This window comes from Clytia hemisphaerica, unplaced genomic scaffold (genome assembly GCF_902728285.1).
Source record: "Clytia hemisphaerica strain Z4C2 unplaced genomic scaffold, Clytia hemisphaerica genome assembly, whole genome shotgun sequence".
Classification (NCBI taxonomy): Eukaryota; Metazoa; Cnidaria; class Hydrozoa; order Leptothecata; family Clytiidae; genus Clytia; species Clytia hemisphaerica.
The window spans coordinates 1-68,304 of NW_027104153.1; the positions used below are offsets into that span (position 1 = coordinate 1).

The 68,304-nt window shown below is 33.0% G+C and overlaps 3 protein-coding genes across 3 annotated transcripts; 1 reads left to right on the forward strand and 2 right to left on the reverse strand.

Annotated features, from left to right (window-relative positions):
* Nucleotides 1-23,158: 23,158 nt before the first annotated feature.
* Nucleotides 23,159-31,207, reverse strand: LOC136814041 (uncharacterized). The gene is made up of 2 exons (XM_067070546.1): nt 30,976-31,207; nt 23,159-29,556 (listed from the first exon to the last, which is right to left on the reverse strand). Exons 1-2 carry the CDS (start codon nt 31,205-31,207, stop codon nt 23,159-23,161), a joined length of 6,630 nt encoding a protein of 2,209 aa, XP_066926647.1.
* A 1,043-nt stretch (nt 31,208-32,250) lies between these two features.
* On the reverse strand, nt 32,251-32,877 carry LOC136814042 (uncharacterized). Its single transcript, XM_067070547.1, has 2 exons — nt 32,865-32,877; nt 32,251-32,591 (listed from the first exon to the last, which is right to left on the reverse strand). The coding sequence occupies exons 1-2, from the start codon at nt 32,875-32,877 to the stop codon at nt 32,251-32,253; spliced, it is 354 nt and encodes a 117-aa protein (XP_066926648.1).
* A 3,679-nt stretch (nt 32,878-36,556) lies between these two features.
* LOC136814043 (uncharacterized protein F54H12.2-like) lies at nt 36,557-37,617 on the forward strand. Its single transcript, XM_067070548.1, has 2 exons — nt 36,557-37,073; nt 37,217-37,617. The coding sequence occupies exons 1-2, from the start codon at nt 36,557-36,559 to the stop codon at nt 37,615-37,617; spliced, it is 918 nt and encodes a 305-aa protein (XP_066926649.1).
* Nucleotides 37,618-68,304: the final 30,687 nt, after the last annotated feature.

A 68,304-nucleotide genomic window follows, 5' to 3' on the forward strand; every position in this document is an offset into this window, starting at 1 on the left:
TACTTTTATGGACCTACCTGGTTATGCATTTAACAAATATAATTGATATCTACGTGAGCATGACCGTTAAACAATCATTCAGAACAAAAATAGTGACGATCTATTAAAATTAGTCGTTTGTTTCTTATAGAAAAAACGTTTAGAAACCAAAATTTCATGCTCTTAAAATAATCTTTCATATTCAAGACTTCGTGAGCAAAAAAACATATATCTAATAAAACCGGAAAGTAATTTGACTAAGAACATTGATGTATGCTTATTAATAGTAATTCTTATAGATAAACATGCGTTTTTTGAGCCAACAAATTTTTTTTGCAAAAATCTGCTTGAGCCATCTTTTACCTATGATGGTACCCTACTTTCATACAAAAAATCTGAAAAAATTAATGATTCAATTTTTCACAAAGTCTAAAAAACCCGTTTTTTAGCCGTTTTTTTGGCCCAAATTTGCCCCCAAATTTTTTTTTTCGAAAAAAGGGCTCCGTCACATTTTGGCCACCACCATTTTGTACCTTTGTACCAAAAATCAAAAAATTCCTATGATTCAATCCTGAGAAAAGTTGGTAACAGACGAACTAACGAACGGACGGACGAACGGACGAACAAACACAGGTTAATTTATAGGACCTCCACCGGGGTAGGTCCAAAAAGGTACTCAGACCGCGTCGGTGACGGGTGCCTAGGGTGAAAAATACTTTCCTGAAAAACTGTTTTTTTGGCTTTTCTCGAGATTTTATCATTAGTTTTTTCTTATTTTTTACTTAAAGATGCGTATTAACAATGCCCAAAACATGGCCGAGTCCGATTTTTGAGAAATTTTTTTTCCTGCCGAAAATTGCCGTTTTTCTGGATTTTCTTTGGACTTCTTCCTTATAATTGGTTGTTTTTTCATTCAAAAACATTATTAATAGCAATGCCCACCATCAAGCATGTTTCAATTTTCAATGAAATTGATTTTTGAAGCCGGAACTATTTAAAAATCGCCGGAACAACCTTTTTTCGCCGGAAAGACAGTATTTCTTGAATTTCTCGAGCTGTACTTTACATTTTTCATGAAATTTTGCTCACTGATGCAAAATGACAATACCTAAAATACAACGGAGACCGAATTTCGAAAAAATTTATTTCCGGCTAAAAATGCTGGGAATATGCCGGAAAAACCGGTTTTTTGACATTTTCTCGAATTTTCATCATTAGTTTTCTTAGATTTTTTACACAAAGATTTTTACGTATGCTCAAATTATGGCAGAAGTCGATTTTCGAGAAAAATTATTTTCCGGTCTGAAATGCCGGAAATATGCCGTTTTTGCATGATTCATAATGTTAATAAAACTGATTTTTATAGCTGGGACTTTCTAAAAATTGCCGGAATCTCCAGAAAAACCGAAAAAACAGTTTTTCTTGAATTCTTTCATAACATGGCTGAGTCTGATTTTTAAGAAGACCATCATTCAATTGTTAATAAAACTGATTTTTGCAACCTTCTATTTCTCTCCCCCCCCCCCCCCCATCAACAATCGATGATGAAATTTAAGGCGTTATGTCTTCGCTAAACGCTATATTTTCTGACTTATTGTTTTCATTATTCTCCTTATTGCTATCCAACTTTCATCATCAGGTAGGTCTATTTAGCATCTAGCTTGTTTTGTTTTTTTTAGGAGGGGGGTTTTCAGAGGTACAATCTCCAACACTGGTAATTAGGTCCTTCTGTTTTTTTTTTAATTTGACCATTTTTCAAACCCCTCCCCCGTGTATCAAGCATCTGAGAGTAATACGCTTGGATATGCGGTGATTTGCAAAACTATTGAAATTATTATAACTAATTAGACTTAATCTAATTAAGAAATCAGAATGAATTTTTTTTTATTCCCTAACTCATTTCTATAATTATTATTTACACCCACTTAAAATTATATCACCCACTTGGCGTAAATACACTTATCCTAAATTTATTGCCGACCCAAAAAAATATCAGCGTTTTGATTGGTCGAGAGCATCGAGATATTTGCGATATTTCATATTACTTTAGTCTGGAAATATGACCGGGTTGACTTTTGGGGGACTGGGTAAGCGGCGGGAGAAAAATCAAAACAAAACAGTCGAAAAGAACTGACCTTCGGAGAAACTGACTTGGGAATCAAAGGGAAAAACGCAACAAAAATATGTTCAGATTAACTTTTACTTTGGAGTTCTTCCATAAAAGACACTAAAATCAAATCTGATGAACTAAGAAATTATAAAACTACTTGACACCAGCCAAATATTTTCAACTTTTGGCAAATTTGTCCGTGTGGTAACCAAACAGTTTTTTATCAATGCATACAAAATAACTTGAGATTCTTGAATACTTGCCAATAAAATTTCTCATAACATAACAAGGGAAGTGTAATGTCTTGTATTAAACCAAATGACGAGTGATTTTTATAAAAGTTCTCTCCTAATTCTCTTTCTCGACAACAACGTACGCCCTTGACTTTTCAACTCAACAATCATTACATCTTCCTTCTGAAATTCGAAACATTTAGAGCTTGACGATAATCAAGAAAGTATCCAAATTGTTTTGCTGTTGAAAAAATGTTGTTCTTTAACCATTATTACAAGCATACATTTCCATCGTGGGACTCCTTTCCTCTGCTATTCTTTTCCATGGTCATATGTCATTGAAACAAAAAAAAGACTGAATGTTATCAATCTGATTAATCCAATGATGGAGGGTTTCTTCTTCATCGAAACAATACTGTACATCATCTGCATTTTGAATTATCAATCTAGAAACTTTCAAATACATCTCTGAAAAATCTGCAACTTTTCAAAACAAAACTTCTGGATCGAAAATGATCGAAAAGTTTTGTTTCAAAACTTACTTCCGCCTTCTTCTGCTTCTGCGTTCGAACAAAAACATTCGATAACTTACCGCTGAAAATATTCACACAAAATATTTAATATTTCTCGTATTGCACTCGAAATCATGCGATAACTAGTACTTATTGTTTATCTCTCCGGTTTGAAACGAGAACTTTTGAAGCTTTTTTTTATAAAAAGTCATTCTGAAAATTTGAGATCGAAACCTTTTCTGTTCCTTTTTTTATGACTGTTTTAACTCATTTGTTTTTACTGTCAAACATGTCTTAAAAGATATTTTATTTTATTCTACCGGGCCTCGTTTCTATTCCGTTTCCATGAGATACTTTGAAAATTGAAATATCTCAAGAACCGGAGAGCAAGAGCCATTATTATTAAAATTTAGCTTGTGAAAATAAGTATATACTTAGGTATAAGGCAATACACGGGTTTCGAAATAGATGTTAAACATCTTAAATAAAAAGAAATCTTTTAAATATGAATAAAAAATCTTTTGAATGAATAAAAAGAGAAATTTGCAATTCACGTTTTATTACAGTAGAACATCCAAATTTGTGAAGCTTTCGGATGTTCTTAACTTTTTAAGTTTTAAGCCTAAAAATGTTCTTAACATGTTCTTATTTTCACTATTTTGCGATTAACAGGAAAAAAATTATTGATTCCCTAGCCTAGGGATTGTTTATTTTCAGATGTGGTTTTTTATTCGATCACATTAGTCTAGAATTTTTGGTTCGGGAAATTAAGGAAACTAGGGAAATCTATTTTCCCATGCTGGAAGTGTATTACCAATGTGTTAGTGAAAACAGATTTCCACATGTGGAAAACTAATATTTTTAACATTCTAGGTTGCCCATTCAGAATTGCATCGGGAAATTAAAAATTCCAAGTTTTTCTAAACTGATTATGGATGAGTCGGGAAAAGAGAGATCACGAGTTTTGGAAATGATTACTTTCTACAAGCTAGGGAAAGGAAATATCACGAATTGTGACCTTGCTTGCCTTATTCTATTCTTTCTCTGGATCGGGAAATGTGATTTCTTTAATTAGGGAAATAAAATGTCCCAGATTGGGAAATTCGATTTCCCAAACTCTATAATTTGAGTGTATCCTTTAAACAATTAATTAAATCAGAACTTATTTTTCAAACCTTAAGACAATTCAATCAAAAAATTTAAACTGTCAGAAATTAGAGCCTAAGTTCGGGAAATTTTTTTTAGGTTAGGGAAAATTGTTTTCCCTAACTTGTATTACGCATGCGTGAGAAAAAACCACAAGTGATTTTTCACTCAAAAGTGTTCGAGTCGTGTGTAAAGCAAACCATTATAAGGGTGTATTCGATCAGTGTGTAACACAACGCTAAAGGTGAGGCGCCCCGCCAGGGCGGCATCATTCGTTCGCAATGGACTTGCGTCGCAAGGGCTCAGTGGATCGGTGAGACGGGTTTGAGGTCATTACGTTGGCTCTCTAGTGCAGCTCCACTGTTGTGACAAAAGTGCCGGGATTCTCAAAGTAGCGCAAGTACATGTCAGAACGAATGAGAGCTATCGAACCAATGCTCACAGAATGATCGAATACATTTAATTATTTTACCAGCTTTCTATAAATCAGGATTTAATTCGTGAATATGGGTAACCCTATGGGGTTTTATTGGGGTTCGCTCAAGAAAAGCACTTTTCAACAATAGGGAAATTCAACATCCCTAGGTAGTCATAAGATCGGGAAATTTCATTTCCATAACTAGGGAGCTGTTGCACCTTCCCTAGTTAGGGATTGGTTAGGGAAAAATCTAGATTTCCAGATCTGGAAATATACATTTCCATAGCCTCGGGAATCAAAATTTTTTCCTGTGTAATTTTGTCCATTTCCCTAAGAAAGTAGCTGTGTTAGGGTCCGCAAAGCCTTAAAATGTTCTTTACTTGTTCTTAATATTTAAGCCTTATGTTCTTATATAGTTTGTTATTATATAAAAAAAGTGCATCTGGATTTTGAATTAGATATTTGGGCAGCTTTCGCTTTGATCTCATGAAATTTAAGGAAAAAAAATAAACAACTAAACAAAGCAGAAAGTGGCCATGCGACGAGCAATTCTACATTAAAGGAAGAAATAGAAAGGGCAGAGCCCCCTAAGACAATTTTTCAACATTGATTTGATGGGAAATTACAAAAACATATCGAATATTTTACTTTTTCTATCATTTATCAATCATCTTCCTCATGTTTAGTTGTATTTTGTCATTTTTGCGTAACTTTCAGTGCAATTATTATGAATATTTGAAAATGCGCGACACACAGGGGATGCGGGCGTACAGTGGGACAAAATGTCGATTTGCGTACGTGCATGCTGGACACGTGACAACTATGCAGTGCCACCGAGTTTCGGTCCAATATTTTACCCTAACAAAAAATCCTACTGGGTCTGTGAGAAAGGGGTGTTTATTTCTTTAATGTATTGAATTTAAGAAAGAAACATATTTTGAACGAATAAAAAGATTTTAATACCCGTGAAAACAAGTTAGCAAGTTCATAAATGATTAGAAAGATTAGGGCTAAATATTTATCAATGTAATCGGAGTAAAGTTTTGGAGGAATATTGGGAAGAGCTCCTGTAAAGTACACGAACACAGTGTTTGTCAGTAAAGGTTTAACCTTCACACTTGGCTTTTGGTGGGTAATCACAGTAAGTTAGTAGGTTATTTTAATTATTTTCTCATAATGATGTTGTAATCATATAATTAATTGTAATTAAACAACTTTATTTTTGCTGCTACCTATTCAATTCCAATTACATTTAATTTACACTAGAGAGCAAGACATTTTCATTATTCATATATAAATGCAAAGTTACACATTATGATTTAAATCTCATTTTATCCTTCAACTTAGTGTGTCACATTCAGTTTATATACTTCGTGCAGACAGGTTGACAGCTGAAAATCGCGTTTGGTTTTTTTTATTATACTTTTTAAGTGATTTTGAAAATTATATTTGAAACATAAAAAGTCATCAGATGTGTAAGCAAAAATCAAATAAGTTTAAAAAAATGTGTATGTGATGATTTTGAATTTTTTATATGGTAAAACATTTTTTTAATGTTTTTTATAATATGAACGATGTTAATCACTTCAGTGTTGAAATCGCTTTTTACTGTTGTTAAGGTTATTTTTCTTCTAGTTATATATTTCATGTTTATTAATAACGAGTTTTCTAAAATGAATGATGTTAATCACTTCAGTGTTGAAAATCGTTAGCTATCTTTTTTCGTAGATCTATTTTGAATAATTATATATTGTTTTGAGGTTTTTTATGTTTGATTACATATCATTTGTATGGTGATAACTTTAAAACAGTTTAAAATTATTTTTTTAAATAGGAACGATGTTAATCACTTCAGTGTTGAAAATCGTTGGTTATCTTTTTTGTCAAACATTATTTTGAAGATGATACATTCTTTTGAGGGATTTTAATGTTTGATTTCATAACTTTTAAATGGTGATCATTTTAAAACAGTTTAAATTTATTTAAAATAAAGGAACGATGTTAATCACTTCAGTGTTGAAAATCGTTGGCTATCTTTTTGTAAATTGTACATTAAAAAGAACAATTAAATTTGATAAGTATCATTTTGTTTAAATCAATTAAAACCCAACTCATAAGAACAAATCATAACTTAAGATGTCTCTGTTTCTCTATTCTCATTCAATTATAAGACACGATGAAATATTGTTAAAATTAAACCTTGCGAGGGATAAAATTTCAAATTTCTGTAGTGAAGGATATACTTTTCTTTGTTGTATAGATTCGGATAAGCTTCTTGATATTAGGTAGTTTGACTTCATCTGTTGATTTTACGCCAATCAATTTTAACTGTGTCGGCGAAAGCATATCAGGGGTGACTTATATCTGCTCTGGTGCCAGTGGGTAGTCTGCATGTTGGTCATGTAATGAGGTGCTCGTTTGGTTTCGTTTCATCGAAATGATCAACACCCTTATGGTTTGCTATCCATGTCCTCTCGTCGAACAACTATCTCATCCAAAAGTTCCATCAACATATCATTTCGAAATTGTTGATGGTTGTTCTCTTGGACAGGAAGAGGATCGAAATTTTGATTTACATCTAGATACGGTGGAACAACCATCTCTTGATTACCATAAACTACATTAAAAAGAAAAAACAAAATCTAATAAGTATCATTTTGTTTAAATCAAATAACTCTACTCAGATTTAAAAAATAATAATAATAATAAAAAATGAATAAATCCAGGATTATAAAAAGAAACTAAAATTGTTATGACATTGATTGAGACAGATTTGTTAAATTTGAGAGTTTTGCTAATCTTGTAGTTTTGAAAGAAAAAAAAATTTACAATAATATAAACATGGTCAGTCTTTTAAAATTGTATATTAGAAATCATAGCTGGAAATGAAGGCAACCCCGGAATATCGATGTCGATTAATATCGATTTTGCAAGAAGAAAAAGACAAGCAAGGTTAAAAAGCTACTTGCGAAATAGCCAAACTTACGGTAATTCAGAATCTTATCAAAACGCTATATAGTGTCAATTAGATCTAATAATAAAGTAGGTAATATACTGGTAATACTTTATAGCAGTCAATTTACAATAACTAGTTCTTTTTGGTCGCTTTGGCTGCGCTTTTTGTTCGAAGTTGTCTTTGTGCACTTGTCGTCTTGCTGATCGTGATCTAAAGATTGATTTTACAAACATTAAATTTAAGAACTGACAGTTTTACGAAAATAGCATACTCTTCCTCATATTTTGCAATATAATTCATAATTTATTATAGAGAGAAGCGGAAATAGCTTTCAAACAAAGCAAAAAACTGTTCCTTTGTAGACGTTATCGTGAACAAAGTTCACTTCTTTGAAGATTTTGTCTAGGTGTATCTTGTACCAAACAATCTCGTGGTCAAGTAAATGGCCACCACCATCGGGGATAATCCATTCACGATCGGTTGACCACAGGCGGTATGACAGCTGAACCTTTTCAGAGACCATCTCAAACTTGAACGGATGGGGAACTGAGTGCTTCTCCATGGCAAATATATTGTCCTTAAACCAGCCAACGATGTCTTAAACAACAATTAAATGTCTGTCAATCAAAAGCTGCCAACATCTCTTGGACCAGCTCATTCATTGTAACAGCATCTGTTTTCTTCAGATGGCGTGAAAGTACACTGAAAACCTAAAATTAGAAAAATAGGATAAAATTCAATGTTAATTTAAACTAAAGACAAATCTAAAAGATATGCTACCGTGTCAAATTTATTCTAAAACTTTATTTTGCTGATGTCAGTATTTTCACCTTTTGTAAGTTTTGCTTTGATAACTTTTAAACTTTTTAAAGATTGAAAAAATATTTTTTTACACCCTTTGGTGACTTTCATTAGGATTTGACTAGAATACGGTCAGTGAAAAATATATTTTGTTCACTAATCAGAGGTGTCAGTTTTTTAAAGTGTGATGGTTAGAAGTTCTATTAGTATTCTGGTCAGCCTGGTTCATACCTGGTCAATTTCTTCGAGTGTGTGACCCACCATGAGGAATGAAACTCGTACATACCTAATTACCTGATCTTTTGATATCCAGGGGCAGACAGGGGCATTAAAAATAAGACGGGTATTTGATCGGACGTCTTGAAACTAAAACAAAACTTTAAAAGTAAAACTTTCTTATTCTTTTTTGCAAGGAAGATTTCTTCCGAAAATTTTTTCGAGACTTTCGAGACAAGTATTTTGTTAAAACGACTTTTTCTCAAAATTCTTTGATCCTTAATAAGTCCGATAGGCATTCATTCAAAAAGATGACATTAATAAACTTTATTGGGAAGCACACTGGTGTCTCTTCATCTTTTTTAAGCTGTCACCATGGAGTCAATTGACTCCGTTGCTATGACAAGTTTGTGAGAAAGAAAAATTATGTAACAAGAGACGATATGACAAATAATTAGACGAAATTATCTCTTTGTTTTCATTTGAAATGTCAAGTCGAGGAGAAAGGGATATTATATGAATCTGATTGGCTGTTAATGATGTAATGTTACTTTCAGTCGCGACGATTGAACTATAATCGCCGGCGATTGAACAGTCACTTACATTTGTATAAAGCCACTTCAGATTATTTCATGTTCTTCTCTTTCTCTATTCTCATTCGATCTTACTCTATCGTAAAAGGATCCATTTTTAAACAATGACAAGTGAATGAAAACAAAATACATGTTTTTTTCTATAAGCAAGTGTATGCCTCTTGGGAATATAAAAATAAAAAAAAAGACGAAAAAACTTTTTTTCTAAAATTCATTCTTGTTATAAACTAATAGAAAAAATAATAAGTCTTTTTTTATTTTTCAGTTGAGTAATGTCCATGACACAGTGTCTTTATACCACACTCAAGGATATATCTTTTATCATCGAATACTGATAAGGCTTTCTTATTAGTATGAATTGTAAACAGTTCGTGATTGAAAGAGCGTATATAGGAATAGGAAACTCGCTTATAGATTGTTTTCTCATTGATCAAAGTATCTGAAAGTTTAGATCTTTCTTTATGATGTTACCCTTGACACCCTTTTTTCCACTCGTCCATTATTGGTTGACTATGTTCATTTAGGCCCTCAACAAAACTTAAAGAGTACATTTTAGCCTTAAAACCAATAAATTCATCCAGATGTTTCCCTTCAAGCTCATCCTTAAACTTACCAATCACCTTCTCATTCTCATCTAATTGGTAGGGATGACCTGTCAGATATCCACTGAAGTCGAAATGCTCCTTGTCACTCCAAAAATCTGCTTGGAGGTCCTCTGTTTGTATCCGATATGTCAAGTTTGCATCCGTAAATAACAGCTGTGATCGTTTACCAGGATACTTTGTTTTATGTAGTTATAATTGAAGTTGTACATGTGTAGCTTACTTAGGTCGAGAACCCTGTATATACTAGACGGTTAAGAATCAACTTACTGATGGTGTTTTCGACGCTGACTAGATTCTCGTTGATGATGTTGAATCTCTTGAATGAGGGTTTAACAATGTGGGACCAGCGTTGCGGTGTTGTTAACAAGGTCGATGCTCCTGTGCTTACGAAGGTTCTCCATCGTTTTGCCAAAGCAGGAGTTGTTCATGAGTTTGAAAAATTCAACTTCGAATTTATCTCTTGCAAACTCTTGACCCATATCCACTTTTCCAATATCGTCAACTTTCTTATCCATTTCATTGAAGAAGTTCTCAACAAAGTCCAGCTCTTTCAGCTCAATTTTAGCCAAATCGGCAAAGTCCATCTCCATATTCACATTGAAATTGGATAAATCGATGTTTGGTTCTGATGATGGAATATTAACTGCTGCTACAGGTGGTTGATGAGGAACATCATCAACTATCTCATCCAAAAGTTCCATCAACATATCATTTCGAAATTGTTGATGGTTGTTCTCTTAGACAGGAAGAGGATCGAAATTTTGATTTACATCTAGATACGGTGGAACAACCATCTCTTATTTTCTATAAACTACATTAAAAAGAAAAAACAAAATTTAATAAGTATCATTTTGTTTAAATCAAATAACTCAGAAATAATAATAATAAAAAAAATAATCCAGGATTATAACTTTTAAAAGAAACTTCTCTTTCTCTATTATCATTCGATCTTACTCTATCGTAAAACGATCCATTTTTAAACAATGACAAGTGAATGAAAACAAAATATATGTTTGTATTTTTTATAAGCAAGTGTATGCCCCTTGGGAATATAAAATTCAACAATAAGATGAAAAAAACATTTTTTCTAAAATTCATTCTCGTTATAAACTAATAGAAAAAATTATAAGTTTTTTTTTATTTTCGAGTTTAGTAATGTCCATGAAGTTGTGGAAGTTTAGATCTTGCTTTATGATGTCACCCTTGACACCCTTGGCTTTTTCTACTCGTCCATTATTGGTTGATTATGTTCATTAAGGCCCTCAACAAAACTTAAAGAGTACATTTTAGCCTTAAAACCAACAAATTCATCCAGATGTTTCCCTTAAAGCTCATCCTTAAACTTACTAATGACCTTCTTATTCTCATCTGATTTTCAAAATTTAAAGATGATTTTGAATTTTTTATATGGTAAAACATTTTTTTAATGTTTTTTTATAAAATGAACGATGTTAATCACTTCAGTGTTGAAAATCGTTGGTTATCTTTTTCGTAGATCTATTTTAAATAATTATATATTATTTTGAGGTTTTTTATCTTTGATTACATATCATTTGTATAGTGATCATTTTAAAACAGTTTAAAATTATTTTTTAAAAAGGGAACGACGTTAATCACTTCAGTGTTGAAAATCGTTTGTTATCTTTTTTGTCAAATATTATTTTGAAGATGAAACATTCTTTTGAGGGTTTTTTATGTTTGATTACTTATCTTTTAAATGGTGATCATTTTAAACAGTTAAAATTTATTTAAAATAAAGGAACGATGTTTATCACTTCAGTGTTGAAAATCGTTGGCTATCTTTTTGTAAATTGTACGTCATTTCGAAAGTTTTGGGTTAGGTTGGACTTCCATCCAAAGAAGATGCCCATGGATTTTACTTTACAATTCCTAGTTCTATTATAGCAAGTCTCTAATTTAAAATTTAAATTGGCTATCCAAGCCTAAGAAAGGGATCAATTTTCAAGACGATAGCCAGATCCGTCTTCACATCCGCTCGATCATGAATAATGAAACGATAGCTTTGACACCCTTGCGCTTTTTACCTTCAATTATATCTGAAAAAGCATCTTTCAAAAGAAATTCACAATGTCACTTAGATCTTTTCGAAATGTGTACGCATTTCTTAATTCATATCTCCATTTTTACATCGAAATTCGATGGATCAACGTTTGATTCTTCAGGTGAAATGTTCTAATTATCTGCTGCACGTTTTTGATGAGGAATATCAGTGATCTCATCCAAAAGTTCCATCAGCATATCATTTTGTAATTGTTGATGGTTGTTTTCTTGTTGATGGATATTAGAAGGAAGAGGATTGATATTTTGGTTAGTAAAAGGTAAAAAGAAATATTAAGTATGTTCCTTTTTCTTTTTCGGTTTTTTAGGAGTTTGTTTGATCTCCTCATCAGGAGACTCACTCGCACTGACTACTCTGACGGCCTGTTTCTTTTTTCTCTTTCCCCTATCCACTTTGTTTTCAATCTCTATGTTTGCTCCCACGTCCAAATCATCCTTCAATTTCATTAATTTTTTCAAAGGCTCGTCAGAGTCAGATTCCGAATCAGAAGACATTGCCTTTCTCTTTAGTTTAGGTGATTTTTTCTTGGCTGTATACCCACTAAAACCCGCTTCAGAAGCATCAGACTTCTCACTTCTCTCATTCCACACAAGCTCTAGCAAATCCTTCGCAATAACCCCAGAGATAATTAGGACTTAAGGGACATACTGGCAACACCTTGGGTCACATCCTTAATCAAATTTTTCAGAGAATGCTTTCTTCTTAAATTTGGAATCGGTGTGTTCTCATGAAACATATCAAAAAAAATTTTCTCCTTAACATTTTCCCGCGTAAAAAATGTCAAGTAAACAAAGCGAGGGACAAGCGTAAAAGCCTCGGAAAATGTTGATACATAATAGATGTTAAACATCTTAAATAAAAAGAAATCTTTTAAATATGAATAAAAAATCTTTCGAATGAATAAAAAGAGAAATTCGCAATACATGTTTTATTACAGTAGAACATCCAAATTTTTGAACTGTTCGGATGTTCTTAACTTTTTAAGTTTTAAGCCTAAAAATATTTATAACATGTTCTTATTTTCACTATTTTGCGATTATTTTTGTCCAATTTCCTAAGAAAATAGTTGTTTTAGGGTCCGCAAAGCCTTAAAATGTTCTTTACTTGTTCTTCATATTTAAGCCTTATGTTCTTATAGTTTTTTATTATATAAAAAAAGTGTATACGGATTTTGAATTAGATATTTGGGCAGCTTTTGCTTTGATCTCATGAAATTTAACGAAAAAAAATAAATAAGTAAACAAAGCAGAAAGTGGCCATGCGAAGAGCAATTCTACATAAAAGGAAGACATAGAAAGGGCTGAGCCCCCTAAGACAATTTTTCCACATTGATTTGATCGAAAATTACAAAAGCATATCGAATATTTTACTTTTTTTTTCATTTATCAATCATCTTCCTCATGTTTAGTTGTATTTTGTCATTTTTGCGTTACTTTCAGTGCAATTAGTATGAATATTTGAAAATGCGCAACGCACAGGGGATGCGGGTGTACAGTGGGACAAAGTGTCGATTTGCGTACGTGCATGCTGGACACGTGACAACTATGCAGTGCCACCGAGTTTCAGTCCAATATTTTACCCCAACAAAAAATCCTACCGGGTCTGTGAGAAAGGGGTGTTTATTTCTTTAATATATTGAATTTAAGAAAGAAAACATATTTTGAACGAATAAAAAAGATTTTAATACCCGTAAAAACAAGTTAGCAAGTTCATAGAGGATTTGAAAGATTAGGGCTAAATATTTATCAATGTAATCGGAGTAAAGTTTTAGAGGAATATTGGGAAGAGCTCCTGTAAAGTACACGAACACAGTGTTGATGATGATTTGTGTTTTTATGATGGCCTTTAGACGTTGGTTGGTCTCTTTCCTTCCTTGATTGGTTCATGTTTTGTTTGGTTGGTTTGGACGTCTTGCTTCAGCTTACCGAACGTACATCTGTGTGTTTTTCCTAAAAAATATCAATATACTGAAACGAAGAAAGGGATGGAAATGGTTAGACAGTGAAGGATCTCGGTTTTGGTTCTTGTGATTTGTAATTAAAGTATACTTACTCATCCAGGTGATGGAAACATATTTATGATTTTTATGACTTGTGGTTTTCAAGAAATTAAGTTGTTTGATTTTTATGGTCTTTTTGATTTTTTAGGTGAAGTTCAAGATAGGTGTATGTGCATATATCACGATTATTTTTTTAGGATTTTTATTGGTTATTAATGATGAAATGTGGTGTTTTATGTTTGTCAAAGAGCGGATAATATTTGTAATTGATATGGTTGATGATGTTTTTTCCGTCGTTTGATGCTTTGGCGAACCAATTTTTTGCTAGTGTTGTTTTCCTATCTTGAACTAATGTTATTTTTAGTCTGGTACGCAGATCATTGATGCTGGTATTGTAATCTGTTTTGAGGATTGTACGCATGCAGTTATTTTGGCAAACTTCTAGTTTGTTTTTGTTTTTTTGAGAGATGTTAACTAGTGCTGGACTTCCGTATTCTAAAATGCTTCTACCTAATGAAAGGTATATTTTCCTTTTTGTTGAGATGTTTATGTTTTTTTGTAGATTGTTAAATTTGTGAATGACGTGTCTGCATCTAGCTATTCTGTTGATGGTGTTTTTAATATGGGTGTTGAAATTAAGGTTTTTGTCAAATGTAAGTCCGAGAAAATAGATTTCGTTTACTTTGTCGATTTTTTTGTTTTTTATTGTATATTGTCTGTCGATTTCTGCAGGACTTTTTGTAAATGTGATATGTTTTGTTTTGCCGAAGTTGATTTTTAATTTCCATTTTTCACACCATGTGATTATTTCATCTAGAAGTTTTTGTAATGCTGGATTTTTTGTGTAGTTTCTATTTCTTCTTAGTGCGTAAATCGCTAGGTCGTCTGCGAATTGTGAGAGAAAGGTATTTTTTTATCGTGTAGGAAACTGTTTATAATGTTGAGGTTTTTATTTGAAATGTTCATTGAATTAAGTTTATAAAGAAGACCTTTTTTCCATATTTTGTCAAAGCATTTTTCGAAGTCAATAAATATTGCGTCTACGCCGTTTCTGCGATTGAAGGCTTCTGTAATTTTTTGAGTTATTATAAAAAGCTGATCGTTTGTGGATCTTTTTTCTCTAAAACCTGATTGTTCTTTATTAATTTTTTCGTTTTCTTCTGCCCATTTTCTAATTTTTATTTCAATAGTTTTTTCAAATATTTTGCCTAGTTGGTTGAGGAGAGTTATTTGACTGTAGTTTTTTGTGTCATTTTTATATTTTATTCATTTTTCATATTTTTATATTTTACAAATATATTTTTTAAAATGGGTGATAGGCTTGGCTCAAGGTATTTTATGATTATATTTTGCATACTGTCTATTCCAGGAGCTTTTTTATTTGAGAGTTTTTTTATAATTTTCGAGATTTTTTCTGTTTCAAAGTGGTCCGTTCTAGAGTAGATGTTCGTAAAGTTTGTTTCATTGTACCATGTATTGACGTTGTTTTCATGTTCTATGTCTGCTGTCATGTTACCTTTGAATATCTCCTCCTGACTTTTCCTGAATAGATCAGCTATCTCATCTTTTTTGTTGTATCCTTTTTTGTTGTGGGATTGTAGATTTTTTTTATGGATGATTTTTCTTTTTTACCTAAGATGTTATTAATACCTTTCCATGAGTCTTTGGAGTTTTTGGAGTTCGCAAGATCTACGTTTTTGTTTGTAAATCTTGACTCAGATCGCCTTATGTCTTTTTGGATTTTTTTGTTTAGATTGTTGATTTTGGTTTTTGTGACGGGGTTTCTGGTTCTTTTGTATTCTTTTTGTAGTTTTCTTTTTTCCTTGATGTCTTTCCTAATTTGAGAGTTTATGCCGTGATTTGATCTGATTATTGTTTTTTCTGGGATAACCTTAGTAATTGTTGTGATGTATTTTTCTAGTCTAGAGATGTTTTCGTCAATTTCATTTTTATTTTTTGGAGTGTTTTGGAATTTGTTTAGCAGGAGGTTATTTGTGTTAACCCAGTTGACTTTATTATACTGTTTGATTTTGCTGTTTATTTTTGATTTTTCGAGTTCGTCTTTTAGTTTTATTTGAAAGGAAACTGGGGTGTGGTCACTACCTACTTCATCTATATTTTGCGTTGTTATTGAATGAATAATTTTTTTTGGGTCCCATACTGCAATGTCCAATGTGCTTTCTTGACCTGTGGCCGGATGTTTGTACGTATATTCAATGTGTTCGCTATGTTCGAGATTGTGATTTGAGATCATGGTGTTAAGGGCGTTACCGCCTGTGTTGGTTTGAATATTATGCCAGTTTGGGTGTTTTGAGTTTACATCTCCAATGATAATTGAGTTTTTGTTTTTTGTGAGATTTAGAATATTGTCAGTGTCTATCAATCGTGAGAGAGGATTGTAGTAATTTATGATTTCAAGATTATTTTTTTTAGTTTTTATTTTTGTAGATAGAAATTCGTTATTGTTGATGTTTTTTTCATATTCGTCAATTATTTGGAGATTTTTTTTGGTTAGGGTCAGGTCACGAACACAGTGTTTGTCAGTAAAGGTTTAACCTTCACACTTGGCTTTTGGTGGGTAATCACAGTAAGTTAGTAGGTTATTTTAATTATTTTGTCATAATGATGTTGTAATCATGTAATTAGTTGTAATTAAACAACTTTATTTAATTCCAATTACACTAGAGAGCAAGACAATTATTTTCATTATTCATATATAAATGCAAAGTTACACATTATGATTTAGATCTCATTTTATCCTTCAACTTAGTATGTCACATTCCGTTTATATACTTCGTGCAGAAAGGTTAACAGCTGAAAATCGCGTTTTTTAAGATACTTTTTTAAGTCATTTTGAAAATTATATTTGAAACATAAAAAGTCACCAGATGTTTAAGCAAAAATCAAAATATAATTTAGAAAAATGTGTGTTGTGTTTCATTATGATTTTGAATTTTTTATATGGTGAAACAAATTTTTTAATGTTTTTTTTATAAAATGAACGATGTTAATCACTTCAGTGTTGAAAATCGCTTTTTACTGATGTTAAGGTTATTTTTCTCCTAGTTATATATTTCATGTTTATTAATAGCGAGTTTTCTAAAATGAACGATGTTAATCACTTCAGTGTTGAAAATCGTTAGCTATCTTTTTCGTATATCTATTTTGAATAATAGGCTTTTTATGTTTGATTACACATCATTTATATGATGATCATCTTAAAACAGTTTAAAATTATTTTTTAAAATAGGAACGATGTTAATCACTTCAGTGTTGAAAATCGTTGGTTATCTTTTTTGTTAAATATTATTTTGAAGATGGTTCATTCTTTTGAGGGTTTTTTATGTTTGATTACATATCTTTTAAATGGTGATCATTTTAAAACAGTTTAAATTTATTTAAAATAAAGGAACGATGTTAATCACTTCAGTGTTGAAAACCGTTTGATATCTTTTTATAAATTGTACGTCATTTTGAAAGTTAGGTTGGTTGGGTTGGTTATCTTTTTTAAATATTTTAAATATTTATGCAGGCTCCTTTTTCTGAGATTTTCTTAGGGAATATACTAACAGGGTGGAGTTTGAGGACTTGAACATACGTTCATAGGGGAAATTCACAAGCTTTCATATTTTTAATAGATTTGTGGTCTTTCGACCGAACAAGATGAACCATAACAAAAGTGTGTGTGCATGTTAGTTGAAGATGTATGTTAGTTGTTGACGTCTTAGTGCATTGATGGATCTGATGTGCATGTTTTTATCATTTGGTGAATGTTTTCCTTTGCTTTCCTTGTCCAAATCCCCTAGGTAATGTAGATGATCAGCTAGTAGCAAGTATCCCCGTGCTGCCCCGTTGCTGGCTATGTAAAATTAGATTGTTGATGTCGGCCAGTTCGTCCCAGTGATTGTGTGTTCCAGGGTTTGAATTCTCTCGGTGTATTCTTGTCCGTGTTCTCCGATTTCGTGTCTTCTTGGATTTGCACCTCCGGGGACATCTATGACCAAAGTCAGTGTTGCTATGTCTCCTTTGTATGTTAATTCGAGTTTGATATCTGGTGTCGCAATCATGGTGATAATATGATGTAATGTGAATATGTAGTGCGATGATAAATAATGCGATTAATAGCCTAATATATACTAAAATATCTTCAGTATTGTAAGGAAAAACGAGTACGGACGTTTCTGTTCTGCTGCATAAAAACGGATACTTTTCCTGTAAGAAAACAGCGCGGACCAACGAGTTAAAGAAAACGCTTGTCGGGAAAGTTGCTCAAGTCCTGCAATGGACTGGTCGGAATATAAGATAAGGTTAGTCCTTAAGAAAGACGATCTAAATCCATACTCTCATTTAAATCAACACCCATGTTAGTGTTATTAGTATTAGAGTGTATTAGGGTGTCTGCTAATAAGCCATCGGAAATGGGCAACAAAGTAATAAATCAAGCTTCAATATCGAACTTCACCGATCTTGATACACCTTTTGCTAATCAGGATTTTCATTATATTAATAACGAGTTTTCTAAAATAAACGATGTTAATCACTTCAGTGTTGAAAATCGTTAGCTATCTTTTTTCATAGATCTATTTTGAATAATTATATATTATTTTGAGGTTTTTTATGTTTGATTACATATTATTTGTATGGTGATCATCTTAAATTAAAACCCAACTCTTAAGAACAAATTATAACTAAAGATGTCTCTGTTTCTCTATTCTCATTCAATTTTAAGACACGATGAATTAAACCTTCAAATTTCAAATTTCTGTAGTGAAGGATATACTTTTCTTTGTTGTATAGATTCAGGATAAGCTTCTTGATATTAGGTAGTTTGACTTCATCTGTTGATTTTACGCCAATCAATTTTAACTGTGTCGGCGAAAGCATATCAGGGGTGACTTATATCTGCTCTGGTGCCAGTGGGTAGTCTGCATGTTGGTCATGTAATGAGGTGCTGGTTTGGTTTTGTTTCATCGAAATGATCAACATCCTTATGGGTTGCTATCCATGTCCTCTCGTCGAATCGAGCTTCACTATCCACAACTTTTCCTCATCAGACACAACTGGATCAAGTCGATTCTCATGGATAGTTTTTATCTCCTTTATCTCGCCTTGAATATAATCTAGAAATTTCTCAGCTGCATCAGGTCTAGTGTAAACATAAGGTAGTTTATAGAATTTTTCGTCGGTACAAGTCGTATACACGGAAAAACCGTCTGCTTGTCTTTGCTTATTCTTTTTCACTTTTCCCTAAGATTGTCTCATTCCCAAGACAAAACTATTACTAATCTGGTCGTTGAATGACTAAAGACATTTAACGACTGTAAAATAAAAGATTTAACCTTCTCCTAGTAATACGAAGCTCTTGATAAAAAAGAAATTGATTTAATATACAAGTAAGCGTCTTCTAGTAGTAAAGATGTTCAATTAGGAAGTTTAATAATTGAAAAACTAATAGATACCTTGCAATGTTTAAGATATCAGTCAGGATTCTTTCAGTTGTACAACCATGCAGACAATAGTTACAAAACCATGTATGAGTTTTGTGCTTATTGTTCTGTATTGCCAACAATCTATTCAAATTTTTAATCCAAACGTAGTAGATTAGAAGGGCCGGTTCCAGGACAGATTAAGTTTTTTAAAAACTAATTATATATATTAAAAAGCTAATTAAGTATTTACTATGGCATGGATCCAATTCGTAAATCTTCAAACACATTCTTCTGAACTCCTCAAACACGTCAGCCAACAACAAAGTATCTGTAAGCAGATATAGATCATGGTAGTCCTTCAATGTCCTCATTCCAAATCGATTCCAAACATTCTGGGCGTGCGTATAATCCTTGTCCTCAATATCCTCTTCCGTCAAACTACTAAAGAAACTCTCCTTCGGTGGCAAAACATCTTCATCAAAACGATCAACGCTGGAAATGTACTCGTATGGATAGACACCTTTCTTAGTCATCAGATTCAATTTTTCGGTCAGCTGTAGAGAGAATCGAAGAAAAATATGAAAATCAAGAATATTCAACACTCCTATTAATCAGAGCAACTTTAAAAAGATCAAAGATTATGGATTTCATATACTCAAAAACTAAATTCATGCATGGAATTCTCTGATTAATAGGAATATTGCATATAATAAAGTATATATTGAATCAATAAGAGCCAAAGAAAAAGAACTATCAATGAAAACTTATTAAATTATCTCAGAACTTTCAAAGAATATACCTCTTCCTCCTGTTCAGCATTCAAAGTAGGTTCAACATATGGGTTATTTCGATAATCTCCAACAGCATCCAACAGATCACCCAGGTCATCACCATTCAATCCAAATTCGTCCACCTCCTCGACAGCATCGTCATTGAAACCAAGCATCATTTCGTCCATACTATCATTTGGGATATAGCCAGCATCTTCCAACTCAATATCCATCATAAGTTCGTCCATACTATCATTTACATCCATAAAGTCATTATCGTAAAGTCTCTGTTGTTGTGGTGGGTCTTGAGTTTCATGATTACCAAGTTGATGGGCAAGATATCTGGTTATTTCGGGAAAATTCTCTCTTTGGTTAGGTGAAGATTTTTGAAGGTTTTTGGCAAGTTTATCGAGTTTCGATGGCATAAATTGACACGAGTCAAAGAATTCGACGTTTCCAATGCTAAATGATATGTAGGTTTCCATGTTGGTAGGGATTACGGTGATTTCGTCATGTCGCTTTTTCGCTGAAGATAAAATGAGATGAGAGTCGTAGCCTTTCAAGTTATGGATGAAGATGGGGATTTTGATTTTTTCATGATCGATCGAAAGTTGAAGATTGCAAATGCTGTGAGCGCTGCCGCGGAATTTAGAAGTGATATGGCAATGATCGAGGACCTTCTTTTTGTTTAAATAATCAGGGTGTTCGGTGTTCGTAATGAAGGGTTTATCGCAGATGTAACATTTCATCGCCCGCTCGTGTTGGATTCTTTCTTCTTCACTTACCACTGGAGATAATTTGTTTTTGTACATACTTCTGATCTCATTCGCCTCTGCCTGGATATAATCTATAAACTGTTCTGCTGCATTCGGCCCAGTGTAGACATATGGCTCTTTGTAGTATTTTTTATCAATACATTTGGTGTAGACAGCAAATTCATCGGCGATATGGCGATTTTTCTCTGTTGTCCATGAATCACGCTCATTTCCGTCAGCATTGTTAGTTGGCTCCAAAATACTCTCAAAGTCGGCATACATTACGAATGGCATCTTCATCGTCGCTCGCGCATTATTAAAGAACACTTTGTCTTTACGATCTGGGTCGTTCTTTTTGGGGAGTTTGGTTGCTTGCATCCCACGACTCTGAATTAAATAAAAAACAAGACGACTAGAAGTCGAAAATTTCGCCTTAAATAAGACAAGAAAAGAACATTGAAATTGAGAACAATACACATAATAATTAAAAATTGAAGAGGAATGTGGAAAATTAATAAGATAAACCTATTTTGAGTGCGTTATAAGAGCGAAAGGTAAGGTAAAATTTTACGTCATTTCCGGTCGAAAATATCCAATATTTTGAATTCGAAAAGACAAAATTCAAGATTCCAAGCAATCCGTAGGAAAGTTTTCTTTCATTCTAGCCGAAAATCTGCTTTCGTTTTTTAATGAGCAGGAAAATACAGGTTGGTACAGGGGCAAAAACGGGTAACTTGAGTCTCGATCTTATGAATCTAAAAATTATATTTCCAAGTATTCGTTATTCCTAAATTTCGATAGTTCATAGTTTATAGAAAATAGCAAGCAATTTACAAAACTACAAGTATTGTGCAAATTTGGCTTTTTTCACATCCGGTGGATTTCCGGCTTCCAAAATAATAAAAATTAGTTTTCAGTGTTTCGTTTACATAAATGTCACATTTCGAGTAATCAAACCATACAAAGTTTACATACCAAATCGTTTTTTTTTTCCAACAGGAACAAATCACCAGACAGTTCGAAGATTGAGGTCAAGTCTGGATATGTACGTCGAAGAAGTCACAGTGGAATCATGGAAATCGCGATAAGAATTGTTATTTTTGTATTATCAATGGTCGGTTGGCGGCCGAGCGCGACAGTTGATTTGCTATAGGAATGCTGAAAATCATAAAATTTTATGTTTCCGATAAGCAAATACAGCATATTGTGAAAATCGGATGAAACGATAATATGATACAATGACTATAAGCACATATTATGCAGTATCGATGTTGGCGATTGTATCGAATGTTGGTGATTGTAATGAAAATTTTCGAAGCCATTCGACTCTTTGTTAATAAAGACTGAAAATGACGACCATTTAGGATATTTTGAGATTCAATGAATTCAAGCTGCATTAGGATAAGCGATTACATCAATTGTAAAAATTCCAAAATAGAAATATATATCCAATTATACCACTATTCAACGTTTCAATAATTATCCTTATGATATCAACCAAAATGCATACATATATAGATGAATCAATTCACTAATGTACTTCCATATTTTTTCATTCTATATTTTTCCATATTGTCTATTTTTAAAACTCTGTGACAGTCTTTTTTATTTTTGAGTAGGCAAATGAATAACAAAAAGAATGTACAAGAAAATAATAAAACAATTAACAAAAACCTATTAAAAAATGGTAGAAATATTACTTTGTTTTGAATATAATAATTTAAAAAATTCTATTAATTATGAAAAACAGAAGAAAAATGATAAATATAAAAATAGGAATAAATAATATAGAAATAGGAATAAATAAATAAAATAATACATTAAATGCCATATCCATAGGTATGTAAGTTTCCTGACGAGATAGTAATCAAAGATGAATTAATGAAAGGCATCTTTAAACTAATTGTCCTTTGTCTATAGATTTTTTTCCTACCATAGACCATCCATAAAAGACACTCACATATTTCTCACACTCTCCCCAACTTTATCTGCAAATGTCAAATTCAACAGAGCCCTCCTTTTGGTTAATGCAGAAAAAAAGCCTTCCTCCCCAAAGAATAAATGTCTTTTAAGAATAGTCTTTAAACGTCAGAAAACTTACATAAGAATGGACGGGGTGGTGGGATGACCTTAATTGCATATTTCCAACAGAGTTAAGCTTCAATCCTTAATTAAAAAGTTCATTTTATATCCAGAATCAAACCTGTACTGATATCATATTAACAGATTTTCGATAACATCATTGCGTTAAAGAGTATTCCTAGTTTACTCAGTCTATTGCAAAAAATTCAAACTGTTCATAAAGAAGCACCTATGACAAAATAAGCAAATGTATCTGAATCGTTGGCTAATTTTCTGATGATTAATTTTTAAGTTAGGTAGAATTTGCTATAGGAGAAAAGGGATATTATACCCTTTTTATTTGAGATAATTTTTTTTACTTCCTGCAATTTTGACCACTCAAAACTAATCATCAGAAAGTTGAGATCATCCACCACCCCAGTTTCCAACCCCCCCCCCCCCTTGTCCCGCCGGGAATCGCCTCTGACGGGTATTCTAAGCTAGCAAAGTCAGCGATAATTTGATTCCATCATGATCGGATAAGTTCACACATTTACGAATAACTTCAATACCATACTCGTGCACCAATTCCTTATGTGTCCAAATTTGATCAAGCATTTTCCCATCGATATGTGTTGGAAAGTTCGGAACTAAATCATAATCTTGGAGAATGTCAGCCAACAATTGATCATGCTCCATTTCAAAGCCGTCCATGTTGAAGTCTCCTAAAATGATATCAATTGTGTATCTTTCAATAAATTGAGCAAGATTGTAACAGAACACATCGCGTTGAATTCTTGAACTTTTATAGAGAACCAAAACACAAAATTCCTTTTCAGTAAATTCAGCTTTTCTAAATTTTACAAGAGAAAAGCATGATGAATGATCATACTCATCAATATCAATAAAAGAAGGAGAATGACAAACAGTAATACTGTTGAATTTATGCTGGTCAATATTATGACTAAGAATATAATAAGGAAGCTTTTCATGAATACTTTGTTTGTCTTCCTCAGAATGCTCATAACTCATCTGTGTCTCTGTTAGACATAACAAATCATTTTCATACAAAAATCTGTCCTTTTGAATGTCAACTGCATGTCGTTTTAAAGATCTTACATTCAATAGGCAAACATTTAAATTAGAACTGCACCTCATAATATCTGAAACTCTTTCAACTTTGCTCTGACGCAATCGTGTGTATTCTTCAATAACTTTATCACTACAGACAAAAGCACTACGTCGATATTGACCAGTAAAGTACAAACCATTTAAATTTTTCACTCGGCTCATTGCAACATACATTTGACCAGCATTGAACTTTCTTTGCCTTGCAAGGTCAAAACTAACGACTACAGAATCCAAAGTCAATCCTTGAACTTTGTGCACTGTACAAGCATAAGCTAGCTTAAGAGGAAATTGTGTCCGAGAAATAATAGGTGAAGTGTATGGATTTTTTTTGTCAAAGGGAAAATTTACCTCACTCTTTTCAATGGGAACAGTTTCAGTGGACTTAGCATATTGGTCTTTACTTTGAGCTTTTATTCCAGCCGTCTTATCGTCTAGTTTAACATAAATCAGCTCTGCTTTATTGTTTCTGAATTTTACGTCAGTGACGGTTCCAAGTTGACCATTGATCAACCTATCCTCTATATCAATATTACTAATAAGCATTACTCTTGCCCCTATTTTCAAATCAAATAGAACTGATAAGCCACCTGTATCGTTAAGTGGCAGGTTCTTAACCTTGGTAATTTGAGATTCAGTAAAATCCCTTGGATAAACGTCCATAGCTTCTACATGTATTGTTTCCGAGGGCAGAGTATCTAATCTTTGAATATTGTGAAGATGGACTGAAGCATTTTCTGCAAACAAATGCAATGATTCTATTGGATAATCAGGGTGTTCTCGTGTTATCAGTCTAGATTTAATCATACTTTCATCATTACTATTCAATTCACCTACTCTTACATTGTTCAAGAGATCAATGAAGTCAGAGTCATCCTTTTGACGCATAATCTCATCTAATTCAGCTAGTTTGAATAGGTGCCATAATTTGAATGCACCAATAATAGGTCCCTCAGTTGAAAATACTGGACTTTGAAAAATTGGAGGTAATTGAAAGAGGTCTCCACAAACAATGATACTTTTCCCTGCAAATGGTGAGTTGTCATTTACACCAAAAATTTCACATAATCTTGTATGGATGTTCAAAAGCTGTTGCGACGAAATCATAGATATTTCATCAATTATTATCAACTTTACATGATGTAATTTATTTCTAATGGCAGTCCTTTGTTTGTCAGCCATATTTCTGAATTTTCCAACTGGAATACTCAATCCTGTGTGTACTGTGGTGCCAGATATATTGATAGCTGCTATACCAGTTGGGGCCAATTTAATAATACGTGGCTTCTCTAGCTCATCACTTTTATATGCTAAGACTTTTGACAAACAATTGTAGATACATTTAATTAAGTGAGATTTTCCTACGCCCGCACCACCTGTTAAAAATATTCTCAATGGTTCTAGTAGTACAGGATTATTGGACTTGGAATTTTGCACATACATTTTTCCCCAATTTAGTACTATATCAAAAATATCTCTTTGCTTAGAATTTAAAGATCTTATATGGGTATTGATTTGGTCATCAGTTTGCAAGCCATGAACTGTTTGAGTAAATGGTGCAAAATTTTGTTCGATTTCATGACTTCCATCATCATTTTCACTGTCTGATGAGTTGCTCATTAGGTCTTGCACTTCATCATTTTCTTGTTGAGCAAAGGCATCTTGATTATGCATAAGGTCATTACGATAGTTTTGAAGTACTAAATCAACAAGATGACCATCAGGTTCAAAGATTTGCTTGTTCTCGTTAACAACTGCATTGACTTCATCTAAATTGAGCTTCAGCACATATGAACCATCAAGTTTCAAATCATTCTCTTCTGATCTAAATGGGTAAAACAACATTAGAATATGGTGGGAAAATTTTTCTGGATGTTTGTTTTTGTTAGGAGTGTAGTACCTCAAAACTTTTGGAACTTTACGAAGCTTAAGTTTTTCCTTACTGTTGAGTAATTTGGCTGATTTTGGAAGTGTTTGGGGTTCTTGATGATTCACTGCACTTGTTGAATCATCTAGTACAGTAGGCTGCCAATCATTTTCATCATTTGTATTTTTTTTTGTGTCTAATGTATAGTTTGCACAGAACGTGGCATAACACATAGTATTGAATTGCCCTGTGTTTGGGCGGTCAATATATCTGTTTAATATATTTCGTTTGAAAAGATCATCAGAATCCTCAGGCAATTCCTCAATTTCTTCTTTTGACTTGAAAATCCTGTACCTTTGATCAGGTAAGTTAGTGTTAACAAATGAAATAGCAGGAAAGCATTTTCTAAGCCACAGTTCAGGCATTGTTAAGTAAACTGCTTCCTGGATTGAGCATTCTCTATTAGAGTTGTAAACTTTGGCAATTTTAGACATTTTCTCAAACTGACTGTCGTTTGAATCTTTGGCCTGTTTTAATGCTTCTTGCATTGCAGTTGAACACTTATCTTCACTTTTTGAAAAATAGGCACACATGTATGTAACTGCCTTGTATGCATTAAAAACTGGCTGAATATCGATATTGGCCTCCCATGCTAGGAGGCCTTCTGCAAAATAATTGTTGACAAAACAAGAATATGGGTCACGTTTTAGAAACAAATGCTGATCTTTGTCTGGTGAGATTGATAAGTAATATTCATATGTTTCATAATTTAACCCTAAAGAATTCAAAATTGTATCAATAGATCCAATTTCAATATACTCAGGCTTATCAGGATCCAGAATGTTTCTCTTTTTAGGATGCAAATTTGTATCTATATACTCTTGAACAGTTTGGATCACATTATTTCTAGCAACCAAAATATCATGTTTTTCAGTTTCAGGTAACCCTTCAGGAAGCGGTTCAGACAAAATAGTACGCTTGCAGAAAAGTTTTCCAAATTGAAATCGGCATTCATTTTTGCGATATTTACTACAAGTTCTTGAATGGGAGTGTATTTGATACTTAGTGACTAAATTCCATAATTCAGGACTTTCTTCCCTATCAGGAACATTAGCAGAAATAACACTATCTATGTGTTCAATATACTTTTCTTTTCCATCTTCAAGTTTTGGGACATCTTTAGCCCAAAGCAAGCAATGATCATGTGGACTACCCCTGAAAGTAAATTCTACTCTGAGAGCATAGTATGTAATTTTTCCAAGTTGGCCATCCATTATTATCTCTTTGAAAAACAACTCTTTTCTATATTGATATTGACGCACAAGCACAATAGGATTGCTATTAAGTAGGGCACATCTAGATTGGTAATCAAGAAGTTCATGATCAGTATCAGCATCCCCGCTTAATTGTCTGATAATGGTAACAAATTCATCCCACCGTAAATCTGCACAAGAGAGAGTCATAAAGTATGTTGGGACACCAAGTTGTTTAACCATTGCAAGAACATCAGATAACATATGTTGCCAGTATGCAGGGGTTCCTTTAATAGTACTCATAAACTTGTATGCATTATCAGATGCTACACAATTTTGAATTGTATCATTAAAATTATTTGCTAATAATCCCGCAGTCAAGTTGGAATTTGAAATTCTCATTGCGATATTGATCTTACTTCTAAGGTTAAGCTGTAGTAAAATTTTGTGAGCAAAAAAAATGTAATCTGAATCCGAAGCAAACTTTTGAGTGTAATTTAAAAGACGCTGATTAAAGTACTTTGTTGGCGACAATTTTATATCTCGCTCTACGTTATAACCAAATTTCCCAGTAGGAAAAAGATGAGGATGGGCTAGCTCTTCACAGAACTCATCTTGTGTTAATGAATTGGGGGTTTGACCTTCACCTGGAGCTAAAATTGCATTTTCATCATCTAAAATAATGTTTGGCACTTCTGATACAATAACTGTTTCACATGTTGGTGTTCGATACGCACTGAGTGGATCATCAGAATCAAATTCATTCTCTAATTGCTCTTCAAAAGGCTTAATTAAAGTAACTGTTGTATCATCTACAAATCTTATATCATTGGAAGAAGCGCTTGATACGGAATCATTATTTGATAAAACCCTTTCAACATATTCATCATTAGTTACTTGGTCGATGCTTGACATATCAATATTTATATCATGATACAAAGGATTATTATTCACTAAAAAGTCCAAAGTTTCAAAAACTTTCTGTCGTCTTACTTGCTGCGAAATAACAGGGTTTTTGTAGGATATTTTTCTTTTTAATTCAATATTTATTACCCCACTACTATCACTTCCTCTAGGAAGTACTTTGCATACACCTGGTGTTTCAATGGGAACATTGCATATTGCACCTTGTAATTTAGGGAATTCTCCTTTACGCATTATCATGACTTTAGAAAATAAAATTCTTTGAGCCACTAAAATTCTTTCCAGTTTTCGTATATCATTTAGATTATCTGGGAGATCAAAAATTTGAAGTTTGTTAGAAACAGACTGGCATGGGATTTCTCCCTTCATTAATTTTCTATGACAGGTTGTGCATACGTAGAAATTACCATCAAACGAGGTTACAGGATTAAAATTTTCTATTTCTTCAAAGTTGACCAATGAGAACTTTTGTTCATCAAAACCAAACACAGATTTTTTAAACATACTGCGGTTACACATTACACAGATGTAAGAAGGACCCTTCTGTTTTTTCTGCTTGAAGTTCTCAACCCTTTTTCCTGAATTAAGTTTTTTGTTGTTAATGTAAGAGGATTTTGCAACTTGCCGCATCTTTTCTTTTTGCTGTTCATGTTTTTCTGACCCTTTATTCAATTCACGTAAAGATTTTGTAACTTGCCGCATCTTTTCTTTTTGCTGTTCATGTTTTTCTGACCCTTTATTCAATTCACGTAAAGATTTTGTAACTTGCCGCATCTTTTCTTTTTGCTGTTCATGTTTTTCTGATCCTTTATTCAATTCACGTAAAGATTTTGCAGCTTTGCACATCTTTTCTTTTTGTTGTTCGTGTTTTTCTGATCCTTTATTCAATTCACGTAAAGATTTTGCAGCTTTGCACATCTTTTCTTTTTGCTGTTTGTGTTTTTCTGATCCTTTATTCAATTCACGTAAAGATTTTGCAGCTTTCCGCATCTTTTCTTTTTGGTGTTCATGTTTTTCACTACCTTTAAGTTCTTCAAACCTTCTTTTACGCGAAGCTTTTTTTTGCCAACATAATACCTCTTTCGAAATCACTCTTTTGGTATTTTCGTATGCGTGAAAATTGGTTTTCAAATAAATGACATTAAACAAATTTGCCCTATACTCAGATCTTATGTAATTCTTTATTTCACTAATATTTCCAAACTGCAAAAGTACTGAAGTACCAATTTCACCAGGAACTTGATGACCCTTTACATCTCTACTATGGGAATCAAAAACAAAATATTTTTCATTGTAATGGAGCACACCTAAACAATTTCCAGCTATTACTAAGACGGCACCAGAATGTTGCAACAAAAGTTCTTCATTGACAAAATTCACTGAAATACCTTCATTCTCGAAATATCCTTCAACAATATTGAAATCTAGTGAACAGATACTATTTCCAACTGCAATAACTTTCTGGAATTCTTCAATTAACGGTGATTGTCTAGTGATGCCAAGATTTTTAAAATTTAAGTCCCCTTGATTTAAAACATAATCCAAATCATGAGTCTTCCAAAGTGATAATTTTCTAAGCTGTGCATAGCAAATGGCAAAAAAACAATTGGACGAACATTGTATACCAGCAGTCTCGCCAAACTTTGAATTTCCTTGATGAAAAGAACCTTGAATACTTTTTATCTTTTCCTGTGGTGGACCTGGATTAAGTTCTATATCACCTGACAATAGTAATGTATAGTTTACTTTAAAAGTAAAAAGAACTGGCTCTGGAAAATTATACCCTAGATTTGGATACTGAACAAACATTCCATTCTTTGAAAAATGCATAAGATCAAGAGGTGTTTGAATTTCGACCGTTTCGTAAGACTTAGGGATTGCAAAGACTAAAAGTGTAAAAAGTGCTATGAATCTAACGGGTTTCAATAATCGAGAAAAAGCATTTTTAGAAAATTTGGAGCCGATAAAAATGGACTTAGAAATTGACTTCACATTTCTCTGAGCTGTGTAGGCAAAGCCTCCTATCAACGCACGGTATGATTCAATGGATATCATTTCAAAAATAAAAAAATATATGTAAATCTCTGAGACTCAAATATTTTCTAATGTATATAAATAAGATATTTGTAAAAGCTGACAATGCAGCTTGGTATTGTAATCACTGACAATGCAAGTGAGTTTAACTTTAAAGCTGGTCGATACGTACACAGCTGATGCCTCAACAGAATTCAGTGGCCCGTAGTGCATGAACCTGAAGGGAAAAAAGGCCTCAATCAGATTTAGTGGCCCGTAGTGCATAAATCCGAAGGGCAAAAAAAAAGCAAAAAAGAAAAAAAAATGCCACAATCAAATTCAGTGCAGTTAATGAATGAATATGAAGTGGCAAAACAGGCTTTGAACAGTTCTGAGGAGCAGAACTGCTAGGCAAATATGAAAGTAAATACTTACTATTTCTTCTTTAATTTAAAGTAATTTTGATTAAGTTGATCTCACGTTAACAGCTATGGACACGACTGGACTGGCAGTATATTGACTGGAAGATTTAAATGTCAGCAGCTTTGAGCTACCATATTTGGCACATTTGATAAAAAAAACTACCCGGATGTGGGATTGTGAGCATTGATTGGCTAAACAGAATGTTTTGATCACGTGTTCACGGAACACAGAACACCCGAGAAAAAACGCCCACACGCCATTATTTCGCCCGAAAAATTTTCTCGATACATACATACATACATACATAGAAAGGCTATCGTAATACTTTCGCTAGGCGAAATTAATAAGAAGAAAAAAAATAAGACCACAAATCAATGTCTTTACTTCTTCGAAAATTTTCAAAAAATTTACTTCAATGGAAAGGAAAGATATTTTTTTGAAATTGACAACTCAACTTCTAACAACATTTGTTAACCTTTTTTTTTTTTAGAAGAAGTAAAGACATTGATTTATGTGTTGATAAAAAAAATAAAAAATAAATGAAAAAAATAAAAAACAAAAACAAAAAACAATCAGATAAACTAATGAAAAAATCCTGAAAAAAAACTTTAAAATATACCTTGCACATTTTGAGATGCTTTTCAAGGATGTTTTGCATCCATGAAGGCATTAGTCGCAAATCCATGCTGCGTGGTCTCTCTTACTCTTTTGCGAGCTTAGTAGACGTGATATATTTTTGATCCATACGTAATGGGTATTTCCATCCTTTCCAATCAAAAGTAGGTTGACGTGATGAGCTGCATCTCGTTGTTCAGTCACGCGAAGAGGGAAAAATGCGTCGTCCTCATATCCGATAACGTTGATCGAAAAATCCTTGTTTTGCTTTTCAAATTTCGAAATGTTATTTAATGTCACCGGGTATTCTATGCCTCTCATGTCGAGCTCGAATTCATGTTGAATGTAGTGGTTGACACGTGCGCGGTGTGCTATCTCTTCGTTTTTAAGTTTAGCAGACAGCACAGACCAGAGGAAACATTTATTGTCTCTTTCATTCTAAATGTTGATACATGCCCCTTTCTTCATAATTGAAGGAGGTAATTCGATGTAAGAGGAAGCTTTCAGAGGGTTATATTTCAAAAGACCCAGTTCGACAGGTAATAGATGATCTAGTACCCAACCACTACCATTTCGGATAAATTTCTCAAGAGAGTCATTTATTTGATCTGTAGCAGTTCTCAATGCCTCCTCTACATCAGTAGCCTCAAGGATCGTAAAAGGTTCAGACTTTAAGCAGATTGGAGGGTTAGTTTTAACCTCCTTTCTGTCAGCTTTACAAAATACCACAAATAAAGAAACGATACCTTTTACTCCCTTTTGTTTCTTATTGTTAATTAGTTCACCAAAGGCGTTTTGTATGTGCTCAGAATTAAAGTCACTATCTTGAGGAAGTTCTTGTTTATAAACTACGGCATCCTTATTCATAGCTTGGGATACGATTGTAGGTTGACCGGCGCCGAGTTGATTAGTAGAAGTTGTAGCTGAGGATTCGATCGAGGATGAGGGAGCCTTGTCGCAAGTTCTCAGATGGAATTGGAGATTGACCTTACGGGTAAAAACTTTTTGACAGAATTCACACTGGAGAGATGACTCTGAATCAATGAAAAGAAAAAAGAAAAAAATGAATACCCAGCTATGAAAAAACTTATAGTGCGTTCACAGGGTTTAATAATTTTCTTTTACTTAAGTTGATTCATAAATTAAAAAGCGCAATAAAAAAGTGGAAAGAGACAAAAAACGAAAACGATAAGTAAATATAAATCAAAATGAAAATAAATTATAGTATACTATCAATAGTGAAGTCTATTTCTTGCTCTTGCGAAGCTTCTATTTTCGCAAACTGCTCCTCTACTGAATCTTGATCAGTCATTTTCGTAACATACTCTTCTACCATGTCAACTGGGAGAAATTCCATTTCTATCTCAGGGAGTTTTAGTAGATCTAGACATTATCATCGTTTGTTGTAAGCTGTATGGAGGTTGTTCGATTGGGCTTGGTTGTTGTTCGATTGGGTTTTGTTGTAGTTGTTGGTGTTCGTTTGGAAATTGTTGTTGTCGTGGTTCGATTGGAAAGTGTTGTTGTAGTAGTTCGATTGGAAATTGTTGTTGGTGTTCGTTTGGAAATTGTTGTTGTCGTGGTTCGATCGGAAAGTGTTGTTGGTATTGTTGGTATTGGGGTTGTTGTTGATAAAAATCATTGAGCGGAAAGTATTGTTGGTCGAAATTTAAACATTGTTGGTAGGTTTGTTGCGGTTGTCCATAGACTACAAACAAGAAAAAAAAAAATCATAGAAGTCATGAATCGAGCTGAGATTAGGCTTGAATATGCTTTGAGAATTTCAAAAATCAGACGACAAAGTTGAAATGTGTAAATCCACTTAAAAAGAATAACCAAAAAAACCCTCTTCAAAAATAAAAGAGCATCTCAAAAAAAAAAGATAACAATAAAACCATAGAATTTAAATATTCATTTCATATTCTCAAAACCATCTATTTAACAACAACCATTTTCCAAACGAACAAAAATAAATTCTTACAATCAGGTCGCATCCGACATTTTAAGTTTTCGTGAGTTCTCCTGTACGCATCCTGTGAGAAAAACTTTCCACAATAGCAACATTGAAAAGGTTTTTCTGTGTGCTTATACAGGTGCTTGTGTAATTGGTTTTTCGATGGAAAAACAGCATAGCAATAGTAACAACAGTTAGACTATTCCATTTTTAAAAATTCAAGAGAAGTTAAGTCGTTGACGAATCAAATAAAGTGACAAAATTTCTTAACAAAACTTTAAAATTTATACAGTTGAACTCATGTAATTCGAATTCTCAAGGTACCGAGAATTTTGTTCGAATTACATGATTCTCGAACTAGATGAGTTTTCGGACTTAGCTTCAGTTAATCCCACCCCATTTAATTGATGTTTAATTGAGCAGAGACGCAAAGGCCGCGCGCGACTAGGCGTGCCGTAGGCGCGCCCTGGAACAACCAAAAAAATAATAAAAAATACACCCCCCTAACCACTATCACCAAAATTTCATATCCCTTTAAGATATATATTGCGTTGGGTTTCGGTCGCTAAAAAATCCCTCTTCCATTTCCAACATGGGTTTCGACCGGTAAAATGGGTTTCGGCCGTTAGGTTGGGCTTCGACCGCTAAGCTGGGTTTCGACCGCTAAAGTTGGGTTTAGACCGCTGACGGAAAAAAAATACGCTGCACCGCCTGAAAAGAACGCTTTGAATAATGCCGAGGACAATATGAAAACAGTTTGGGATAGAGAAGATTTACATGAGGATGAAAAAGTTAAAGTTTTCACTAAAGAACTTAACAACTTGAGAAGATATCGTGAGTCTCTGATGCATACAAAGGAACAAAAAGAACCTCTTTTTTGGAAAGACAGATGATGAAGCTAAGCAAACGAATATGGAGGAGCCTGTCAGGGAGAAGAAAAACCGCAAGATGGTCCCAGAAAATAAAGAAAAGGCAAAAGCAGCGGAGATTGTCATACCGAAAGAAACAAGAATAGAAGATGTTCTGAATACTATTCCAAAGTCGATGAGAAAAGAAGCAAACCAAGTCCTTAGATTCATAAAATCTAATCCTGAAAGGTTAAATTGGAATCATAACAAAGAAGTGATTTACGAGGGAAGCGTTTTACATGGGTGACCAATATCGGTGATTTGCTACATGATATGCTAGGTAACAGAAAAAGAACCATCTCACCAGCTCAATTTAGAAATATTTTTTCAAAAGCGTTGGTTAACATTGACATGCCAAAGGAATGGATCAAGAATGTGAAGATGAGGGAGAGTGTTGAAATGCAAGACAAAGAGAACTATCAACTTTGATTATTGAAAGCAGCCAAATTGATGGGATTGATGATGATGAGCAAATGACTTCATTGTAATATATATATTTTTTAAATCATAATGGTAAACGAAGAAAAGAAAAACAATATATTGAGTGAGTTGTATCACTCTTTAAAATCACCTATGTCATATTCTTCTCCCTACAAACTATATAAAGCTGCTAGAGTTCGACTTCCTAACTTGAGATTAAAGGACGTTAAAGAATGGTTGATGAAAGATCTAACATACACCCTACATCATCCCATCAGAACTCATTATAATACAAGAAGAGTCTTGGTGCATGAAATAGATGAACAATGGCAAGCGGATTTATGTGATATGCAAAAACTATCATAACAGAATAGAGGATATAAACACTTACTGGTTTGCATCGATATCCTATCAAAGTTTGCTTGGGTGCGACCATTAAAATCCAAAAGCGGTCAAGATATATTGAATGCGTTGAGTGATATTTTCTCGAAAGGAAGAAAACCGAAAATTCTACAAACGGATAGAGGAACAGAGTTTTTGAATGCTAAAGTCCAGAAACTACTTAAGGATGAGGGGGTAAAGTTTTTCACAAGTTTCAGTGAACGTAAAGCATCCGTTGTTGAAAGATTCAATAGAACACTGAAAGGTTTGATGTTCAAATATTTCACAAAACACGAGACGAGAACATACTATGATGTCTTGCAAGAGTTAGTTGATCGTTATAATAATGGACATCACAGATCTATAAAAAACACCCCATCAAAAGTAAATCAGAACAATGAACTGAAAATTTGGATGACTCTCTACTCGAAGAAGAAGAAAAGGAAGATCTCAACAAAGCTGTACAATGTTGGAGATCATGTGAGAATAACTCTTGAGAGGGGTACCTTTCATAAAAGCTATTTAGAGGGATGGAGTGAAGAAATTTTCATCATATCACACAGACTTCCAGGTAATCCAGTCGTTTACAAAGTGAAGGATCAAGTAAACGAACCTATCGAAGGGATTTTTTATCAACAAGAATTACAGAGAGTTTACGAGCCTGACTCGTATAAGATTGAAAAGATCATCAAGAAGCAACGACAACCGAACGGCAGTTGGAAATATCTCGTCAAGTGGAAAGGATACCCTGAAAAGTTCAACAGCTTTGTGAATGAAACTGATTTGAAATCATTAAAGAAATGAGTATTGATAAATTCTTCGTTGTTTTACCAAGCGATAGTTCCATGAACATTTACCCGGATAATAAACTTTCAAGCTATACAACCCATTTTCCGAGTGAGATTAATGTTGATCCAACAAGATGGGAAGTAGCCTTGCAAGAGGTAAATTTTCCTCATAGTTGGTATAACATTCGTAAATAAAAGGACATAATGTAATATACAAACGTTACTATAATCTCCAAGAGAAAGAGAAAGATGAGTTGATATAGAACAGTTTAGTGCTCAAGAAAAACTCGAATTTCATCATAACAAAAGTTACCAAACATATTGAAATACCATGTGGACACTATGAAAATATTGAAGATTTGATTAAGGTGTTGAGTGAAAATGAAATTGGTGATCCGAGGCCTCTACATTATAAATTCGATAGAGTTTCAAGAAAAACACAAATCAAAATGATGATTGATTGCGGAATTTTCATGAACAATTCTGATATCGCAAGAGTTTTGGGATTTAAATCAGACATGGAGGAATTCTCTACCAAAGGTAGTATGCTGAAGCTGGAGACGTCAGTTGCTGACATGAACCGCTCAATGGATAACATATATCTTTATTCAGATATCATTGAAAATCAGCAAGTTGGTGATTTCAAGGTTCCTTTACTGAAAATCATCCCAATTAAGACGAAATTCGGCGAATTGAATTGGATTCATTATGATAAACCACATTATCTAAAGTTGAGTAGGGAAAACATTGGTAATATTACAATCAATATAAGGAATGCAATTGGAGGTTATGTCTCATTTGAATTTGGGAAGGTGATCGTAACGTTGGTCTTTAGAAGAATCACTTCAAGATTTTATCAATAATGTCTCAGATCGGATATGGATTACCTGCATTTAGAGGGGTTGTCATGCAACGTGGTTGTGGGTTGGGTGGATTATTCAGAGGATTGATGAGAGCCGTGAAGCCGCATATCAAATCTGGTCTTAAACAAGTCGGTAAAAAAGCGATGAAAGCTGGAATGGAAGTTATTTCAGATGTCAGTCAAGGTCAAAACTTTAAACAATCATTGAAAAGGAGAGAAAAGCAAAATACTGAGGAATTACTTCTTCAACCCTTTAAAAAAAGAAAGACCAGCAAACCAAAGCCCATTCGCAAACCAGCAAGCAGAGGGAAAGGACGAAGAGGTAGACCAACAAAACCATTCGGAATCTTGTAAAGAAACATGGAATCTAAAGACAAAAGTCATATCGAATGTGCTCTCTCTGACACAGATCTATTTACTCCAGCTTTTGTTCAATCCGACATTCAAAGTGGTACATTTGAGGAGATTTACCCTATTACTAAGCTTGAAGATAATGGACCATTGGAATTTTCTATCAAGAATGCAACTGATATGTTTATTGACTTTGCAAACACCTATCTCAGGATAAAAGTGCGATTGTTGAAGGGAGATGGAACACTTCATGCTGTAACGGATAAAGCATCCTTTGTCAATTATCCTATCGCATCATTGTTTAGTCAATTAGATGTTTATTTAGGAGGTACCTTAGTCAGCTCATCAAACAATACCTACGCATATCGATCAATCATTGAAACTTTATTGAACTATGGACCAGATGCTAAGGAATCTCAATTTGAAATGGGATTGTTCAGCAAAGACACTGCAGGAGAATTAGATGAAACTGATCCAGCTAAAGATAATGAGGGGTTAAAGACAAGAGCTTCATACACAAATGAAAGTAAAACTATAGAGCTGATTGGGAGACTGCATACTGATTTATGTAACCAAGGGAGATTACTTTTGAATGGGTTACCACTTCGATTAGTGTTCCATAGAAACAATGATCAATTCAGCATAATGGCTACTGCAAGCAACATTTAGAAAAGAATGTTGCATCTTACCCTATAAACAGAGTGCTGGTGAAAACCCATAGTATTGCTGCTGGATTAACAAGTTTGAACTGGGATAATTTAATCCTTGGTCAATTACCAAACAGAATTTTTCTTGGAATGATTGATAACGACTCTTATACTGGAAATTATAAGAAGAACCCTTTTAATTTCAAACATTTTGATGTGAGAGATGTAGCTGTATATGTTAATGGAAAGACTCTATCGCATCCTATGAAACTGAATTTTACAGATTGGGAATACTTGGAAGGATACAGAAGCTTATTTACCGCAACTGGAAAGATTAATCGTGATGAGGGGATGGGTATAAGTAGAAGAGATTACCCTAACGGTTACAGTCTTTTCGGATTCGACCTATCAGCTGCTCTATGAAACGGACCACATCAAGAACCTACACAAGAAGGTAGTTTGAGAATTACCTTAGAATTCGCAAGGGCTTTACCAAATACCATTTCAGTTATAGTTTATGCTGAATTTGATTAAAGTCAATAAGATCCGAAACGTTTTGAAAGTCTTTTAATGGATACATCTCAATTGTTATGTGCTTTGAATAACGACCCTCAAATGGATGAATATGAGAAAAGAGTCCTTGCTAAAGACGAGTTTATGAGAGCAAGGCTTTCTAAGAAAGGAATTTACATTTGCAACGAAGAACCTTCAACAAAAAGCGGTAGTCATTGGATGTTAATCGTAACAAAACCAAAGGAGACATATTTTATTGATTCTTTTGGAAAAACCCCAGGCTACTATGGATTACTCGCTAAACTGAAAAGATTAAAGAATAAAATTTTTTCATTGGAATATGCAATACAAGACTCGTTATCTACCCTATGTGGAGAATATTGTTTATTTTATGCTTATCATATATGTAGAGATTTCCCCTTAGACTTTGTAAATAGTTTTTTCACAAACGATTATGTTCGAAATGATCAAAATGTAAAAGAATTTATATGAAGTTTCCAGGACATGAACGTATTAGCACTAATATTTTTTGGTTTGCTCAGAATAAAAGATTGTAACACAATAAAAAAAAGTGTTGTTAATTAATTTCTCAGAAAAAATCATCTTTCGAATTAGTACTAGTAATCGTTAATTGCACGACAAAACATACGATTCCGAGGTAATCGTCAGTAAATCATAGCTTTTTTAGAAAAAGGGAAATTTTTTGACATTCGAATTGCAAATGCAACTTATGTACACAAAGCGAATTTTTAAAGTATGAGGACTAAATTCATAAAAAAGCATGATCCTTTTTATATTTTTTTTTTTGGACTCGAACTTATAATTAAAGAAAAAAGCGAAAAATGTAATTCAATTTCAACCCGGTGGGTCTTCTTCAATAAAAACACTGTAATATAACTACAACATCAAAAAAAAGATAATTTAAGGTTACGATTGCATATAAAAACGATTTCAAATCATATAATTCAACAATTCTAGATATCAAAAATAAAAAAAATAATCATGAAAATTCAACACTTTGTCTATAAAAAATAGGTGAGATCAGTCAGAATCTTCTGAATCGCTAATAATAGCTAATCTTCTTCGGCGTTTGACTTTCTGCTTGACTTCATCATTCTGATTAATATTTACAGTGCAATTTTGATAAAAGTTATTCCCATAACTACACGATGGATAGTTTTGTGTTGGAGGTATTGGTATACCAAAAGAGAAGCTACTTTGCATTGATTGAACACCCAACCCAAATAACTGATTGTTGGGGAAAACATTAGGAGGAGCAAACTGTGAAATTTGAGGAACGGTTGAGATTTTTGAGTCGATTTGGTTACCTTGGTTGGTTTTTGTATTTTCGGGACGTTTGCCTGAAATGACTGATGACATCTGGTACATTTCTTCCTCGTTACCTGAATCATACGGGTCCAAACCTGCTTCTGAAGCATGACCAGTTATATTTTTGATCTCTGATTTGGGAATTCCGGCTCCTTTCATTCTGCTAACTCCGGTTTTACGTAATGAATGGTTTGTAAACTTCTTTTTCTTGGCAGTAACAGCGAGCGTAGAATTTTCCTTCATCCTTTTAACCATATTATCAATAGTGTTCACTCCCATTTTTGTTTGCTTGTACCAAATATTAGATTTAGGGTTCTCTATAACTGCGAGGTAAAATGGTCCTGACTCACGCATGTGGAATGGGCGGTGCGAAATATACTTCTCAAAGAAAACGACTGGGCTGTCATATTCCTTAGTTTCGTACATTTTTGGTTGTATAATCCTAGGTTTAAAGTTGAGTCCTTGATTATTTGTTTTGGTCAAGCCCTCTTTGAAAGCAACAAACTTTCGTCCTTTAGAGTCTGTTTCAATAATAAAGTCCTCAACCTTTAACGAATAATGCTCAGATCTACCTCTCATTCCAAAATGCATGCAGTTATTCCACCAAACCGTCTGGACCAAGGCTCTTGGTGATGACCCTCCAAGTTGTTGACAATCCCAGAGTTCTTGCTCCTCAGATTGATTCAAACTCCTGGCTCTGTTTGGGAGTTTTCCTTTACCGTTTTGCCCGAGAATTCTAGCTTTTCCTTCTAAAACCTTCTTTGATGACCTGAACGCATCGTCACGAAGGATTGACTTCTTGTATTCATTGTCCTTGAGGTACCTGAATAAAAATGAAAATTTTTAAAAGTCATCTTTCATCTTGTTTCTTATAAAAAAAAGGCACTCCCAAAACATTTAACCCTAAGTCTGTTAATTCAATTTCACTTCCAAAAACAAAACCTCCATTAAAAAGTATAATATGAAAGTCTGTATTCTGCTTACCTATCAAGGGCCGAAATCATAACTTTCAAGCAGCCTGGCTCATACTCATCACCATCAGTTTTCTTCATTTCAGTATAAAATCTTTCTAAGATTTTGTTAAGCTCCTCTGGATCGAATTCAAAGATCTTCTTGGTAATTCCTCTGCTTTCGGACCAAGATTCGAAAACGTTTACCCAAGTGTTTCTTGACTTTGAGGTATTTTTACTAGAGCTTGTTGTCTTTTCGTAAGGTTCAAAGTTCATTACCTCAATACTATCTTTGAATTCGTCAACCAATTCGTATAGAGCGTAGATCTGCAGATTTGTCAGGAATTTACATTGAGCCATCACTTCATTCATATCTGTTTCATCCAATAGCTTAAGAATGGCTAAGAGTACCTTCTTGATATTATCGACGCCTTTGATACCAAATCTTCGTAGTCCCTCTGGTGAATCCGGGTAGAAAGACCTGATGACCAGGGTATCTGCTGGGTCTTCATCTCTTGCATACACCACTTTGTGACTGCTGAGACTCATCGCATCTTTTTTCTCTGATATTTTTCGGTCTTTGTTAGGTGTGGAGGTGATCATCTTCTTTGTGTATCCGTAGTCTTGGATGTCAGCTTGCTTTCTCTTCATGATTAATGTTGGTTGGTTTCAGAATGTTCATGATGTTCTTTTTAAAATTTCAGGGTTTTTATAAGTAATACTCATGAAAAGCTTTTGTTTCTTTCAAATATTTTTTAAAACAGATAATTACTCTAAAAAGTTATAAAACTTTTCTTAAATTTATATTGTTAAGTTTTTTTTTTTTTTTCAAAAGTTTTAATTTTTATTAATAATATTGCTTCTTTAATCTTAATTTTTCATTTTTAAAACAGTTAATTGTCTTCTTTAATGTCTTATTTGCCTCTAGAGGTTTCAACAGTTTTTTAGTTTATTATTACTTTTTTTTAAAGCAGTTAATTGACTTCTTTGATTTCTTAATTGTCTCGAGAGGTTGGCATAAGTTCTTTATTTTTTTAAGTGTTTCATTCAAGAAAAGAAAAACTATGAAATGAATAGATCAGCTTTTACCACAGATACAATTTTTTTTCCTCCGCGCGACTCGTTCGTTCGCTTCCCTCCACGCTGCGCGCTCCGGTCGCTCATGTCACTCCTCGCTCTATGGAAAAGAAATTGACATACAAAAGCTAATTAATTTCTAATTATTTAGGTTCCTAAATCTTAATTTATCATTTTATAACAGTTAATTGCCTCTAGAGGTTTCAAAAGTTCTTTAATACTTAATTAGCTTTTTAATATATATAATTAGTTTTTAAAAAACTTAACCTGTCCTGGAACCGGCCCTTCTAATCTACTAACGTAATTTGAATTTCCGTCATCGTTTGCGATTAAAAGAAGATTGACGCTAATCGAGCATTATATATTTCGGTGACTCTCAGCGGAAAAAACTCATCCTCCTCGAATCCAATGAGATTTATAGAGACATCGTTTTGTTTCTCGAATTTGCTGATGTCTTTTATGGAAACTGGATATTTGATTCCTCTCATATCTCTCGAGTCTCTTCATAGATAAAACATTGTAATGCAGACCAAAAATTTTTTTTAAGAAAACAAAAACATGAAAAGAAAATGAATAATAGAAAAGAATTCTCGATCCCAAAGTCAATCTCTTGACCCATATCCACTTTTCCAATATCGTCAACTTTCTTATCCATTTCATTGAAGAAGTTCTCAATAAAGTCCAGCTCTTTCAGCTCAATTTTAGCCAAATCGCCAAAGTGCATCTCCATATTCCCATTGAAATTGGATAAATCGATGTTTGGTTCTGAGGATGGAATATTAGCTAGCAGCAGCAGGTGGTTGATGAGGAACATCATCAACTATCTCATCCAAAAGTTCCATCAACATATCATTTCGAAATTGTTGATGGTTGTTCTCTTGGACAGGGAGAGGATCGAAATTTTGATTTACATCTAGATACGGTGGAACAACCATCTCTTGGTTACCATAAACTACATTAAAAAGAAAAAAGAAAATCTAATAAGTATCATTTTGTTTAAATCAAATAACTCAACTCAGATTAAAAAAAAATAATAATAATAAAAAATCTTGTAGTTTTGAAGAAAAAAATATTTACAATAATATAAACATGGTCAGCCTTTTAAAATTGTATATTAGAAATCATAGCTGGAAATGAAGACAACCCCGGAATGTCGATGTCGATTAATATCGATTGTGCAAGAAGAAAAAGACAAGCAAGGTTAAAAAGCTACTTGCGAAATAGCCAAACTTACGGTAATATAATGTCAATTAGATCTAATAATAAAGTAGGTAATATACTGGTAATACTTTATAGCAGTCAATTTACAATAAGTAGTTCTTTTTCTACCCTCGCTTTGGTGCCGTTTTGGTCGCTTTGGCTGCGCTTTTTGTTCGAAGTTGTCTTTGTGCACTTGTCGTCTCGATGATCGTGATCTAAAGATTGATTTTACAAACATTAAATTTAAGAACTGACCGTTTTACGAAAATAGCATACTCTTCCTCATATTTTGTAATATAATTCATAATTTATTAAAGATAGAAGCGGAAATAGCTTTCAAACAAAGCAAAAAACTGTTCCTTTGTAGACGTTATCGTGAACAAAGCTCAACAAATCCTTAGGTGACAATAATGCAGTACCTTCTTTTTCTAGTGTTTGTTCTTTCTGTTGGAGAGATTCTAGGTATTTCATCTTTTTAGATTTTTCGGTTTCCTGCTGACTTTCCTCAGGCTGCTTCATCAATAGTGTCAAAGGCCAATTTACAATCGGCTTCAGCTCAAATCGACCAAATTCCTCCCATTTGCTCTTCTTTGATCGAAGTGACTTGTAAAATGTGCCCATTCCTCCAACTGATTCGTCTCAACTGCACTTTTGAAGTTTTCATTTGTCACTTCTTTGAAGATTTTGTCTAGGTCTATCTTTTTGAAATCTGGTATTTTGAATACAGGCTCCTGTAACCAAACAATCTCGTGGTCAAGTAAATGGCCACCACCATCGGGGATAATCCATTCATGATCGGTTGACCACAGGCGGTATGACATATCAAAACTTTTACAATATCGAATATTTTACTTTTTTGATCATTTATCAATCATCTTCCTCATGTTTCGTTGTATTTTGTCATTTTTGCGTAACTTTCAGTGCAATTATTATGAATATTTGAAAATGCGCGACACACAGGGGATGCGGGCGTACAGTGGGACAAAATGTCGATTTGCGTACGTGCATTCTGGACACGTGACAACTATGCAGTGCACCCGAGTTTCAGTCCAATATTTTACCCCAATTAAAAAAAATCCTACCGGGTCTGTGAGAAAGGGGTGTTTATTTCTTTAATGTATTGAATTTAAGAAAGAAAACATATTTTGAACGAATAAAACGATTTTAATACCCGTGAAAACAAGTTAGCAAGTTCATAAATGATTTAAAAGATTAAATATTTATCAATGTAATCGGAGTAAAGTTTTGGAGGAATATTGGGAAGAGCTCCTGTAAAGTACACAGTGTTTGTCAGTAAAGGTTTAACCTTCACACTTGGCTTTTGGTGTGTAATCGCAGTAAGTTAGTAGGTTATTTTAATTATTTTCTCATAATGATGTTGTAATCATGTAATTAGTTGTAATTAAACAACTTTATTTTTCCAATTACATTTAATTTACACTAGAGAGCAAGACAATTATTTTCATTATTCATATATAAATGCAAAGTTACACATTATGATTTAAATCTCATTTTATCCTTAAACTTAGTATGTCACATTCAGTATATACTTCGTGCAGAAAGGTTGACAGCTGAAAATCGCGTTTTTTTTTTAAATACTTTTTTAAGTCATTTTGAAAATTATATTTGAAACATAAAAAGTCATCAGATGTGTAAGCAAAAATCAAAATATAATTTAAAAAAATGTGTGTTGTGTTTCATTATGATTTTGAATTTTTTATATGGTGAAACATTTTTTTAATGTTTTTTATAAAATGAACGATGTTAATCACTTCAGTGTTGAAAATCGCTTTTTACTCTTGTTAAGGTTATTTTTCTCCTAGTTATTTATTTCATGTTTATTAATAACGAGTTTTCTAAAATGAACGATGTTAATCACTTCAGTGTTGAAAATCGTTAGCTATCTTTTTTCGTAGATCTATTTTGAATAATTATATATTATTTTGAGGTTTTTTATGTTTGATTACACATCATTTGTATGATGATCATTTTAAAACAGTTTAAAATTATTTTTTTAAATAGGAACGATGTTAATCACTTCAGTGTTGAAAATCGTTGGTTATCTTTTTTGTCAAATATTATTTTGAAGATGATTCATTCTTTTGAGGGTTTTTTATGTTTAATTACATATCTTTTCAATGGTGATCATTTTAAAACAGTTAAATCTTATTTAAAATAAAGGAACGATGTTAATCACTTCAGTGTTGAAAATCGTTGGATATCTTTTTGTAAATTGAACGTTATTTTGAAAGTTAGGTTGGTTGGGTTGGTTATCTTTTTAATTTTTTTTTATTATTTATGCAGGCTCCTTTTTCTTAGATTTTCTTAGGGAATATACTAACAGGGTGGAGTTTGAGGACTTGAACATACGTTCACAGGGGGAATTCACAAGTTTTCATGTTTTTTATTAGATTTGTGGTCTTTCGACCGAACAAGATGAACCATAACCAAAGTGTGTGTGCATGTTAGTTGAAGATGTATGTTAGGTGTTGACGTCTTAGTACATTGATGGATCTGATGTGCATGTTATTATCATTTGGTGAAGGTTTTCCGTTGCATCCTTGTCGTGGTTTTGCAGCTGAAAGTATTAAATGTGCATGGTATCTTTTTAAGTTATGAAAAACGACTGGAACTTGGGAACTGGGACTTTTTTATGATCTATAGATAGTTGTAGGCTACAAATGCTATTAGCGCTCCCTCTGAATTTCGATGTTAAATGACAGTGCCTAAGCACCTTCTTTTTGTTGACATAATCAGGATGATTAGGGTTACGGATGAATGATTCATTGCAAATGTAACATTTAGTAGCCTGTTCAGACACAACTGGATCAAGTCGATTCTCATAGATAGTTTTTATCTCCTTTATCTCGCCTTGAATATAATCTAGAAATTTCTAAGCTGCATCAGGTCCAGTGTAAACATAAGGTGGTTTATAGAATTTTTCGTCGGTCCAAGTCGATGTGTATTATTTTCTTTGAAGTCCATTATTCCTTAGCTCCACCATTTTTCGATCCCTTTATCGGTTCCAAAATGCATTCAAAGTCTCCATAGATGATGTATAGAATCTTCATCATTGGACGAGCATTGTTGAAAAAGAGTTTGTCTCTTTCGAGTTTGTCACCTTTTAGCGGAAATCGAACGGCTTGTTATCCACGATCCTGAAGCGATGTAATAAATTGTTATTATTATTTTTTTTTAACGATCAAAGTACTATGTCTTTGCTTATTCCTTTTAACTTTTCCCTAAGATTTTCTCATTCCAAAACAAAACTAAAACTACTTTGTTTGTTGAATGAGTAAAGACATTTAACGACTTTAAAATAAAAGATTTAACTTTCTCCTAGTAATACGAAGCTCTTGATAAAAAAAAACTCTTATTGACTTAATAGATTTAACAAATAAGTAAGCATCCTCTAGTAGTAAAGATGTTCAATTAGGAAGTTTAATAATTGAAAAACTACTAGATACCTTGCAATGTTTAAGTTGATCAGTCAGGATTCTTTCAGTTGTACAACCATGCAGACAATAGTTAGAAAACCATGTTTGAGTTTTATGCTTATTATTGTGTTTTGCCAACAATCTATTCAAAATTTTAATCCAAACGTAATGTGAATTTTCGTCATCGTTTGCGATTAAACCATCTCTTGATTTCTATAAACTACATTAAAAAGAAAAAACAAAATTTAATAAACATGAAACAATCTGAAGTGACTTTATACAAATGTAAGTGACTGTTCAATCGCCGGCGATTATAGTTCAATCGTAACATTAAAGTTGAAAGTAACATTACATCATTAACATCCAATCAGATTTATAGAATATCCATTTTTCCTCGACTTGACATTTCAAATGAAAACAAAGAGATAATTACATCTAATTTTATGTCATATCGTCTCTTGTTACAGAAGTTTTCTTTCTCACAAACTTGTCATAGCAACTGATTTAATTAACTCCTTGGTAACAGCTTAAAAAAGATGAAGAGACACCATTGTGCTTCCCAATAAAGTTTATTAATGTCATCTTTTTGAATGAATGCCTATCGGACTTATTAAGGATCAAAGAATTTAAGGAAAAGTCGTTTTAACAAAATACTTCGTAAGTCTCGAAAAAATTTTCGGAAGAAATCTTCCTTGCAAGAAAGAATAAAAAAGTTTTACTTCTAAGTTTTGTTTTAGTTTTATGACGTCCGATCAAATACCCGTTTTATTTTCAATGCCCCTGTCTCTGTGCCCAGTGGATATCAACAGATAACAGGTAATTCATAACTTTCCAAACTGCTGGGGTGGTTCAAACGGTTATGTTTTTCCACTGGGGTCATAAAATTCTATTGTTTTTTATCCATGTTTTTATCTTTAACATTTTCTCAGCATTTCGGCAAAATGTTCTAAGAAATTGTATATTTTCGCCCGCAAGTTTTATGTTCTTAAATTCTTGACCTCGATGCCTTGTTCTCGTGTTATAAATAAACGTGCATGTGATTTGAAAACGAACAGAAAATTGATTTAAATTACATTCAGAAGGATTGAAAAGAAAGTCTAAAGAGTCTAATTCACAAAATCATTGATAGATTCCTAAATTACATCAAAATATATGGCAACATCAATTTATTACTAAAAAGAGCCTTTTAGTTATTTCCAAGAGCAGCAAGAAACTTAATTATATATATATCTCTATCAAGGATATCATCAAGCACCGTCCTTAAAGGGTTGCTGATGATTTGTGTTGATGTTGAAATCGGAGGAGGAAGTATCGATCTTTGCGTTTTTAACATTGGATCGACCAGATCTTCCAATTCTTTAATATCACTACCAGTCACCTCTGTCTGGCAACCCACGGAAACTGTTATTGGTCGTTTCTTTATGCTCTTCAAAGAACTTTATTGTCTTAAGACTGTCGACTCCTACAAAAAAGAAGAGGGTAATGATTACCAAAGTACATTTTTTCAGTAGAGCCGGTGGATTTTGACTGAGATGTTCTTTAGCTTTTAGCATTTTTCTCAAAAATTTCACATCCCAATCTCAAACTCTCAAAAAGTGTCTAAAATGCTTGCCTTGGTTCTGAAGCTTTTTATTAGAAAAATTCACATGATCAAATTACAGTATATAAGAAGAGTGTATTCGTCAACATTTTTAATGAAGAACTTGCCGAAATTACCCGGCAAAATTAACACTTAGTATTCAATGCTTAAAAATGCAAATTCGTCCAGATGTTTCCTTTCAAGCTCATCCTTAAACTTACTAATCACCTTCTTATTCTCATCTGATTGGTAGAGATGACCTGTCGGATATCCGCTGAAGTCGAAATGCTCCTTGTCACTCAAAAAATCTGCTTGGAGTCCTCCGTTTGTTAGGTCAAACGGTTATGTTTTCCACTGGGGTCATAAAATTCTATTGTTTTTATCCATGTTTTTATTCTTTAACATTTTCTCAGCATTTCGGCAAAATGTTCTAAGAAATTGTATATTTTTCGCCCGCAAATGTTATGTTCTTAAATTTTGACCTCGATGCCTTTGTTCGTGTTATAAAAAAACGTGCATATGATTTGAAAACGAACAGAAAATTGATTTAAAATTACATTCAGAAGGATGAAAAGAAAGTGGCCCAAAGAGTTCTAATTCACAAAATCATTGATAGATTCCTAAATTACATCAAAATATATGGCAACATCAATTTATTACTAAAAAGCCATTTTAGTTATTTCCAAGAGCAGCAAGAAAACTTAATTAAGAAATGAAATCAAAAGAAGTTGAAGTTTTTGGTTTTCTTTTTTATATAATAACTAAAAATAAACATAAACTAATCTTTTAATTTTCGAGTTTTCTTGGGTCGGTATATATCTCTATCAAGGATATCATCAAGCACCGTCCTTAAAGGGTTGCTGATGATTTGTGTTGATGTTGAAATCGGAGGAGGAAGTATCGATCTTTGCGTTTTTAACATTGGATCGACCAGATCTTCCAATTCTTTAATATCACTACCAGTCACCTCTGTCTGGCAACCCACGGAAACTGTTATTGGTCGTTTCTTTATGCTCTACAAGAACTTTATTGTCTTAAGAAGGCGCGACTCCTACAAAAAAGAAGAGGTAATGATTACCAAAGTATATTTTTTCAGTAGAGCCGGTGGATTTTGACTGAGATGTTCTTAGCTTTTAGCATTTTCTCAAAAATTTCACATCCAATCTCAAACTCTCAAAAAGTGTCTAAAATGCTTGCCTTGGTCTAAGCTTTTATTAGAAAAATTCACATGATCAAATTACAGTACATAAGAAGAGTGTATTCGTCAACATTTTTAATGAAGAACTTGCCGAAATTACCCGGCAAAATTAACACTTAGTATTCAATGCTTAAAAATGCAAATTCGTCCAGATGTTTCCTTTCAAGCTCATCCTTAAACTTACTAATCACCTTCTTATTCTCATCTGATTGGTAGAGATGACCTGTCGGATATCCGCTGAAGTCGAAATGCTCCTTGTCACTCAAAAAATCTGCTTGGAGGTCCTCCGTTTGTTTAGGTCAAACGGTTATGTTTCTCCGCTGGGATCATAAAATTCTATTGTTTTTTATCCATGTTTTTATCTTTAACATTTTCTCAGCATTTCGGCAAAATGTTCTAAGAAATTGTATATTTTCGCCCGCAAATGTTATGTTCTTAAATTTTTGACCTCGATGCCTTTGTTCTCGTGTTATAAAAAAACGTGCATATGATTTGAAAACGAACAGAAAATTGATTTAAATTACATTCAGAAGGATTGAAAAGAAAGTGGTCCAAAGAGTCTAATTCACAAAATCATTGATAGATTCCTAAATTACATCAAAATATATGGCAACATCAATTTATTACTAAAAAGAGCCATTTTAGTTATTTCCAAGAGCAGCAAGAAACTTAATTAAGAAATGAAATCAAAAGAAGTTGAAGTTTTTGGTTTCTTTTTATATAATAACTAAAATAAACATAAACTAATCTTTTAATTTCGAGTTTCTTGGGTCGGTATATATCTCTATCAAGGATATCATCAAGCACCGTCCTTAAAGGGTTGCTGATGATTTGTGTTGATGTTGAAATCGGAGGAGGAAGCATCCATCTTTGCGTTTTTAACATTGGATCGACCAGATCTTCCAATTCTTTAATATCACTACCAGTCACCTCTGTCTGGCAACCCACGGAAACTGTTATTGGTCGTTTCTTTATGCTCTTCAAGAACTTTATTGTCTTAAGAATGGTCGACTCCTACAAAAAAGAAGAGGTAATGATTACCAAAGTACATTTTTTCAGTAGAGCCGGTGGATTTTGACTGAGATGTTCTTAGCTTTTAGCATTTTCTCAAAAATTTCACATCCAATCTCAAACTCTCAAAAAGTGTCTAAAATGCTTGCCTTGGTCTAAGCTTTTATTAGAAAAATTCACATGATCAAATTACAGTATATAAGAAGAGTGTATTCGTCAACATTTTTAATGAAGAACTTGCCGAAATTACCTGGCAAAATGAACATTAGTATTCAATGCTTAAAAATGCAAAAAAAATGCTTGCCTTGGTCTAAGCTTTTATTAGAAAAATTCACATGATCAAATTACAGTATATAAGAAGAGTGTATTCGTCAACATTTTTAATGAAGAACTTGCCGAAATTACCTGGCAAAATGAACACTTAGTATTCAATGCTTAAAAATGCAAATTCGTCCAGATGTTTCCTTTCAAGCTCATCCTTAAACTTATTAATCACCTTCGTATTCTCATCTGATTGGTAGAGATGACCTGTCTGATAACGCTGAAGTCGAAATGCTCCTTGTCACTCAAAAAATCTGCTTGGAGGTCCTCCGTTTGTATCCAATATGTCAAGTTTGCATCTGTCAATAACAGCTGTGATCGCTTACCAGGATACTTTCGTTTTATGTAGTTATCATGGAAGTTGTACATGTGTAGCTTACTTAGGGTGAGAACCCTGTATATACTAGACGGTTAAGAACCAACTTGCTGATTTTCTTAGGAACTTCCATCCAAAGAAGATGCCCTTGGATTTTACTTTACAATTCCTAGTTCTATTATAGCAAGTCTCTAATTTTAGATTTAAATTGGCTATCCTAGCCTAAGAAAGGGATCAATTTTCAAGACGATAGCCAGATCCGTCTTCACATCCGCTCTATCATGAATAATGAAACGATAGCTTTGACACCCTTGCGCTTTTTACCTTCAATTGTATCGGAAAAAGCATCTTTCAAAAGAAATTCACAATGTCACTTAGATCTTTTCGAAATATCTAGACATTTCTTAATTCATATAAACTTTTCCAATATCGTCATCACTTCAAACTTTCATGTCCAATGCAGTAAAGAAGTTCTTGACAAAGTCGAGCTTTTTCAACTCGCTTTTAGCCAAATCAGCAAATTCTATCTCAATTTTTACATCAAAATTCGATGGATCAACGTTTGGTTCTTTAGGTGAAATATTCCTATTATCTGCTGCATGTTTTTCATTAGGAATATCAGTGATCTCATCCAAAAGTTCCATCAGCATATCATTTTGTAATTGTTGATGGTTGTTTTCTTGTTGATGGATATTAGAAGGAAGAGGATTGAGATTTTGGTTAGTAAAAGGTAAAAAGAAATATTAAATATGTTTCTTTTTCTTTTTCGTTTTTTTAGGAGTTTCTTTGATCTCCTCATCAGGAAACTCGCTCGCCCTGACTACTCTGACTTTTCTTTTTCCCGGTTTTTTAGGAGTTTCTTTGATCTCCTCATCAGGAGACTCACTTGCACAGCCTTTTTCTTTGTTATCTTTCCCCTGTCCTCTTTGTTTTCAATCTCTATGTTTGCCCCCACGTCCAAATCATCCTTCAATTTCATTAATTTTTTCAAAGGCTCGTCAGAGTCAGATTCCGAATCAGAAGACATTGCCTTTCTCTTACGTTTAGGCGATTTTGAAAAGAATTCTTTCCTGGCCGTATATTCACTAAAACCTGCTTCAGAACCATCAGACTTCTCACTTCTCTCATTACGCACAAGCTCTAGCAAATCCTTTGCAGTTAACCCCATAGATGGTTTGGACTTAAGCGACATACTGGCAACACCTTGGGTCACATCCTTAATCAAATTTTTCAGAGAATGCTTTCTTCTTAAATTTGGAATCGGTGCGTTCTCATGAAACATATCAAAAAATTTTTTCTTCTTAACATTTCCTGCCTAATTTTCGCGTAAAAAATGTCAAGTAAACAAAGCGATCGACAAGCGTAAAAGCCTCGATAAATGTTGATACATGATAGATAAACATCTTAAATAAAAAGAAATCTTTTAAATATGAATAAAAAATCTTTCGAATGAATAAAAAGAGAAATTCGCAATACATGTTTTATTACAGTAGAACATCCAATTTTTTTAAGTCTTCGAATGTTCTTAACATGTTCTTATTTTCACTATTTTATTATTATTATCATAATTAAAAAAAGTGTATATGGATTTTGAATTAGATATTTGGGCAGCTTTCGCTTTGATCTCATGAAATTTAACGAAAAAAAATAAACAAGTAAACAAAGCAGAAAGTGGCCGTGTGACGAGCAATTCTACATTAAAGGAAGAAATAGAAAGGGCAGAGCCCCCTAAGACAATTTTTCAACATTGATTTGATGGAAGATTACAAAAACATGTCGAATATTTTACTTTTTTATCATTTATCAATCATCTTCCTCATGTTTAGTCGTATTTTGTCATTTTTGCGTAACTTTCAGTGCAATTAATTATGAATATTTGAAAATGCGCGACACACAGGGGATGCGGCCGTACAGTGGGACAAGATGTCGATTTGCGTACGTGCATGCTGAACACGAGACAACTATGCAGTGCCACCGAGTTTCAGTCCAATATTTTACCCTAACAAAAAATCGTACCGAGTCTGTGAGAAAGGGGTGTTTATTTCTTTAATGTATTGAATTTAAGAAAGAAAACATATTTTGAACGAATAAAAAGATTTTAATACCCGTCAAAACAAGTTAGCAAGTTCATAAATGATTTGAAAGATCAGGGCTAAATATTTATCAATGTAATCGGAGTAAAGTTTTGGAGGAATATTGGGAATAGCTCCTGTAAAGTACACAGTGTTTGTCAGTAAAGGTTTAACCTTCACGCTTTTGGTGGGTAATCACAGTAATTTAGTAGGTTATTTTAATTATTTTCTCATAATGATGTTGTAATCATGTAATTAGTTGTGATTAAACAACTTTATTTTTCCAATTACATTTAATTACACTAGAGAGCAAGACAATTATTTTCATTATTCATATATAAATGCAAAGTTACACATTTTGATTTAAATCTCATTTTATCCTTCAACTTAGTATGTCACATTCCGTTTATATACTTCGTTCAGAAAGGTTAACAGCTGAAAATCGCGTTGTTTTTTTTAATACTTTTTTAAGTCATTTTGAAAATTATATTTGAAACATAAAAAGTCACCAGATGTGTAAGCAAAAATCAAAATACAATTTAGAAAAAATGTGTGTTGTGTTTCATTATGATTTTGAATGTTTTATATGGTTAAACATTTTATAAATGTTTTTTAGAAACATTTTATAAATGTTTTTTATAAAATGAACGATGTTAATCACTTCAGTGTTGAAAATCGCTTTTTACTGTTGTTAAGGTTAGTTTTCTCCTAGTTATATATTTCATGTTTATTAATAACGAGTTTTCTAAAATGAACGATGTTAATCACTTCAGTGTTGAAAATCGTTAGCTATCTTTTTCGTAGATCTATTTTGAATAATTATTTTGAGTTTTTTTATGTTTGATTACATATCTTTTAAATGGTGATAATTTTAAAACAGTTTAAATTTATTTAAAATAAAGGAACGATGTTAATCACTTCAGTGTTGAAAATCGTTAGATATCTTTTTGTAAATTGTACGTCATTTTGAAAGTTAGGTTGGTTGGGTTGGTTATCTTTTTTAAATTTTTTAAATATTTATGCAGGCTCCTTTTTCTGAGATTTTCTTAGGGAATATACTAACAGGTTCGGGTGGGTTTGAGGACTTACGTTCACAGGGGAAATTCACAAGTCATGTTTTTTAATAGATTTGTGGTCTTTCGACCGAACAAGATGAACCATAACTAAAGTGTGTGTGCTTGTTAGTTGAAGATGTATGTTATTTGTTGACGCCTTAGTGCATTGATGGATCTGATGTGCGTGTTATTATCATTTGGTGAAGGTTTTCCGTACCTTGGTGAAGGTTTTAGGTAGTGTAGATGATCAGCTAGCAGCAAGTATCTCTGTGCTGCCCCGTTGCTGGCTATGTAAAAATACATTGTTGATGTCGTCCCAGTGATTGTGTGTTCCACGGTGCGAATTCTCTCGGTGTGTTCTTGTCCGTATTCTCCGATTTCGTATCTTCTTGGATTTGCACCTCCGGGGACATCTATGAACAAAGTCAGTGTTGCTTTGTCTCCTTCGTATGTTAATTCGATTTTGATATCTGGTGTTGCAATCATGGTGATAATATGGTGTGATGTGAATATGTAATGCGATGATAAATAATGCGATTAATAGCCTAATATATACTAAAATATCTTCAGTATTGTAAGGAAAAACAAGTACGAACGTTTCTGTTCTGCTGCATAAAAACGGATACTTTTCCTATAAGAAAACAGCGCGGACCAACGATTTAAAGAAAACGCTTGTTGGGAAAGTTGCTCAAGTCCTGCAATGGACTGGTCGGAATATAAGATAAGGTTAGTCCTTAAGAAATATGATCTAAATCCAGATCAAACTTATGATACGACAACTTGTATGGAGTCAGGATTCTTTCAGTAGTATAACCATGCAGACAATAGTTACAAAACCATATATGAGTTTTGTGCAATCTATTCAAATTTTTAATCCAAACGTAATGTGAATTTCCGTCATCGTTTGCGATTTAAAGAAGATTGACGTGAAGTTGAGCATTAAAAAAACTCATCCTCCTCGAATCCAATGAGATTTATAGAGACATCGTTTTGTTTCAAAGACAAGTGTTTTTTTTTTTCTCCAATTCATTTAAATGATAAAACATTCTAAAGCACCCCAAAATTTTTTTTAAGAAAAACATGGAAATAAAATAAATAATAGAAAATAATTCTTGATCCCAAAGTCAATCTCTTGACCCATATCCACTTTTCCAATATCGTCAACTTTCTTATCCATTTCATTGAAGAAGTTCTCAACAAAGTCCAGCTCTTTCAGCTCAATTTTAGCCAAATCGGCAAAGTCCATCTCCATATTCACATTGAAATTGGATAAATCGATGTTTGGTTCTCAGGATGGAATATTAACTGCTGCTACAGATGGTTGATGAGGAACATCATCAACTATCTCATCCAAAAGTTCCATCAACATATCATTTCGAAATTGTTGATGGTTGTTCCCTTGGACAGGAAGAGGATCGAAATTTTGATTTACATCTAGATAAGGTGGAACAACCATTTCTTCATTTCCATAAACTAAATTAAAAAGAAAAAACAAAATTTAATAATTATCATTTTGTTTAAATCAAATAACTCAACTCAGATTTAAAAAAATAATAATAAGAAGAAAAAGAAATAATCCAGGATTATAACTTTTAAAAGAAACTTCACTTTCTCTATTCTCATTCGATCTTACTCTATCGTAAAACGATCCATTTTTAAACAATGACAAGTGAATGAAAACAAAATACATTTTTGTATTTTTTATAAGCAAGTGTATGCCCCTTGGGAATATAAATATCAACAATAAGATGAAAAAAACCATTTTTTCTAAAATTCATTCTCGTTATAAACTAATAGAACAAATTATAAGACTTTTTTTATTTTTGAGTTGTGTAATGTCCATGAGGCAGTGTCTTTATACCACAATCAAGGATATATCTTTTATCGTCGAATACTGATAAGGCTTTCTTATTAGTATGAATTGTAAACAGTTCGTGATTGAAAGAGCGTATATAAGAACCTGGCTTATAGATTGTTTTCTCATTGATCAAAGTATCTTTAAAGTTGTGAAAGTTTAGATCTTGCTTTATGATGCTACCCTTGAAACCCTTGGTTTTTTTCTACTCGTCCATTATTGGTTGATTATGTTCATTAAGGCCCTCAACAAAACTTAAAGAGTACATTTTAGCCAACTTAAGACCAACAAATTCAAACAGATGTTTCCCTTCCAAGCTCATCCTTAAACTTACTAATGACCTTCTTATTCTCATCTGATTGGTTGTGTTGTGTTTCATTATGATTTTCAAAATTTAAAGATGATTTTGAACTTTTTTTATGGTAAAACATTTTTTTAATGTTTTTTATAAAATGAATGATGTTAATCACTTCAGTGTTGAAAATCGTTAGTTATCTTTTCCGTAGATCTATTTTGAATAATTATATATATTATTTTGAGGTTTTTTATCTTTGATTACATATCATTTGTATGGTTATCATTTTAAAACAGTTTGAAATTATTTTTTAAAAAGGGAACGATGTTAATCACTTCAGTGTTGAAAATCGTTGGTTATCTTTTTTGTCAAATATTATTTCGAAGATGAAACATTCTTTTGAGGGTTTTTTATGTTTGATTACATATCTTTTAAATGGTGATCATTTTAAACCAGTTTAAATTTATTTAAAATAAAGGAACGATGTTAATCACTTCAGTGTTGAAAATCGTTAGATATCTTTTTGTAAATTGTACGTCATTTTGAAAGTTAGGTTGGTTGGGTTGGTTATCTTTTTTAAATTTTTTAAATATTTATGCAGGCTCCTTTTTCTGAGATTTTCTTAGGGAATATACTAACAGGGTGGAGTTTGAGGACTGGAACATACGTTCACAGGGGAAATTCAAAAGTTTTCAATAACATAAACATGGTCAGTCTTTTAAAATTGTATATAAGAATCATAGCTGGAAATGAAGGCAACCCCGGAATGTCGATGTCGAGTTTTTTTCTTTAATATTAATATCGATTTTGCAAGAAGAAAAAGACAAGCAAGGTCAAAAAGATACTTGCGAAATAGCCAAACTTACGGTAATTCAGAATCTTATCAAAACACTATATAGTGTCAATTAGATCTAAAAATAAAGTAGGTAATATACTGGTAATACTTTATAGCAGTCAATTTACAATAACTAGTTCTTTTTCTGCCCTCGCTTTGGTGCTGTTTTGGTCGCTTTGGCTGCGCTTTTTGTTCGAAGTCGTCTTTGTGCAGATGTGGTCTTTGTGCAGATGTCGTCTTGCTGATCGTGATCTAAAGATTGATTTTACAAACATTGAATTTAAAACAAGAAAACAAAAAAAAAACACATTAAATTTAAGAACTGACCGTTTTACGACAATAGCATACTCTTCCTCATATTTTGTAATATAATTCATAATTTATTAAAGAGAGAAGCGGAAATAGCTTTCAAACAAAGCAAAAAACTGTTCCTTTGTAGACGTTATCGTGAACAAAGTTCAACAAATCCTTAGGTGACAATAATGCAGTACCTTCTTTTCTAGTGTTTGTTCTTTCTGTTGGAGAGATTCTAGGTATTTCATCTTTTTAGATTTTTCGGTTTCCTGCTGACTTTCCTCAGGCTGCTTCATCAATAGTGTCAAAGGCCAATTTACAATCGGCTTCAGCTCAAATCGACCAAATTCCTCCCATTTGCTCTTCTTTGATCGAAGTGACTTGTAAAATGTGCCCATTCCTCCAACTGATTCGTCTCAACTGCACTTTTGAAGTTTTCATTTGTCACTTCTTTGAAGATTTTGTCTAGGTCTATCTTCTTGAAATCTTGTATTTTGAATACTCCTGTAACCAAACAATCTCGTGGTCAAGTAAATGGCCACCACCATTGGGGATAATCCATTCACGATCGGTTGACCACAGGCGGTATGACAGCTGAACCTTTAGAGAGACCATCTCAAACTTGAACTGATGGGGAACTGAGTGCTTCTCCATGGCGAACATATGGTCCTTAAACCAGCCAACGATGTCATAAACAACAATTAAATGTCTGTCAATCAAAAGCTGCTAACATCTCTTGGACCAGCTCATTCATTGGCGTGAAAGTACATTGGCATTCAGATGGCGCGAAAGTACACTGAAAACCTAAATATAGAAAAATAGGATAAAATTCAATGTTAATTTAAACTAAAGACAAATCTAAAAGATATGCTACCGTGTCAAATTTATTTTAAAACTTTATTTTGCTGATGTCAGTATTTTCACCTTTTTTAAGTTTTGCTTTGATAACTTTTAAACTTTTTAAAGATTGAAAAAATATTTTTTTTACACCCTTTGGTGACTTTCATTAGGATTTGACTAGAATACGGTCAGTGAAAAATATATTTTGTTCACTAATCAGAGGTGTCAGTTTTTTAAAGTGTGATGATTAGAAGTTCTATTAGTATTCTGGTCAGCCTGGTTCATACCTGGTCAATGTATTCGTGTGTGTGACCCACCATGAGGAATGAAACTCGTACGTACCTAATTACCTGATCTTTTGATATCCACTGGGGCACAGAGACAGGGCATTAAAAATAAAACGGGTATTTGATCGGACGTCTTGAAACTAAAACAAAACTTTAAAAGTAAAACTTTCTTATTCTTTTTTGCAAGGAAGATTTCTTCCGAAAATTTTTTTGAGACTTTCGAGACAAGTATTTTGTTAAAACGACTTTTTCTCAAAATTCTTTGATCCTTAATAAGTCCGATAGGCATTCATTCAAAAAGATGACATTAATAAACTTTATTGGGAAGCACACTGGTGTCTCTTCATCTTTTTTAAGCTGTCACCATGGAGTCAATTGACTCCGTTGCTATGACAAGTTTGTGAGAAAGAAAAATTATGTAACAAGAGACAATATGACAAATAATTAGATGAAATTATCTCTTTGTTTTCATTGGAAATGTCAAGTCGAGGAGAAAGGGATATTATACGAATCTGATTGACTGTTAATGATGTAATGTTACTTTCAGTCGCGACGATTGAACTATAATCGCCGGCGATTGAACAGTCACTTACATTTGTATAAAGCCACTTCAGATTGTTTCATGTTCTTCTCTTTCTCTATTCTCATTCGATCTTACTCTATCGTAAAAGGATCCATTTTTAAAGAATGACAAGTGAATGAAAACAAAATACATGTTTTTTTTATAAGCAAGTGTATGCCTCTTGGGAATATAAAAATCAAAAAAAAGACGAAAAAACTTTTTTTCTAAAATTCATTCTTGTTATAAACTAATAGAAAAAATAATAAGTCTTTTTTTATTTTTCAGTTGAGTAATGTCTATGAGACAGTGTCTTTATACCAAACTCAAGGATATATCTTTTATCATCGAATACTGATAAGGCTTTCTTATTAGTATGAATTGTAAACAGTTCGTGATTGAAAGAGCGTATATAGGAATAGGAAACTCGCTTATAGATTGTTTTCTCATTGATCAAAGTATCTGAAAGTTTAGATCTTTCTTTATGATGTTACCCTTGACACCCTTGGCTTTTTTCCACTCGTCCATTATTGGTTGACTATGTTCATTTAGGCCCTCAACAAAACTTAAAGAGTACATTTTAGCCTTAAAACCAACAAATTCATCCAGATGTTTCCCTTCAAGCTCATCCTTAAACTTACCAATCACTTTCTCATTCTCATCTAATTGGTAGGGATGACCTGTCGGATATCCACTGAAGTCGAAATGCTCCTTGTCACTCCAAAAATCTGCTTGGAGGTCCTCTGTTTGTATCCGATATGTCAAGTCTGCATCCGTAAATAACAGCTGTGATCGTTTACCAGGATACTTTGTTTTATGTAGTTATAATTGAAGTTGTACATGTGTAGCTTACTTAGGTCGAGAACCCTGTATATACTAGACGGTTAAGAATCAACTTGCTGATGGTGTTTTCGACGCTGACTAGATTCTCGTTGATGATGTTGAATCTCTTGAATGAGGGTTTAACAACGTGGGTCCTCAGCGTTGCGGGGTTGTTAACAAGCTTGATGCTCCTGCGCTTACGAAGGTTCTCCATCGTTTTGCCAAAGCAGGAGTTGTTCATGAGTTTGAAAAATTCAACTTCAAATTTATCTCTTGCAAACTCTTGACCCATATCCACTTTTCCAATATCGTCAACTTTCTTATCCATTTCATTGAAGAAGTTCTCAACAAAGTCCAGCTCTTTCAGCTCAATTTTAGCCAAATCGGCAAAGTCCATCTCCATATTCACATTGAAATTGGATAAATCGATGTTTGGTTCTGATGATGGAATATTAACTGCTGCTACAGGTGGTTGATGAGGAACATCATCAACTATCTCATCCAAAAGTTCCATCAACATATCATTTCGAAATTGTTGATGGTTGTTCTCTTGGACAGGAAGAGGATCGAAATTTTGATTTACATCTAGATATGGTGGAACAACCATCTCTTATTTTATATAAACTACATTAAAAAGAAAAAACAAAATTTAATAAGTATCATTTTGTTTAAATCAAATAACTCAGAAATAATAATAATAAAAAAAATAATCCAGGATTATAACTTTTAAAAGAAGCTTCTCTTTCTCTATTATCATTCGATCTTACTCTATCGTAAAACGATCCATTTTTAAACAATGACAAGTGAATGAAAACAAAACAAACATATATGTTTGTATTTTTTATAAGCAAGTGTATGCTCCTTAGGAATATAAAATTCAACAATAAGATGAAAAAAACATTTTTTCTAAAATTCATTCTCGTCTTTTTTTATTTTCGAGTTGAGTAATGTCCATGAAGTTGTGGAAGTTTAGATCTTGCTTTATGATGTCACCCCTGACACCCTTGGCTTTTTCTACTCGTCCATTATTGGTTGATTATGTTCATTAAGGCCCTCAACAAAACTTAAAGAGTACATTTTAGCCTTAAGACCAACAAATTCATCCAGATGTTTCCCTTAAAGCTCATCCTTAAACTTACTAATGACCTTCTTATTCTCATCTGATTTTCAAAATTTAAAGATGATTTTGAATTTTTTATATGGTAAAACATTTTTTTAATGTTTTTTTATAAAATGAACGATGTTAATCACTTCAGTGTTGAAAATCGTTGGTTATCTTTTTCGTAGATCTATTTTGAATAATTATATATTATTTTGAGGTTTTTTATCTTTGATTACATATCATTTGTATAGTGATCATTTTAAAACAGTTTAAAATTATTTTTTAAAAAGGGAACGATGTTAATCACTTCAGTGTTGAAAATCGTTTGTTATCTTTTTTGTCAAATATTATTTTGAAGATGAAACATTCTTTTGAGGGTTTTTTATGTTTGATTACTTATCTTTTAAATGGTGATCATTTTAAACAGTTTAAATTTATTTAAACTAAAGGAACGATGTTTATCACTTCAGTGTTGAAAATCGTTGGCTATCTTTTTGTAAATTGTACGTCATTTCGAAAGTTTTGGGTTAGGTTGGTTAGGTTGGTTATCTTTTTTAAATAATTTAAATATTTATGCAGGCTTCCTTTTTGGAGATATTCTTAGGGACTTCCATCCAAAGAAGATGCCCATGGATTTTACTTTACAATTCCTAGTTCTATTATAGCAAGTCTCTAATTTAAAATTTAAATTGGCTGTCCAAGCCTAAGAAAGGGATCAATTTTCAAGACGCTAGCCAGATCCGTCTTCACATCCGCTCGATCATGAATAATGAAACGATAGCTTTGACACCCTTGCGCTTTTTACCTTCAATTATATTTGAAAAAGCATCTTTCAAAAGAAATTCACAATGTCACTTAGATCTTTTCGAAATGTGTACACATTTCTTAATTCATATCTCCATTTTTACATCGAAATTCGATGGATCAACGTATATTCTTATTATCTGCTGCACGTTTTTGATGAGAAATATCAGTGATCTCATCCAAAAGTTCCATCAGCATATCATTTTGTAATTGTTGATGGTTGTTTTCTTGTTGATGGATATTAGAAGGAAGAGGATTGATATTTTGGTTAGTAAAAGGTAAAAAGAAATATTAAGTATGTTCCTTTTTCTTTTTCGGTTTTTTAGGAGTTTGTTTGATCTCCTCATCAGGAGACTCACTCGCACTGACTACTCTGACTTTTCTTTTTCGGTTTTTTAGGAGTTTCTTTGATCTCCTCATCAGGAGACTCACTCGCACTAACTACTCTGACGGCCTGTTTCTTTTTTCTCTTTCCCCTATCCACTTTGTTTTCAATCTCTATGTTTGCTCCCACGTCCAAATCATCCTTCAATTTCATTAATTTTTTCAAAGTCTCGTCAGAGTCAGATTCCGAATCAGAAGACATTGCCTTTCTCTTTAGTTTAGGCGATTTTGAAAAGAATTTTTTCTTGGCTGTATACCCACTAAAACCCGCTTCAGAAGCATCAGACTTCTCACTTCTCTCATTCCACACAAGCTCTAGCAAATCCTTTGCATTAACTCCGGAGATAGTTAGGACTTAAGGGACATACTGGCAACACCTTGGGTCACATCCTTAATCAAATTTTTCAGAGAATGCTTTCTTGTTAAATTTGGAATCGGTGTGTTCTCATGAAACATATCAAAAAAAAATTTCTCCTTAACATTTTCCCGCGTAAAAAATGTCAAGTAAACAAAGCGAGGGACAAGCGTAAAAGCCTCGAAAAATGTTGATACATAATAGATGTTAAACATCTTAAATAAAAAGAAATCTTTTAAATATGAATAAAAAATCTTTCGAATGAATAAAAAGAGAAATTCGCAATACATGTTTTATTACAGTAGAACATCCAAATTTTTGAACTATTCGGATGTTCTTAACTTTTTAAGTTTTAAGCCTAAAAATATTCTTAACATGTTCTTATTTTCACTATTTTGCGATTATTTTTGTCCAATTTCCTAAGAAAATAGTTGTTTTAGGGTCCGCAAAACCTTAAAATGTTCTTTACTTGTTCTTCATATTTAAGCCTTATGTTCTTATAGTTTTTTATTATATAAAAACAGTGTATACGGATTTTGAATTAGATATTTGGGCAGCTTTTGCTTTGATCTCGTGAAATTTAACGAAAAAAAATAAATAGGTAAACAAAGCAGAAAGTGGCCATGCGATGAGCAATTCTACATAAAAGGAAGACATAGAAAGGGCAGAGCCCCCTAAGACAATTTTTCCACATTGATTTGATGGAAAATTACAAAAGCATATCGAATATTTTACTTTTTTTTTCATTTATCAATCATCTTCCTCATGTTTAGTTGTATTTTGTCATTTTTGCGTTTCTTTCAGTGCAATTAGTATGAATATTTGAAAATGCGCAACGCACAGGGGATGCGGGTGTACAGTGGGACAAAATGTCGATTTGCGTACGTGCATGCTGGACACGTGACAACTATGCAGTGCCACCGAGTTTCAGTCCAATATTTTACCCCAACAAAAAATCCTACCGGGTCTGTGAGAAAGGGGTGTTTATTTCTTTAATGTATTGAATTTAAGAAAGGAAACATATTTTGAACGAATAAAAAGATTTTAATACCCGTGAAAACAAGTTAGCAAGTTCATAAATGATTTAAAAGATTAGGGCTAAACAGGGTCGTATCTAGGATTTTTAGGATACCCTGCAAAAGAGATTCAGCTATATATAGTGATTCAGTTATATATAGTGTCTAAGGAGGGCCCACCATGGTTGGGCCCGACGGGCCAGAAAATTTTTTAATTTCGACCCTCTAGATTGGCTAAAACAGCCACCTTTTTATGCCCAATGTACCATGAACCAGAGATAAAGAATTAAAATTCATTTCATTTAAACACAAAATGAACCTGGTAAAACTAAGATAGTTTTTTGGGTTAAATTGTTTTAAGAACCAAAAAAAGAGTGGCCTCTAAAATATGGAATAAATGAAGGAAAGAGAAAGGAGGTGTAAAAAAAAATAAATAACTATCTGAATTTTTTTAAGAAACTTTTTGAACTTTATATACAGAAAAAAGTGAAAAGATGATACAAAATAAATACAAGCACACAAAAGATTATAATTATACAAAATCTTTATCGATCGTGATGATAGCAAGAACATAATAATAAATTTACCAAACTGTCTAACATTTTTTATTGTGATTTTGATTCTTATGTGTCAAATTTTTTTATCTTATTGCTGCCAAAAGTGACTTAAATAATTTCAAGCAGATTAATAATAAAGCCTTTTGCCCATTTCAAATTAAAATTTAGAGAAAAAGAGCAAAACTATTTTATTCAGACTGGTCAAGAAAAGAGTATTTCATTAGAAAATTGATTAATGTGATGCATTAAAGTATCCAAAACTAGAATTTGTACTGAAGCTGAAATCTCTATAGTTGGTTCATCTTGAAATTGTAGTCTAGCCCCATTCTGGTGTCTCGTTTGGAACTGTTTGCCAAATCAAGCAGAGAATCCTGTACCAGGGGTAAAAAGCCCCCAATCCGAATTGAAAACAAACCATATGTCATCAGAAACTCATTTATTCATTATGTACATAATGCAGCATGTTTTATGTTTGGTATCAAAATTCAGTTGTTGTGTTATAAATTTATAACATATAACGTATATTCACTAAAACCCGCTTCAGAACCATCAGACTTCTCACTTCTCTCATTCCGCACAAGCTCTAGCAAATCCTTTGCAGTTAACCCCGGAGATGGTATATAATAGCAACACCTTGGGTCACATCCTTAATCAAATTTTTCAGAGAATGCTTTCTTCTTAAATTTGGAATCGGCGTGTTCTTACGAAACATATCAAAAAAAATTTTCTCCTTGACATTTTCCCGCGTAAAAAATGTCAAGTAAACAAAGCGAGGGACAAGCGTAAAAGCCTCGAAAAATGTTGATACATAATAGATGTTAAACATCTTAAATAAAAAGAAATCTTTTAAAGGCAATAGCGCTATACTTATAGTAGGGGTCGGATTTGGTGGTACTTCCATGGTATACTCTGAAATACATGCTGATGTCAGCCCCAGAGCTGATTGGCTTAACCGACAGTTATACGCGGTTTAAGAGTATAGCTAAAACTTTGTTATGTTTTCAACAGTAAACGAAAGTGAATGAAGACAAAATGTAAACAAAAAGATTGCAAAGAAGTTTTCGAATAAATTCACAATAGAATGTCTTCATTTAAAAATAGAAACACTCGATTCCATTCAAAAGAAAAAGACATTCAGTTTTGTGTAACTCTTTTTGTGTTGTTGTTGAACATTATATTTTTTGAATATATTTTTTTGGAATAAAGTCACTTTTAGTTTTTGTTATGATCCAGCACTCCTAAATACTCCTCCAGATGGATGTTTGTGCCAATGCTAGATCAGCATTTCATAAATATACCATGTGTCGTTCCCTTTAAATATGAATAAAAAATCTTTCGAATGAATAAAAAGAGGAATTCGCAATACATGTTTTCTTACAGTAGAACATCCAAATTTTTGAAATCTTCGGATGTTCTTAACTTTTTAAGTTTTAAGCCTAAAGATGTTCTTAACATGTTCTTATTTTCACTATTTTTGCGATTATTTTTGTCCAATTTCCTAAGAAAATACTTGTCTTATGGTCCGCAAAGCCTTAAAATGTTCTTTACTTGTTCTTAATATTAATTAAGCCTTATGTTCTTATAGTTTTTTATTATACAAAAAAGTGTATATGGATTTTGAATTAGATATTTGGGCAGTTTTTGCTTTGATCTCATGAAATTTAACGAAAAAAAATAAACAAGTAAACAAAGCAAAAAGTGTCCATGCGACGAGCAATTCTACATTAAAGGAAGAAAAACAATTTTTCAACATTGATTTGATGGAAAATTACAAAAACATATCGAATATTTTACTCTTTTTTTAATTTATAAATCATCTTCCTCATGTTTAGTTGTATTTTGTCATTTTTGCGTAACTTTCAGTCCAATTGATTATGAGTATTTGAAAATGCGCGACACACAGGGGAAGCGGGCGTACAGTGGGACAAAATGTCGATTTGCGCACGTGCATGCTGGACACGTGACAACTATGCAGTGCCACCGAGTTTCAGTCCAATATTTTACCCGAACAAATAATCCTACCGGATCTGTGGCAAAGGGGTGTTTATTTCTTTAATGTATTGAATTTATGAAAGAAAACATATTTTGAACGAATAAAAAGATTTTAATACCCGTGAAAACAACCTGTGAAATTTCGACATTAAAAAAAAGTCAGTTTTTTTTAAATAAGTTTCGAACTACTTTTTCAAATTTAATGTAGAATAGCTCAAAATTCAAGTTAGAGCATCCTCTATACGATTAAAAAAGAATGAACAAAAAATTTAAATCCTGAAGCTCACAATATCTCGACAAACCTGTATACTTTTTATTGGTGCACCCGGTATATTATTTTGAGGTTTTTTATCTTTGATTACATATCTATTGTATGGTGATCATTTTAAAACAGTTTAAAATTGTTGTTGGTTATCTTTTTTGTTAAATATTATTTTGAAGATGGTTCATTCTTTTGAGGGTTTTTCATGTTTGATTACATATCTTTTAAATGGTGATCATTTTAAAACAGTTAAATTTATTTAAAATAGAAGAACGATGTTAATCACTTCAGTGTTGAAAATCGTTGGATATCTTTTTGTAAATTGTACGTCACTTTGAAAGCTAGGTTGGTTGGTTTTTTAAATATTTTAAATATTCATGCATGCTCCTTTTTCTGAGATTTTCTTAGGGAATATACTAACAGGATGGGTTGGGTTTGAGGACTTGAACATACGTTCACAGGGGAAATTCACAAGTTTTCATGTTTTTTATTAGATTTGTGGTCTTTCGCCCGAACAAGATGAACCATAACCAAAGTGTGTGTGCGTGTTAGTTGAAGATGTATGTTAGGTGTTGACGTCTTAGTACATTGATGGATCTGATGTGCATGTTATTATCATTTGGTGAAGGTTTTCCGTTTCATCCTTGTCCAAGTCCCCTAGGTAGTGTAGATGATAAGCTAGCAGCAAGTTTCCCCGTGCTGCCCCGTTGCTGTCTATGTAAAAATACATTGTTGATGCCGGCCAGTTCGTCCCAGTGATTGTGTGTTCCAGTCGATGAAGTAAGATAAAGTAAGATAATATTTTACTTTGATAATACCTGCTTTTCTTGTTTTGCTTGATATTCGTCCTTGTCCTTTTAGCTATCTTTTTTGTCAAATATTATTTTGAGAATGATACATTCTTTTGAGGGTTTTTTATGTTTGATTATATATCTTTTAAATGGTGATCATTTTAAAACAGTTTAAATTTATTTAAAATAAAGGAACGATGTTAATCACTTCAGTGTTGAAAATCGTTGGATATCTTTTTGTAAATTGTACGTCATTTTGAAAGTTTTGGGTTAAGTTGGTTGTTGGTTATCTTTTTTAAATATTCAAGCAGGCTTCTTTTTTGGAGATTTTCCTAGGGACTTCCATCCGAAAAAGATGCCCTTAAAGGATTTTACTTTACAATTCTTAGTTCTATTATAGCAAGTCTCTAATTTTAGATTTAAATGGCGTCCTTAAAGGGTTGCTGATGATTTGTGTTGATGTTGAAATCGGAGGAGGAAGCACCCACATTTGCGTTTTTAACATTGGATCTACCAGATCTTCCAATTTTTTAATATCACTACCAGTCACCTCTGTCTGGCAACCCACGGAAACTGTTATTGGTCGTTTCTTTATGCTCTTCAAGAACTTTATTGTCTTAAGAATGGTCGACTCCTACAAAAAAGAAGAGGTAATGATTACCAAAGTACATTTTTTCAGCAGAGCCGGTGGAAATTGACTGAGATGTTCTTAGCTTTTAGCATTTTCTCAAAAATTTCACATCCAATCTCAAACTCTCAAAAAGTGTCTAAAATGCTTGCCTTGGTCTAAGCTTTTATTAGAAAAATTCACATGATCAAATTACAGTATATAAGAAGAGTGTATTCGTCAACATTTTTAATGAAGAACTTGCCGAAATTACCCGGCAAAATTAACACTTAGTATTCAATGCTTAAAAATGCAAATTCGTTCAGATGTTTCCTTTCAAGCTCATCCTTAAACTTACTAATCACCTTCTTATTCTCATCTGATTGGTAGAGATGACCTGTCGGATATCCGCTGAAGTCGACATGCTCCTTGTCACTCAAAAAATCTGCTTGGAGCAGGGGTCACACTCGGCATACAATCATACAATATCATACAATTTAATCTTTTTATCAAAATTGGCATAAAATAGCATAAAATATAAGGTCTTGGCATACTGAGCATAAAATTTGACCAAAAAGCCAGGGATTTTTCCTAAGGGCTAAGGCAAGAGACTTTGTAGATCGACATAAAACCAATTCACTGAACTTAGTTCTAGGTCTAATCTTTTATCTAGGAATAGGATGTAACCAAGGCTCATTGTAAATTCTGTAAAAAGTCATTCAAGATTAACAATAGGGGTGAAAACCAAGTAAAATCACACGCAGTTAGTGACACCCACAAAAAACATGCTGGATTGTATAAAAACCAAAAGAGATTTGTTTCTGGTTCAGCAAATCTGTCTTCTGGAACCTTTACCCTTTCCAGCCAGGATGAAATCTTATAAGCAGAGGCTGTCCACTCTCTTTTCTAACGTTAATAGAAATATACCTTATTCATGCTCAACTGAACAAACTGAAATTTTCAAGTCAATTTCCCTTGTGAGCTATTGATGTCATTCACGTGTGATGCAACAAAGATGAGCTATCTTGTCAAGCATAGCCTTGCACCATTCTTTGAAAAAGAAATTATGGATGACATCGACAGTACCCCTTTTGGTTTCAAATTTGATGAAACGACAACCAAACAAGTGAAAAAGCAATATGATGCTTATGCTACATACTGGTCCAAGACTACAAACCAAGTGGAAAAATCGTATCTTGGCTCTTTATTTGTTGGACATTGTAAAGCAGTCGATCTAGTTGATCACTACCTTGAGTTTAAGCAGCGTTGGCACCTTAATGACCATTTGCTACTTCAAATGGGCATGGATGGACCAAATGTTAATTTAGCATTTGAAAAATTCCCAAAAAAAGATTAAGACGAATTCTTCAGCGGAATCCTCAATTAGGGACATGT

Excerpts from the sequence above, each read along its gene's own strand:
- LOC136814041 (XM_067070546.1), bottom strand. The coding sequence starts at position 31,207 with ATGAGAGGCATAGAATACCCGGTGACATTAAATAACATTTCGAAATTT. Across the intron at positions 29,557-30,975 it reads TCTACTAAGCTCGCAAAAGA|GTGATATAGAACTTAATCCA; the intron begins GTAAGAGAGACC and ends TACTATTGTCAG.
- LOC136814043 (XM_067070548.1), top strand. The coding sequence starts at position 36,557 with ATGGAATCTAAAGACAAAAGTCATATCGAATGTGCTCTCTCTGACACA. Across the intron at positions 37,074-37,216 it reads AGCTTCATACACAAATGAAA|AAAAGAATGTTGCATCTTAC; the intron begins GTAAAACTATAG and ends AGCAACATTTAG.